Here is a 72,089-nt window from a genome sequence, read left to right as displayed (position 1 = left end):
CCACTTGTGTTTGATTGCTTCCTTAACACAACACCCTATATTATAAACTTTACTTCGACCTTACCCCCCAAGTATTCCCCCAATCTCCTTTTCTTCTCTCCGGCGAACAGACCACCGGCGACCACAACAAATTTCTTCAATTTCACATAAATTTACAGAGAATGCAGAGCTTTACAAGAACACGGTGTTGTGTTCGTCATCGTTATCGATTTGTTATCGACGAAGAACACGAAGTTTTAGCAGTTGCAGTAGCAGCGCTGTTTCTGACGAATTACACGTCAATGATACTGATTCCTTTGTGAGTTTAGCTTCAACTGAGAACTGACCATATACTTGCACTTGATTATGAATTTGATGACATTCTGATCAAATTTGATGTAATTTACGTGAAATATGTAACACCCCGAAAACGGGTTTGGTAATCAAACCACGTTAACACTACACGACGGGTAAAATACAGTAAGTGATAAAACTTACCCGGTAAATTGTAGTATTTAAATAAATAAATCTAATATATATATATATATATATATATTAAAAGGATAAGAAATACTTTGAGAAAGCAAAGTATATAAAAAGGCCCGAGATTTAACGGGACTTAAAATAAAACGGGTTGTGAACAAGATAAAGTAACTAGGAAATAAATAACTTAGTACAAGTCTTGTAATTAAATGAAAGAAGTTAGTTTGATGTGAAAATAGTCTAAAAATATAAACTAAAGGGGCTGATTATGTATAAGTGGCCAAACTAGACTTTTATAAAAAAAAAAAAAGAAATCAAACACACACACATCAGTGTGTGCGTGGGGAACGACCAGAGCAGGAAGAAAAAGGGTAAAACCCTAAACTCCACAAAATCTTCTAATTGAAGGTGCAATTGAAGACCAAACTCGGATTTGAATACATATAAACGATCACCGAGCTAAGGGGATCGTAAGGTATGTCGAAATTTATAGTTTGGTGATATTTTGAGTTTGTGATAATCATGCATGAATGAAATTTTAGTGTGAATGATTGAATGTTATAGTGAAATTGACACTAGTATAAGTCTAGGAACGAACCCTAGATGTGAAATTGGTAATTAAATGTCATAAACAAGTGATTGAAGGATTAACCTTGTAAGTGGTAAATGGGTTTTATGAAAATATGATGAACACTTGAAAAGTGATGGTAAATCTGAGAAAAATTGATGTTACGATGCAAGATTTGATATTGTTCATGAGTGCTAGACATAAGGGTTTGATTTAATGATTGAAACTTGGTTAAAAATATTAGCCATGAACTAAATAGAAGAGGTATAAAAATCATGCCCATAAGGTGCTCGTTAGAATGCCCAAGTGAATCGTGTTGTCTACTAGTTTGTATGTAGAGCTTGATTTGATGATTTCATGAGTAGTGAGTTTATGACAAATCTTGATTTATATGAAATTAAACATGATGGTGTATGAGAATCACCAAAATATGTTAATTTTAGTTCTAGTTCTTAAATTGACAAAGATAAATTTGAGAAGATGATAAAATTAGGATTCATATGATGACTTCTTGAAATGGATGAGGTTTTTGACATCTCTTAGCCTACAATCACTATGTTATAGGTTTCTAACCATTACCAAGAGTTTAATAAGGGTTTTAGCTATGGAAATGGGTTGCATTTGATGGTTTGGGTCGAATTTAAAAGGACCCTAAACATGATTTCCGCAGCTTTTTATATGGATTTTTACTAATCTTAAAAAAATCATATAAAATCAACCGTTTATCCGTTTCGGGTGTTCCATACCTTTTCGGAAAGCTTATGAAGTAAATTTTTACTGTTTTCAATCATAAGAAACAAATGTGGTTGTTAAATAGGTCAAAAAGGCGAATTAAAACTGCTGTTGAGAACTTGAAAGCTGTTAAAAAAATGAAAAATATAGTTGCTGAGCTGATTTTATAAAAATCATATAAAATCATAGAAAATTCGTCAGAAGGTGTACCTTATATGTTTGCGAAGGTATTGGAGTGTTCTACGATCCATCTTTGAACATGTTGATCTAATTCAGACTTTAAACGGGTCAAAATGGTCAATCACAGCAGCTAAATAGAAAATCGCTGCACATAAATAATGTTTTTATTAACCAAGAAAAAGACATAGGATTGTATATACTTGCTTTAGGCATGAAGTATTGATTGTTGGGAACAAATGGCACTTTATGTGACATGCTTAAAGTGTTTAAAATCACTTACTAACTAGTTGTATAAGTAACTTCACTAACGGGTTAAACGGTTAGTGAATGAAAAGAATTATGGTATGAAACTAATTGTTGAATATATGGCATGTTTTGATTGATAAGTGTGTAAAAAAAGGGGTCCATAGGGTGTTGGCCATTATATAGGATGACCAATCTAACCATCTTATGGATGTTATGATATAGTTGACTCTAAACAAGCTAGGTGGGAGCTTGGAAAGGAACGGGTCAAACGGATCATGGATGCGAAGAATGTTTGCGCGAACGCGAGGTAAGTAAAGCTTACACCCATTTGTAGTAAACGTATGTATTTTATAGATGATAAATGTGACAACCGATTACATTCGAAATTGAAGTTCCGACACTAAGCAATATGAGTCGGAACGAATAAAAATGATCAAAACCATGGTTAACGGTAAAATGGACAAAAGGGTAATTTAGTCGTGAATCGACTAAGAATTTATAAGATTTCTTTAAGGTTACCTTAAAGCGAAACTAGTAATGGGAAAAAGGGTAAATTAGTCACATGTTGACTATATGTAAGTTGGGATTAAAAAGGATACCCATGGTGTAAGCCATAACGAGTTAGATACGTAAGAAGAATGATCTTGTAGTTAAAACTTGAAATGGGTCGGATGTGTGAATGGGATATTAAAAGCCATGATTTGACATAAGTATAAATGTTTGGTCATAAATACCAAATGGGTCAAATGGTGATGATGACACTATTTGACAATATCGACTAATGTTTGGTTGTTAAGTTAAATGTTCGCAGGAGTGAACGGGAAGTGGATTATTGCGTTGCTATAAAGTAGCGGCTAATAAAAGAAAGGTACAAAACGGGTCTATATGTTGACTCGAGCCAGGTACGCATTAATTAGATCATGGCGATATGCGTAGTTGAATTTTAGAATATAAGTTACTATGAAATATAGCGATGATATCGCTACATTGAATATTTGGTCAAAAGATGGTTAGAACTCGTTGGTAGTCGTCAAAAAGGAAGGAATTCCGTAGACGAGCCAAACGGGTCGAATAATCAAGTAAGGCATGGTTATTGTTTCGGATTATGATGGTTTGATGGTTGATTTTGAATATTTTATAACATATTAGAAATATGAGGTTTTAACGAATTAGTATCATAGAAAACTGAAAACCGAGAGTTGGGTCTTGGAGTAATGATCAAACAAAACAAAACCTGACATTCCAGGTACTACCGTAAATTACGGTAGAACCGTAAATTACGGTGGTTGTGATATGGTTTACGGAGCAGATCTCCTGGTTTACGGTGACCAGACACTTTCAGGTCTCACCGTAAATTACGGTATCACCGTAATTTACGGTGGATTCAGAATCACTTTTTATATTTTTGTTATTTCTAATGTGGCATTAAGCCTTGGGATTATATTATTATATAACAACGTCAAAACTAATGATTTTAACGGTTTTGATCATAGGTGAATGCCAAGAGTGCCCGGATGAAGATCAAGCTCGATGAGGAACCGAACACAATAAAATCTAACACTCGGGATTAAAGCTTCCGCACGGCGTTACGCCATATCTTTTAAACAACGAACTTATCTATATTATGTTGAAAACTTTTAAGTTGTAAAAGTTTTAGATTACTTGTATTTTCTAAGAATACTTAGTCGAAATTTCATGTTTATTTTCGTTATTTATACGAAAACTTTAAAAATTATAACATGGGTGTTACAAAATATTGGTGAAATTTGATGAAATGTGTTTAATATTGCCTGCACATTTTGATCCATTACATTGCAGACGACAACTCACGAGTCTCTATTACACTTACAAACTAACAAACACACACGCACCCCCTTTCTTCACCTCTCGCATTCTTCCCAGTTCCATCCACTTTATGTAGATACATACATACATACATACACATCCTGAATCTTTTTTGTGCAGAAGGTTTTTTCAAGAACAATGGTGGAAAAAAGAAACCTTGTTCTAATTTGTGAACTTTTAGGCTTTGACCATGCATTTCTTACAACTCCGAATCTCATGCCTTGATCAGCAGGTGGGGACCATGAATCAGACTTCTTCATGCTTTTGAAAGTGTTGCCATGCACTTACACATCCTTGGATTTATTAATGAATGCTTTTGAAGGAAATGTCGTAAAGTACATATAACTTCCCTTCCTTGCGATTTGTATTATGTATTATTAGGATTTAACCGAATCAAAATATATACATCAAATGTTTACAATATAGATTAAGGTCTTGGGATTTATAATTTGGTCGCTCAGATGTATTTATTAACATGTCGACGTTTTTAAATCCTACCATACATCTTTTAACTTGATCCGGGTTTATGACACGTTTATCTTACATGACATGTGTCTTTATTTTATTGGGTATGATTTTACGAGGTGTTACAGTTAGTTTTCACAAAATATGTTCCTAAAATTGCATATGCTACAATAGGATGCGTAACAGTGGGTAACATGGGTTTACCTTTAAAAAATGCCGGTCAAGTTTAACAGTGTTAATAAGACAACAGATTGCTTATGCCGTGGTTTCACTCGTGTAGGCTACCTACGTAGCCACATCTTTTATGTTTATCGTTTACACCATGTTGATGCAAACCCACCCCAATACATCGTCGACAGGTGGCGGCGTGATATTTTTCGAAAGAGAGTGTTTTCAATTGAAAGTCGTTATGGTGTAGACACGTACCCGTAGTCCGTTATGCGAAATGAGATTATCGAGGTGGTCTCCGACTGTGTGGATGTTATTATAAACGATACTGATTCACTTTCAACCTTGTTTGAATAGCTAAAAGTCATCAAAATGAAATTGTTAACAAAGGGATCTATTCTTATGCCAGACCAAGTGCCAACTGAGGATGTATTTGAAGAACTGATCGGCCAACCAATAGAGAGCGGGGTGGTGGTGAATAACCGTGCTGTGGCGCACAACAAAGGATGCGGTAAACACCGTCGCATTACTAGTAGCATCCACCAGCCAGCACCAAAACCCCAAAAGGCCCCTCGACTGTGCCGAACCTGCATGAAGTACGTCACCAACCATGATTCCCGTAATTGCAAAAAAATTACCGATCAAGATAGCGGGTCAACTAGCCTCCCAACCCCAACGACATGGGGTCTTCATCTGCCCTTTAGTCGTATTTGCTAGCTGAGGACGATCGCTGAGCAGGTTACAAATTTTTGCCACGTGTTATGTACGTGTAACAGTCTTTGCATTTTGCACCTGCATGCAACAACAAAACTGTTACGTGTGTAACACGCATTATCCAATAGTTGTTTTTGTTGACCTATTCTATTTTCTACAAGTTGATTAGTGATCCTCAGTGTGTTGTTCGTTACTTAGTTTAAAGTATGTACTACTTCATGTGAAACATAAACAATGTCCCCATCGTGTTTTAGCATGTGTTTTGGTTGTAATTTGACAATGGCATGTTTGCCCTTAACTTATGTTACTAGATGTTACCGGAGACCTAATCATGTGTTTTAATGTGTTTGCCTTATGTTACTAACGTACACTGACTAATCCATCATGTAATCATTGCCATTAATGTATGTTCCCACACTAGACATACGTATGCGTTGGGCACTCACCCTCTATTTTTTTACAAATGTGTTTGTTGGGCTATGTAATTTTTGTGATTAACCTATGATACATGTTACCTGGAAACAAATGTTGACCACCCAGTGCTCATCTACTACTTGGTTACAATGGGGACCCATCACTAGTGCACTTTTACATAGTACTCTTACCAGCCCCAAACAAGTTGTTAATGAGTAACACATGTTACATGAAAACAATTTGTTGACCACCCAATGCTCATCTACTACTTGGTTAAATATGGGACTCATCACTAAACCACTTTTAAAGTTTCCTGATCTGAAACTCTTCTTTTACATTGTACCCTTACCTAGCCTAAAACAAATTGTTAATGAGTAACACATGTTACAAACTATGTTACATAATTATACACGTTTTTATACCCGCAATGTTCATATATAGTATGTTTTCAGTGACCACATTGTCCATCGTCAAGTTATCTGAATTTAGTTACCTATTTCCTTTCAATAGATTTCCAGAACATTGGTCTACTTTAACAATTACCATAAAATTACCTTTTTTTTAAAACACACACACGTGTACCAAAATTACATAGTTCCATTTTATCCACCAAACCATAAATCAAACGGTTACATATCAACATACGTTTTTAACCATTACTGTCTAAAAAACAGATACCAACATATTACAGATAAGAGTAGAATGGTCATATTGTATTTTTTGTTATGACCATAAAGTTACCAGCCACATAACTTCAAATAAACAAAATACGTGGTGCCCAAGATAACTATAAAAACCACCAACCATATATCACCAGCCAATTGACTTCTTATAAACAAAAGATGTTCATGGGTGTACTCGAGACAACTGCGAAAACCACCACAGATGTTCACAACAAAAACCGTAGAAAAGACCACCACAGATGTTCACATCAAAAGCCGTAGAAAAGAGCACACTACCCGCTCAACGCGCCCCTTAAATGATGCGGCTTCTATCTTACCTTTCAAAGTGTTTGACGACGATAACATAATATGAGTAGCATACTTCACCCGTACTTTCTCACCTCTTTCATTTTCCTGCTCCCATTTGAACTAAACCCAGCTTCAAATGGTTCGTGCACACCCATGAACTTTTCCATGTGACTCATTAAGAAGATACCGTAGTCTGTATTGTTCCCATTTATGGCCCAATCAAGCTTCTTCCACTTGATTTCTAGACCCTTGATCATCGAAGCCCTTGGATGGTTTACCTCTTCCAAGTAACGTACAAACATCTCCTTCTAGTAACATATAACAGAGATCACAGTCAGATGGTATACCACTTTATGCACAATCTGAATATAAACAATTGATAGTTTACTTACATATTTATATGGTACTAACTTGTTGATGTAAGCATCGCTATCCAACACCCGACGTGTGAAGTTTTCTACGCCATTGTCAATCAATGTAATTGCAGGGTTTTTCATCTCAAACACTAGGAGATAGAAGTGTCCTCCCTCCAGTATCAGAAACATCACCATGTCGAAACTTCTCAGGTCAAACAACTTTTCATTGCCATACATTCCTGTTCGCATATTCTTCCTAAACCTGTCCATACGTTTCTCATCTTGCATTTCCTGACCAAGCCGCATCCACTCAAACTGAAACATAAATCAAGTAGCATTAATTACACTACGTTCATCACACACAAACAATTCATGGCTATTAGAAAAGTACTTACAACTACTCTTGTCCTCATAAACAAACGGCTGTGCGACCCCGGTGCTTTGGGTTTGAATTGTTCTTCATGGTTCAGCACCTCAGCCTAGCAGTTAATTATTCGATCAATCACGAGAGCCCCTACGCTCAATGTTTTAAACATTCTTCGTGTTGCCTCAACATTGGCACTGCTCCGGTATAGTAGCTCCCTACCACCCAATTCATAATGAAAACAACTAGTTTGTTACTAATGTTACTAGTACTGACAGTTGGTACAAGGACTAAATGGTATGTATTCATCCAAACGCAAATTTTCCTTACTCTGCTCTAGGGTTTGCAATATACTCGTCGTTAGTAAAGCCCTCCATCCATGCTTGTCCCCTCTCTCTCTCTCTCTCTCCTATCAAATGGAGGTTATTGCATGTTACTCAACATAGAAAACAACAAAAAAAGCAAAAAAATCTTGATTGGTTACAATTGCATAGAGCACTTACATATTTTTTTTCATCACTTTCTTTCTACTTGAATCCCCATGTAGGCTATATAATACTCTGTCACACCCCAAACGATGGTGGAATCATCGAGGCGCGGCACTTGGCGAACCAGATTGCTCAAGAGAATCCATAACGACTATTTATTACCAATATTTAACATGTTTAATATCCCATACTATTAAACAAACATTCCAACAAAAGTCATAACAGATATCATGTCTTTCAAACAAAACAAGTCCGACAACCTAGATTTTATTTGGTGAGTTTCCAGACTTCCTATCCATTTGCAGCAATCATTCATCAACCTGTCACATACGTTAAAATAAAGTCAATACAATAATGTAAAAGTGAGAACACAAGTTTAGCATAGATATAGTATAAAAAGCGTTTACGCATAACCAACATGTAACACGTAACGGACGAATCAAGTAACTATCACAGTGATACTAGCTATCCACATGACTGCGAGTAGAGTATGCGCGACACATGTTCACCGAAGCGAACAAGTGAAGTAAAGTGTGTGATCCTTAGCAACCCCTGACTAAACAGGTGCTGAGTCCAAACTATAGTACTATCGTTGCTAAAGGCGGAAGGCAAGTCATCACTGTATAGCATAGCAACAAGTATTCAACTAATCACGTATAACATGCGAGTGTGGCTAGCGTTTGTAAAGTGTTTAAGTGTTGTGTTTTTATAGAGAATGTATGTAACACCCAAAAGTGCGTTAAACGAAAATGGGTTCGAGTATACTCACAGTGCGTGTCTAACAAGTAAAGACGGTCTGAATATGGATTGAAGGGAGCAACGGATCAACCTGCGTATGGAAACAGAAGCGTAAGTCCTCCAAAGTGCTGAAACGATCGAAAATCAAAGTGTCGGTGGGAAACAGAGGCTTCGTACGAAGGGAGTCTTCGTACAAGTGATGCTTCCATTGTCCAAAATCGAGTGTTCTTCGCGTCTGTCTTCGGAAAATCGAGTGTTCATCCCTCCAACCTTAAGCTACTGATTAAACTTAGAGTCGGGGAGGTCTTTATCTGAGTCACAGATGAGAATCGAGCTGTGATGCGCGAAGTCAGTGCCTTCGTACGAAGCCGGGCTACGCACAGAACAGTCCAGCTCGCATTCGTGGTTGTTCTTGGCATTCGGAGCTGTGTTTTCGCCTGAATCGGATGTATTTTCGAGTCCCATTCAAGGCGGTTTCGACTCTACTTCGTTCCACTATCCAGTGAACGAAATACATGTCGTTTTAGGTCCGTTTTTGTAACACCTCGTAAAATCGTGTCTAATGATGTGTTGACACGTGTAATGAACCCTAATAAAGTTAAACGTTGACTATGAGGGACTAATTTTGCCAAAAAATGAAAACTATGATTATAGAAGGACTGAAAGTGTCAACATGCCTAAACTAGGCCTCTGAGTGACATTATACGAAGTTCGTATTCTCAAATGAGTCACTTGTTGGACAAGAGGAGCCGTTTTCGTAATTATTTGAAAGTTTGGCGACGAAGGGTTAAAAGTGTCAACATGTTAATTCTTACCTATGAGTGACCTTTTAACAAACCGAGAGCTTCATTATATTTCATCATATTCTCGGGAATACCAAATATTGGCTATGCACGGTTTTTGTGCCAATAAGTGAAGCTACGCGCAAGTTTGTAAATTAGAGGGGTTAAAAGCGTCAACAAGTTTAATTATACCTCTGAATGACCTTTTAACGAACCCGAAGCATTTTGATGTACTACCATACTCTCAAGAATGCTTAACATGAGCTACATAGGGCTTTGATGCTATTAAATGATGATACGCGCAAGTTTTCGCCTTATAGGGACAATAAGCGTCAACAATTAAAACTACACTGTAAAGTGACCTTTTGACGAACCCGGGGCTTCGTAATGATCGATTATACTCTCAAGGATAAGTGATATAAATTTCACGAGGTTTCGATATCATTATGCGTTGTTTACGCAAATTTCCAAGAATAAGGGTTAAAAGAGTTAATAAGACGAAATTAGTATTTTCGGGGATCATTTAACGAAAGCGGACCTAACGGTGATTGGCTATACTCTCAAGATCATCTACATATTGATAAGAGGGGTTAAAAGTGCTTATATTAAAGGATAAAATGCATTTAAGAGTGCAGGGACTGAACTTGCCATGTTTAAAAATGTGTTTGCTGACTTTTTGATCTTAGGCGGGCCGCGTAAGATCCCTTTTAATCTTACGCGGGGCGCGTAAAAGTCCCCAAATGCGAAAACAACCTTTATTTCCTGTTTTGTTACTTACAGCCCAAGCATAACACGTAAGATCAATACTATGGACCCTTTAATGGTATTGTAACATGGTTTTACACATGTAAACATCTGATTAACCCTCCCAAACACATGGCATAATCCAAGAACTTTCCAAAACCTATAAATAGGATGAAGTTCATCCATTTTTATTGCCATTTTCATTCTATCTTTTCCTCTATCAAACCTGGAGCTTTCTAATCTGGTTGGAACTTATTTTCTTGTAGAAAAGATAGCTAGGACCCTTTGTAAGTGTCTTAGCCCTCTCATTAGTTCATTTTTATGATTTAAAAACCGAAAAGTCAAGTTATCGTAAATTAACTTTGACTTTCGGTTTAAACTCAAATGGTCCAGCCACTGATCGAAATGAATATGGGTATGTGACCATAGTTAGGTAGGTGATTAACCCTTAAAAGGGCACCTCCTAATTCGTTCGTTTGCCTAGTTAATTGTCGGATCAAACCATTTAAGTAAAAAAAGTCAAACTTGGTAGATTTATAAATAATAATTAAAACTAATGATACAGAGGTTATAAATTATATTTTTACACTCTAAAAACTTGGTAATTATTATTAGAACATGTCTAAGCATGTTCAACCCGACAATTATGAGTTTAGGGTCGGTTCGCAACCGAAAGTCGCAAAAGCTTGACTTTTGCTTTGACTTTCAGTTCTGACCCAATCTAGCTTAAATCCTTTATGTTTTAAGCTTCCATTAGGACCATGTTATATTGTAGTATAACCCCCTAAGGTTATATTACATGGTCCTTAGTAGTTTGAATTATATGCTAGTTTCCGTTATTATGCTTATAAATGCCCATTTTGCCCTTTTGACATATGAGTGAGATTTTTAGAAATGTGAGAGTACAAAAACCTTTGTTACTGATATATAAGTATGTCCTGAAAATTTCACATCAGTTCTTGGTCTCAAACAGGAGTTATGCTCGATATCGTAAATAGAAGCTTTTTATTAATTAAATTGCGATATCTTGCATAAGGCATGTTTAAACTTGGATTTTGACCGAAAACTCATTACCTATGGTTAAGATATTATTTTTAGGGATTTTTGGAATTTTTTGATCAGATTATAAACTGATCGTATCATAGAGTTCTTGTGTAATTCGGTAAATGACGATAATACCATTTTCATGCATAAATTGAGAATTTCAAATGATTTGAATGTCAAACATTTTCCTACTGACTTTATACATTAAATAAATTATTTTGAGCATTCAAAACTAATAAAAATCTCATATTTCCATAAAACCCCTTAATTATCATCAATTAGCGATTTTTACGCTATTTAGGTGCATAGTATGGTTTTAAACCATAATTAACACCTAAGACTTGTTACCTACTGAATTTTTTAAACAAATTTTAATATTATTACAGTAGGTATAAGTCGTAAACTCAGACTTCCAAAAATGTCCATAAAAGCATATGTGAAATGACCAAAATACCCTTTCGGGGCATAGTTTGTCCATAAATGGTAAACCTCACATATGTATGATATCTTACTGATGTAATGTGATAAAATAAATATTTTTACTGATTACCAAAGACCAGAACCTCAGATTGTTTTAAAACCTCTTTTATAAAGGGTAAAATGACCAAAATGCTCCTACGGGACTTAATTTGGTTTTAAATGCTTTCTGGGCATATATGTTAACATCCTACTGATGTATTAACATATTCTAAGCATAATAACATATGGGACTTGTATATGGTTCATTTGGTTGCCCGTTACGCATTTACGCGTTCGGATCGGTTTATGTAACTAGTTTACGTAAGTTTACCGAAACGGGTTTAACCTTATCGTTTTTGCTTCAAAATCCAGAATGTACTTAGTTTACCCATATTATATAAGTCTTCGTACTTGTTGGGTCTAAATTACATTCTATTCTGGTCATCATTTAATCTAGCGTATCGTACCGCTTTAGATACTTTATGATAGTCGGTCTAAGTCTATGACTTAAATAAGACCGTTAGCATTCTGAATTTGGTTATATATTACCATCACTCCAGACTAGAGCCACCCGGTAAAGCTACCTGCATTTTAGTTAAGATTGGATACGACTGAGTTATTTTGCTGTGAATCAAGTATTAGCTCAGGTAAATACTTTTAACTTATTTTCCCTTATACGGGCTTGGGATACGGTATTATAATACCGCTTGGTCGGGTATGAAATCATTTAATCGGATTGTGGTTAATAAATTGCATAACCCGTTTTAATCTGTTTTATTTGATAACATAAACATTGGGGGTTAATACGACCGTGTCCTGGATATCCTCGGCTCATTTCATTTGAAAATGACCACGACCTATGCACGGGATTGTCACACCCCTATTTTCCACGTGTCACCGGTGGGCCCGGTGGGGGATTAGTGACGTAGTTGATATCGTCATAGTCAAACAATACAAAATATAAATGCACAGCGGAAGCAAAAAATAGATTTATTTCAACCAAATAAAATTGTAATATCAAGTATCACAAACAGTTGAAATAGATCCACAGGCGGATCAAAAACAAAGAGGAAACTTTTATTCAACAGACTTCATGCATCCTAAGCTTGCGAGACTTTTATTGATGCTAAGGAGTGGCCAGCCTATTACGCGTAGTACCTGCACTTAGCCTTTTTGGAAAATACGTCAGTTTACACTGGTAAATACAATTTAACTGACTCATTTTGAAAAGGTTTAAAATTGATTTGAATGCCCGCGGCACAAAACTTTTTATAACTTGGGATAATTATTTGCTTATAATCTTGTAAAAGAATTACATGTTTGTTATGCGTTCAGTTGTCCAGGTCGTGCCGGGTTAAAGATTAATAGACACACCACTTAGTATAATTCTGCCGCGAGACTTCTCTCGTACCGACGATTATACTTTATTGATTTGAATGCTCTACGGGTGTACGCCTACACCCGTGTGCTAAGGTCGTGGCCATTCTTTGAATGATGCCAAGGATATCCAGGACATGGTCATTAAACCCCCAAAGGCGTTAAAAAAACAAAACAACGTTTTCAAACGGGTCATTTCGACCACACTTAACCACCGACCAGTTAAGGTCAATTACCCGACCAAGCGGTATTTTATATACCGTACCCCAAGCCCGTATAGGGAAAATAAGTTAAAAGTATTTACCTGAGCTAAATATAAATTTAATCCCAGCCGTATCAAATCAGCAAGTACAGATAGCTTTTACTGGGCTCCTATATCTGGAATGAAGGTTTTTAATAACCTATTAGAATCCTAACGGGTCTTTAAATTCAGCCTAATTAGTTTTAAATGAAGATTACGGTTTAAACGCACGATAAGGCGAAGACCATTTTATAATGTGGTTTTGACCTGACAAGCTTTCATACTTGTTTAATATGGGTAACTTAATCACATTCTGGATTTTGAGACAGAATTGATATGGTTTGACCCGTTTCGGGTAGAATGGGTAAACTAGTTACATAAGCCGATCCGAACGCGTAAAGTGCGTAACGAGTAACCATAAGAGTCATATACAAGTTTCCTAAGTTAATATGCCTTAAACATGTTGTGATATCAGTAAGATACCTTCCATTATGCCCCAAATGGTTTTAAACCCAAACTATGCCTCATAAGGGCATTTTGGTCATTTTAAAGGGTGTAAAAGAGTTTAAATAAAAACATGGGTTACAGGTCTGATTAAATCAGTAAATAAACTTAATTTAATAAGTTATAACAGTAGGGTATCATATATATGTGAAATTTATTACTTATAACCATACTATGCTTCGTAGGGGCATTTTGGTAATTTCACATAGGCCAAAAAGGTCAAAACTGGAATTCTAAGTTTAATATATTCACCTACTGTTAAAATATAAAATTTTACTGAATACATCAATAGGTATCATCCCCATATGTTTAAAAAGGTTTTATTACATACTATGCGTTAAAAACGCTTAAAAAGGCGATTTGGAGCCATTTCCGGGGTTGGTATAGAAAGCTGATATTTTTAAAATTCCAGAAGGCTCAAAATACTTTATTTAACATATTAGGTCAGTAGAAAAAGGTTTGGGGCCAATAGAATTTATAAAACTCATTTTATAGCCCAAAAGGGCAAAACTGGCATTAGCCGAATAAAGCTTAGAACACTAAGTTATGCTCAGGCTAAAATTAAATAAAAATTTCTAAAAATCCCAAAATATTATTTTATAACAGTAGGTACAAAGTTTTGTATAAAAATTTGGGTTTAGATAGGCTATATGCAATTTACGCCATTTAATTACTAAAGAAGCTTCTAATTACGCTAATGAGCATAACTCTTAGTCTATACCTCAAGCTGACGTAAAATTTTAGGTGCAAGTTTATAAATCAGTAGCTAAGGTGTCTACCCTTTTACATTTCCAAAAATCATATTTTAAGGTCATTTGGGCATAATGGTCAACATATAAGCATTTAACGGAAACATGCATGTGAATAGGATGTCTAATGAACCAAGTTGTATAATCACAGAGGGTTATACTAACATGAAAATAGGTCCAAAAGAAGCTCTAAGGCAATCCTAAACTTGGCTTAAACGGATCAGAACTGAAAGTCAAAGCAGAAGTCAAACTATGCGACTTTCGACTCCAAACCGAGCCTAAACTGAAAATTGTCGAGTTGAACATGTTGGGACATGTTCTTACATTAATTACCTAGTTATATTAATGATCAAACAGGTTACATGTATCCTACATTGCTAATTATGCATTAATTTGAAAATAAACATTCTGTTGACTTTTTAAAGTAAGCTTTGACTCGACAATTAACATAGTTAGAGTGGGAATCTGAGAATACCCTTTTTAAGGGTTTATTACCCACATAATTACCTACTTATAGGTATTTTTAATTCATGATTTGACTGGACAAATTTTAATTAATCACGAAGTCAAACCTTAATTATGACGGTTTGATTTTTAGCTAATTAACTAAGCTAAAACGAATTTCGAAAGGTTAAGAGCACTTACAAGAGTCCTAACTATGATTAGGGATCACTAAGAAGTTGGCTTGATGTCCATAGAGCTCCAGAGATGAAGTTGTGAACTTTTGCAAATGAATGCACAAGATGGTTACAACTGGAGCTCCTTATATAATGATTTTAATCTCACAAGATGATTCCACAATAGTCTACAATTGTTACCAGATGTTTACAGGTGCCCCCTATGCATGAAAAACCATTGGGGCAGTCCCTGGTATGCAAAACAACCCATTTAAGTCGGTTAACAGACCTGACTGGCAGCTGTGCACGTTTTTCTGTTACTGTCCGCGTAACCCTTAAGGGTTTCTTACGCGGGCCGCCTGGCCTGTCAGAACCAGCCAAACAAGTTTTGAAAATTGCATTTCAGCCCCTGGTCCTTTGTAACGTGGTTTTAAGTCCTATTTTTGCTATTTCAGCCCTCTAACCTTATTTTTAAGGGCTTTAGGACCTTTACTAACTTTGTTAAGTCCCTTGATAACTTTGTGAACACTCGAGAGGCCTAGAATTTCATCGTTGACGCTTTTAACCCCTCGAACACGAATTTGATCATAACTTTCTCACACGATAACGAAACTTTATGAAATTTTTACCACATATTCTAGTGAGTATAATTTACCGTTACAAAGCTTCGGGTCTGCTAAAAGGTCACTCAGAAGTATACTTTACACATGTTGACACATTTAGCCCCTGTGGTTTGTAATTTCTCACTTTCTTTCATATTTAGCTTCGTATGATCCATGATTTATTCGTTTGAGGGTATCAACATCTTGTAGGGCTATTTTTAAATATAATTATCCATTGTTGACACTTTGGACCCTTATATTCACATAGTTTCCTTGTTTGTCAACTTTAGTCCATCTAAAGTATTCTTTCACACGTTCAGAGCTTCTGACACGTGTTCATACATTATTGGACATGAATTTTCAAGGTGTTACATCCTCACCCCCTTAAAAGAAATCTCGTCCTCGAGATTTATGGGAACAATTGAGGGTATTTCTCTTTCATTGTGGACTCTAATTCCCACGTATACTCGGGACCTCTAGGGGCATCCCATTTCACCTTGACAATAGGCACAAGCTTCCTTTGAAGATTCTTTACCTGTCGATCCTCAATCGACACAGGTTTTTCCGCAAATTTCAAGCTCTCGTCTATGTGCACATCTGTGTGTGGCATGACTAGTGATTCATCAGCTAGACATTTCTTCAGATTGCAGACGTGGAATACATTATAAATACCAATGAGCTCTTCTGGTAAGTTTAATTTGTAAGCCAATGACCCTACACATTCGATGATCTCGAATGGCCCTATATACCTCGGGCTTAACTTACCTTTCTTGCCAAATCGCATCACCCCTTTCCAAGGTGATACTTTGAGCAAAACTTTGTCACCAACCTCGAACTTGAGGGGTTTTCGCCTTTTATCAGCATAGCTCTTTTGCCTATCTCGGGCAGCTCTTAGGCGGTCGCGAATCTGGACAATCTTGTCCGTTGTCTCAAAGACTATATCAGGACCTGATAATTGAGTGTCTCCTACTTCTGCCCAACAGATGGGCGTTCTGCACTTCCTACCGTATAGTGCCTCAAAAGGTGCAGCCTGAATGCTGGTATGGTAGCTATTGTTGTAGGAGAACTCGACCAAAGATAGGTGCTTATCCCAACTGCCACCTAAATCAATTACGCATGCACGAAGCATGTCTTCCAAAGTTTGAATGGTGCGCTCACTCTGCCCATCTGTCTGATGATGGTAAGCCATACTGAAGTTTAAGCGCGTGCCCAAAGACTGTTGGAAACTTTTCCAATAGTGTGACGTGTATCTGGTATCTCTGTCAGAGATAATAGCCACTGGTACTCCATGTAGAGACACAATCTTATCAACGTACAGTTGGGCTAACATGTCGGAGCTATATGTCTCCTTAATGGGTAGGAAATGTGCTGACTTAGTCAGTCTATCAACTATGACCCATATAGTATCATTCCCCTTCTTTGTCTTTGGAAATTTGGTGATGAAATCCATCGTCACCATTTCCCATTTCCAAGTGGGAATTTCAGGTTGTTGCAGCAAACCTGACGGCTTTTGATGTTCAGCTTTGACTTGTGCACACGTCAAACATTTAGCCGCATAGGTAGCTATAGACTTCTTCAAGCCTATCCACCAATAGTTTGCCTTCAAATCCTGGTACATCTTATCAGCTCCAGGATGAACGGAATATTTGGAACTGTGGGCTTCCTAAAGGATATCATCCCGAAGTCCTCCATAAACTGGAACCCATATTCGTTCATTTAATCTTAGGATTCCGTCCTTGCCATAGGATAACTGTTCTTCAGTCACTCCTAGCTTTTCATTAGGATAGTTAGCTTCCAACACAGCCTCCTTCTGTGCAGCTAACAATCTTTCATTCAAACTATTCTTGATCTCAATGCTCTTGGCATTGATTCTTATCGGCTTTACTCTTTCTTTTCTACTCAAGGCATCTGCGACTACGTTGGCCTTGCCTGGATGATATCTTATCTCACAATCATAATCATTCAAAAGTTCCATCCAGCGTCACTGCCTCATGTTTAAATCCTTCTGATTGAACAGATGCTGAAGACTTTTGTGATCAGAATAGATCACACACTTAGTTCTATACAGGTTGTGCCTCCAAAGCTTAAGTGCAAATACAACGGCACCCAGTTCCAAATCGTGGGTGGTGTAGTTCTTTTCGTGCACTTTCAACTGTAGCGAAGCATAGGCAATGACCTTGCCTTTTTGCATAAGCACACACCCCATTCCGGTGTGTGATGCATCACAATATACTACAAACTCTTCAAATCCTTCAAGTAACGTCAGCACTGGGGCGTTGCTCAACTTCTGCTTCAAAATATAGAAGGATTCTTGCTGCTTAGGCCCCCAATTGAACTTGCTATTCTTGCGAGTGAGCAGAGTCAGGGGTGCTACAATTCTTGAGAAGTTCTCGATAAAGCGTCTGTAGTATCCTGCCAATCCTAAGAAACTGCGAATCTCCGTAGGCGTCTTCGGCTCTTGCCAGTTCATGATAGCTTCAATCTTAGCGGGATCTACTTGGATACCATGCTCACTAACAACATGTCCAAGAAATTGGACTTCACGAAGCCAAAATTCACACTTTGAATATTTGGCATAGAGCTTTTCTTGATGAAGCAGTTTCAGAATGCAACGGAGATGCTTCTCGTGGTCAGCTTGGTTCTTCGAGTAGATGAGAATGTCATCGATGAAGACGATGACAAATTTGTCTAGATAAGGCTTGCAGACGCGATTCATGAGATACATGAATGCGGCAGGTGCATTAGTGAGCCCAAAAGGCATCACTAGGAACTCGTAATGACCATAACGAGTCCGAAATGCAGTCTTATGCACATCTTCATCTTTAACCTTCAACTAATGGTAGCCTAACCTCATATCAATCTTGGAAAAGTAGCTCGCTCCTTGTAGCTGATCGAACAGATCTTCGATCCTGGGCAAAGGATACCTATTCTTGATAGTAATCTTAGTAAGCTTGCGATAATCAATGCATAAACGCATGGACCCGTCCTTCTTCTTGACAAACAAGATTGGTGCTCCCCACGGAGACGAACTAGGTCTAATAAAACCTTTGGCTAGCAAATCATCTAGTTGCGTCCTCAATTCCTTAATCTCTGTTGGTGCTAATCTATAAGGCGCTCTTGCAACAGGTGCAGCTCCTGGAATGATGTCGATTCTGAACTCTACTTGTCTATCTGGTGGCAAACCAGGTAGTTCTTCCGGGAAAACTTCGGGGTATTCAGAAATGACTGGAATATCTTCAATCTTGGGTTTCTGCTTATCAACAGTCACTTGTGCCATATAAATGACACAACCCTTCTTTAAGCATTTAGATGCTTTGAGCATAGACACCTGCTCAGGTAACCCATACCGGGTGTCTCCTTGAATGGTAAGCGACTCACCAGACGGAGTCTTGATCACCACTTGCTTCTTATTGCAAACTATCTGAGCTTGGTTATGCGATAATCAATCCATGCCTATTACTATATCGAAACCAGCTAACTTAAATGGAAGGAGGGACAAGGGAAAAAAGTGGTTCCTAATGGATATGACACATCCATCTAATACAGTTGATGCGGTTTCTATGGTTCCATCAGCTAATTCCACTTCATACTTCACACTTAAGTCTTAACAGGCATTTTCAACAATTCACAAAACTTATCATCTACAAACGATTTATCTGCTCCTGAATCAAATAATACTCTTGCATAGACATCATTAATAAGAAAAGTACCTGTTATGACATTGTCATCCTGAACTGCTTCCTTCGCATCCATGCGGAAAACCCTTGCATTGGTCTTCTTTCCCTCCTCAGACTTCTTTGCAAGCTTTGGGCAGTTAGTCCTAAGATGCCCCTTTTCATTACAGTTATAGCACGTAGCATCCTTGATTTTCTTACAATCCAATGCCTTGTGGTCTAATGACTTGCAAATCCCACACGCTTTCGGCTGGGACTGGGACTTCGACTCATACCTGCACCTCCCAAAATGGTGCTTCTTGCAAACCTTACATTTGGGTTTATCACCCGTCTGTTGATCACCTTTCTTGGATCCCGACCCTTTCTTGTGGTCGTTATTTCCCTTGTGCTTCTTATCTGAGCATCGTGAACCATCATCTTCGCGTTTCCTTTTCTCGGCATCCATATTTCTCAGCGATCTCTGTCTAACTGCGTCCAGCGTGAGGGATAGAGATATGTCAGCTGCTGATCTGAATGTAGCGGGCCGAGAGGCCTTGACACTTGCTTTTATTTCTGGGGCCAGACCCCCAATAAAACAAGCTATCCTCTTCGGTTCAGGTGTCACAAGGTAAGGAACTAACCTTGACATAGTATTGAAGCTCGTGAGATAAGCTTGGCAATCCAGGTTCTTCATAACCAGAGATAGAAAATCAGACTCTATCTTTTCAACCTCATGCTGAGGGCAGTAGTTTTCCTTGATGAGGGTAACAAATTGTTCCCAAGACATGCTGTACAAATGTACCTTTTCGGTGGCTTGAATCAACGATCTCCACCGTGCTAGGGCTTCACCTTTGAAAGACTGTGACACAAACTTCACAATATCTCTTTCAGCACAACCACTTATATCTACCAACGTGTCCATCTCATCCAACCAAGTCATGCAATCCACCGCCCCTTTCTTCCCAGTAAAATCTCGGGGTTTACATGAAACAAAGTACTTGTATGTGCAACCTTTGGCACGAGGCTTATCATCCAATACAATCCTTTTGGATGGAATGCTGTTTTCGTTGGAGGAATGTCTGTCATCATCTTTCTTAGACTCATTTTTCTTAGACTTTGGTGGGGTAGGTGGTGGCTTGCTGTGAGCCTCAGAATGGGTCTTAGGCTTGGAATGCGGCATAGATAGGGTCCTACTTCGGGTCTCACTATATTCACTATACTGGCGTTCCATAGCCTTTGCAACAGCATTGTCAACTAATGCTTGCAGTTCCGCGCCAGTAACCTATATTTTAGCATTCTCGTGGTTCTCCACCGGACAACTGTTCACCTCGTCCGACCCAGCCATGTAGCTTCAAATGCTATATATAGAAAATAACGGGCAATGTTTTATTTAGAAGCTTTTACAGTGGTTTATAATTTATTAACCATGGTTTTAATAGCCATTTCTGGTTAATTTGTTATTCATTTATTTATTCAGCTACTTTATTATAATCCTATATCACATTTTAATATTAGCATAAAAGTCTAGCCCCAAGGACGGTTTTAATTTATAACCAGGATTTTCACAGAATCGAGGTATTTGGGTCTGAATCGCAGATCAAAGCCCCTTCTAGACAGTGAGTTGCAGACTTCTACTGTCTCTTAGTCCCAGAGGACGTTAATTATTACCCGTAGGCACTTCATCCTTAAGGGATGGTCATATAATTACAGGGAAAATAAATTAACCCATTTTAAAGATGGCCTGTGTGATTTTTACCGCATCACAATTTGCCCAGCATGTTAACATACTTACAGATGTTAACAAGATTTGGAATCCTTTGGACAGGTTCTACCATCTTGGCCATGTCTATAATGACACGTGGCTAGGTTTTACCCCTAAGATTCTCTTTTAATATTAAACGCAGAATAATCCTAAGTTGAGATGTTAATTATGGATCTGAATCTAATTATGGAGATACCATCTTGGCCTTGTCTTAAAATGACACATGGCTAGGTCTTGTCCTTTTTAGATTTTGCCACTTTAATATAATGGTAGATCTTTTATAGGAATGTTATTTTCATTTTACTTTGTGTTTTAAGTTTATGTATATACTTAATAATAAACAAATATGAAAATTTTAAATTCAACCATACCATTACTAAAATTTAACAAGTACAACATTTGCCCTAAACGGGACTTTCTAAGAAACAACATGCCCACGCAGGGGCGAAATACAAACAAACAAACCCACGCAGGGGTTAACTAAAAGACATGCCCTCGCAGGGGCAGAATACTAAAAGACAAGCCCACGCAGGGGCTGAGTACAGAAACAAAAAGTCCGCGCAGGGACTTGATTACAACTCAATAAAATAAACAACAAAGGTCTTCAATGACCCCTTCTCTTGGACTTCCCTTTGATCAGGTCTGACAACCCCTTGAAGAAGCCTCGAGTGTTATTGCGCTCGGTTTGAATCTCCCGTTCACATCGGTCCAATCTATCGAGGACCTCTTATTGACGTTCCGGCGGGATTAGCTGCGGCTGCGGCGGCTGGTACAGAGGTTGAGGAGGTGGCGGACGCTGGTATCCATAAGTTGGGTAATCAGTGGTCCAAAGACCACCATAGGGTCCCTCTGGGTGACGAGCATTGTAGTCCCATGCCTCCTGGTATGGGTCCACATTGGCATAGTCATACTGGGTATGAGCCGGCTGCTCAAAAGGGTTATACGCCGCTGAACCGGCGTAGGCAGGAATTGGGTTATCAAAACCCAATGGTGGCGCCAGAGGCGCAGAGTTAATCTCTGGGATGGGGTTTGATAGACCCCCCATCTGCGGGTCTTCTTCTTCCTGGAGTGGCAGATAATGACTGCCACTCTAGGGCTGAGGAGTGCTGATGCGGACTCCTCCTCGCACGGACATCCGTGCATTTGACCTTCTCCGCCTCGGTGGCTCCGGAGGCGGTTGCTGTTCCACTGGTGGTGGTGGTGGCGGAGTGACCGCCACAAATCGAGAATCCTCGGAAGGATCCTGCTGCTGTTGCTACTGCTGCTGGTAAGGAGACGAGTGGTGAGAGGGAGTGAAATACTAGTCAATCTACCTGAACCTCGCCTCGTAGCTGTCAGGACCACGGTAAGGTGATCCATGAAAAGATGACCCATCAGAGATTTCGATGGGGTAGTTCGGGGTCCCAGTTGCAGGCTCCATGGGATCCGTATCTTCATCCATGTCATTTTCTCCCGAGAAGTGATCCTCGGGTCCTAGTGGGTTAAAACCCATGGGTTCTTGAATAAAATTAGCCGGGTTGAACCGGCTCTGGAAAGCAGGGGTAGGGTCACCAAAAGAATGGTGCGAGTTTGACCACTGCAACGGTATGAAGGAAGGCGAAGGGTTGTCGGGCTCGTTTTCGGATTGCGGCTCGTTTTCTGATCGCCTCCCAGGTTCAACGTAAACCCTCCACGGCTCCTGGGGCTAGTGCTCATTTTGATAGATGGGGTATGCCGATGCGAAGGCCCGACTTCATGGTCATGGCCTGTAACTAGGCCCTTGCCTCTTCCTCTCAAAAACCTTGGCGGCATTCTTAACCTGTAAACATGATTAAGATAACAACAACAAATATATAATAAGGTAAAGACCAAATAAAACAAAACAAAATAGAGTTTGTCCTATGTTCTTTGTCTAGACTCGGAACTCGAGGAATGTGCATTTATTTAACTGAGATTAAACACAAAAGGCTAGTGTTTAATTCACTCAGCGTTGGCTCTGATACCAACCTGTCACACCCCTATTTTCCACGTGTCACCGGTGGGCCCGATGGGGGATTAGTGACGTAGTTGATATCGTCATAGTCAAACAATACAAAATATAAATGCACAGCGGAAGCAAAAATAGATTTATTTCAACCAAGTAAAATTGTAATATCAAGTATCACAAACAGTTGAAATAGATCCACAGGCGGATCAAAAACAAAGAGGAAACTTTAATTCAACAGACTTCATGCATCCTAAGCTTGCGAGACTTTTATTGATGCTAAGGAGTGGCCAGCCTATTACGCGTAGTACCTGCACTTAGCCTTTTTGGAAAATACGTCAGTTTACACTGGTAAATACAATTTAACTGACTCATTTTGAAAAGGTTTAAAATTGATTTGAATGCCCGGGACACAAAACTTTTTATAACTTGGGATAATTATTTGCTTATAATCTTGTAAAAGAATTACATGTTTTTTATGCGTTCAGTTGTCCGGGTCATGCCGGGTTAAAGATTAATAGACACACCACTTAGTATAATTCTGCCGCGAGACTTCTCTCGTACCGACGATTATACTTTATTGATTTGAATGCACTACGGGTGTACGCCTACACCCGTGTGCTAAGGTCGTGGCCATTCTTTGAATGATGCCAAGGATATCCGGGACATGGTCATTAAACCCCCAAAGACGTTAAACAAAAAAAACAATGTTTTCAAACGGGTCATTTCGACCACACTTAACCACCGACCAGTTAAGGTCAATTACCCGACCAAGCGGTATTTTATATACCGTACCCCAAGCCCGTATAGGGAAAATAAGTTAAAAGTATTTACCTGAGCTAAATATAAATTTAATCCCAACCGTATCAAATCAGCAAGTACAGATAGCTTTTACTGGGCTCCTATATCTGGAATGAAGGTTTTTAATAACCTATTAGAATCCTAACGGGTCTTTTAATTCAGCCTAAGCTTAGACCGGTTAGTTTTAAATGAAGATTACGGTTTAAATGCACGATAAGGCAAGACCGTTTTAGAATGTGGTTTTGACCTGACAAGCTTGCATACTTGTTTAATATGGGTAACTTAATCACATTCTGGATTTTGAGACAGAATTGATATGGTTTGACCCGTTTCGGCTAGAATGGGTAAACTAGTTACAAAAGTCGATCCGAACGCGTAAAGTGCGTAACGAGTAACCATAAGAGTCATATACAAGTTTCCTAAGTTAATATGCCTTAAACATGTTGTGATATCAGTAAGATACCTTCCATTATGCCCCAAATGGTTTTAAACCCAAACTATGCCTCATAAGGGCATTTTGGTCATTTTAAAAGGTGTAAAGAGTTTAAATAATAACATGGGTTACAGGTCTGATTAAATCAGTAAATATACTTAATTTAATAAGTTATAACAGTAGGGTATCATATATATGTGAAATTTATTACTTATAACCATACTATGCTTCGTAGGGGCATTTTGGTAATTTCACATAGGCCTAAAAGGTCAAAACTGGAATTCTGAGTTTAAAATATTCACCTATTGTTAAAATATAAAATTTTACTGAATACATCAGTAGGTATCATCCCCATATGTTTAAAAAGTTTTTATTACATACTATGCGTTAAAAACGCTTAAAAAGGCGATTTGGAGCCATTTCCGGGTTTGGTATAGAAAGCTGATATTTTTAAAATTCCAGAAGGCTCAAAATACTTTATTTAACATATTAGATCAGTAGAAAAAGGTTTGGGGCCAATAGAATTTATAAAACTCATTTTATAGCCCAAAAGGGCAAACCGGCATTAGCCGAATAAAGCTTAGAACACTAAGTTATGCTCAGCCTAAAATTAAATAAAAATTTCTAAAAATCCCAAAATATTATTTTATAACAGTAGGTACAAAGTTTTGTATAAAAATTTGGGTTTAGATAGGCTATATGCAATTTACGCCATTTAATTACTAAAGAAGCTTTTAATTACGCTAATGAGCATAACTCTTAGTCTATACCTCAAACTGACGTAAAATTTTAGGTGGAAGTTTATAAATCAGTAGCTAAGGTTTCTACCCTTTTACATTTTCAAAAATCATATTTTAAGGTCATTTGGGCATAATGGTCAACATATAAGCATTTAACGGAAACATGCATGTGAATAGGATGTCTAATGAACCAAGTTGTATAATCACAGAGGGTTATACTAACATGAAAATAGGTCCAAAAGAAGCTCTAAGGCAATCCTAAACTTGGCTTAAACGGATCAGAACTGAAAGTCAAAGCAGAAGTCAAACTATGCGACTTTCGGCTCCAAACCGAGCCTAAACTGAAAATTGTCGAGTTGAACATGTTGGGACATGTTCTTTCATTAATTACCAAGTTATATTAATGTTCAAACAGGTTGCATGTATCCTACATTTCTAATTATGCATTAATTTGAAAATAAACATTCTGTTGACTTTTTAAAGTAAGCTTTGACTCGACAATTAACATAGTTAGAGTGGGAATCTGAGAATACCCTTTTTAAGGGTTTATTACCCACATAATTACCTACTTATAGATATTTTTAATTCGTGATTTGACTGGACAAATTTTAATTAATCACGAAGTCAAACCTTAATTATGAAGGTTTGACTTTTAGCTAATTAACTAAGCTAAAAAGAATTTCGAAAGGTTAAGAACACTTACAAGAGTCCTAACTATGATTAGGGATCACTAAGAAGTTGGCTTGATGTCCATAGAGCTCCAGAGATGAAGTTGTGAACTTTTGCAAATGAATGCACAAGATGGTTATAACTAGAGCTCCTTATATAATGATTTTAATCTCACAAGATGATGCCACAATAGTCTACAATTGTTACCAGATGTTTACAGGTGCCCCCTATGCATGAAAAACCATTGGGGCAGTCCCTGGTATGCAAAACAACCCATTTAAGTCGGTTAACAGACATGACTGGCAGCTGTGCACGTTTTTCTGTTACTGTCCGCGTAACCCTTAAGGGTTTCTTACGCGGGCCGCCTGGCCTATCAGAACCAGCCAAACAAGTTTTGAAAATTGCATTTCAGCCCCTGGTCCTTTGTAACGTGGTTTTAAGTCCTATTTTTGCTATTTCAGCCCTCTAACCTTATTTTTAAGGGCTTTAGGACCTTTACTAACTTTGTTAAGTCCCTTGATAACTTTGTGAACACCCGAAAGGCCTAGAATTTCATCGTTGACGCTTTTAACCCCTCGAACACGAATTTGATCATAACTTTCTCACACGATAACGAAACTATATGAAATTTTTACCACATATTCTAGTGAGTATAATTTACCGTTACAAAGTTTTGGGTCTGCTAAAAGGTCACTCAGAGGTATACTTTACACATGTTGACACATTTAGCCCCTGTGGTTTGTAATTTCTCACTTTCTTTCATATTTAGCTTCGTATGATCCATGATTTATTCGTTTGAAGGTATCAACATCTTGTAGGGCTATTTTTAAATATAATTATCCATTGTTGACACTTTGGACCCTTATATTCACATAGTTTCCTTGTTTGTCAACTTTAGTCCCTCTAAAGTATTCTTTCACACGTTCAGAGCTTATGACACGTGTTCATACATTATTGGACATGAATTTTCAAGGTGTTACAGGGGTGTAGGCATACACCTGACAGATGCAAATTCTAAATAATATATAAACCCACATGTTGGGGATAACTCCTTTGTGGGTTCTATAAGTAGTGAGTCTGTTAATCACGACCGGCTTCCAAACCGGCCCCAATTGTATGACAAACATGTAAAACAGTATACAAGATTTTATTAAAGATTGTCCCAAGTTATAAATGGTTTGTGAAAACTGACAAAGATTGTCCCAAGTTATACAAATATTTTCAAAAGAGTCAGTTAATTGTATTTACCAGGGAAAACTGACGTATTTTCAAAAGACTAAGTGGCAGGTACTACTCGTAATAGGCTGGGAGTTGCTCGGTGTCGAAAAAGAGGACCTTGCAAATCCTTAAAGATGCCATAAAGTCTGCTAAGCTTTATTTTATACATTCTGTACTGATCCTCCTGTGGATTTGATATTACAGGCTCGTCTATAATAAATACTTTGATATTTTCAGACATTTGAGTTTGTAATAATATTTTATATTCCAAGACTTCCGCTGTGTTATTCTGTGTATGTTTGACCATAATGATATCAACTACGTCACGATACTCCCCACGGGGCCCACTGGTGATATGTGGAAATATCGGGGTGTGATAGTTTTAGTGTGAAAATCAAGTTTAAGAGGGTTTTAAAAGTGTTTTTACCTAGATCTAACACTTGGTGAGTGTGAAATCTGTAGATTTCTAACTTGGGAAGCCGAAGCTAGGCCCAATACACTCGGTTAAGTGTAGATCCGTGATAAAATAAGAAGATTTGATGAAAAAGATGAAGTTGTTCATGAAAATAGAGAAGTTTAGAGGAAAAAGGATGAAGTTTAAGTGAAAAAGTTGAAGTTTAGTTGAAAACAAGAGAGTTTGGATGAAATCGAAGTGAATCTTATGGAAAATCGTAGTGGAAAACGTTGTGTAATCATGTAAAAATGATAAATCTTACTTGAGAACAATCGGACAACAATTCGGCAGCGTTTCGGTGCAAAAGGTAGCAAGTGAATGAAATGGAGAAGGGCTTGGGTATTTATAGAAGTGGTGGGTTCGCACAGAAACTTTAGTTCGAAGCTAGCTGCCTTCGTACGAGGCTGGCTGGCTTCGTTCGAACGGTGCTGTTTTGTACATTTGGCTTCTCGTTTTGCGTGTAGGATGCTCGTTTAATGCGTTTTGTTGCGTTAGTTAGTATTAGTACTTTAAGTATTTTAGCGAGTCACTAAGTATCGGGTCGCGTTGCGTTGCGTTTTAGAGTGATAAATCGAGTTGTTCGAGTGAGTGTTTGAGCGTTTTAAGCGGATAATAACACATAAATTAATTAAACACACAAATATCACAAATAATATAAATAAATCTGCGTTTCTATTTTGCGTTGCGTTTCGGTGTGATAATCGGGTTGCGAGTATAATCCATAAACATATAAGGCTCACACACAAGTAAGGCATATAAGAACACACAGCATAAATTACTACTATTAACAGCGTTTGCGATTTAGCGATTTAGCGCGATAAGCGAGTGCGAAGGTGAGAGTGGTTACCGAACAAACAAACACACTCGGCAAGTAAAGTAGCATAATTCTCTGTGATTCCTGTTGCGTTTGCGTTGAGCGTTTGCAAATTATAAAGTATTTAAGTGCGCAGTGGTACGGTGTGATGAAAATGTATTTAGTATAACATAAACCTTTATTTATATCGAATCTCAGAGTACAAAACGGTTACAAATCGAAATAAGTAGCAAACGGGTAACAATCCGAAAAGTCGGGTTGTTACATACTCCCTCATCGTTGCGGATGTAATCACAGATACGCTTATCATCCTTACTTGTATCTTCATTAATTTCCACCCCTTTCTGAAGTAAGGAGATTTGTTAACATATGCTATCTCTTTCTCTCTAACCGGGAGTTTTCTTCTTCCCGCCTCCATCTCCGCTAACATCCTTTCCTTATTCGCTCTCGCTATCTTTTCTGCAGAAAACTCCATATTATCTATGTAGCTCGCCCCGTCAAAGACGCTGACGGGCTTTATCATCAATGGCTGAACCAACATTTTAATGCCCCCTTAATCATGTATAATTCCTGTCAAGATGAATAATTCCTGTCAAGATGAAGTAACACATATGCCATTATTAGTTTACACGTGTTACGAGTGTTAGCTAATAGGCAACTCACGTTACTCACATGTAGCGACCATGCAAATCAACAAGGATAAATAAGACGTACTAGACGTGTTTTCACTCCTCGAGCGGACATCCTGTGTTCAAGCTTCCTCATCAATAACTATCAATGACAACATGTGTTACATTCGTGTTGTTAAAACCCAAACACACTGCCAACTATAGGAACACGTACGTACCTGTCATGTTTTCAATCTCTAAAAACGCTTTTAAGTTTAAATAAAAATTTAAAGCTTAAATAATAATTAATATAGATATTTTAAGTTTAAGTAGTAGTTAACATGGAATTTTTAATTTTAAATAAAAACTAACATGGTAAAATTCGAGTATTTCTTATTATTTATAGTTTAGTAGTGTATTTAAGTTAAATTTATTTTTAAGGTATATTACTTTGGGTATTTAATTAGGGATTATTATTAGTTACTTAATTAATTATGTTTTATTGAAAATGTAATCGGGTGTTATGGACCTTATTTTGATGTTTTATTTTAATATTCTCTGGATTTTAATCTAAAACAGAGTGACAAAATCATCTCATGGGGATTATATGAGTCTAACGCATCGCTAGGATGAATTAATATTTTTATTACTTAATTAGTTTTAAGACGATACATATAATCCGCTGGTGCTCTTGATAAATTGAAATTTCCACAAGTGATGATTGCTTTTTTTTTGCTTTTATGTTTGTTCCGGCCCTATTAGAAAAATAATTGACGTTTGGATTTTCATAAATGCATAACTATATACCCTTCTATTTGTTTTTTATGGTAATTTGATTTCTCATTTGAAAATTGTTGTTCCAGCTTCAACGTGTCGGGAAAAAATACTAGTTAAATACATTTAGAAGATAGATTACTAAAAGTTTAAAATTATATATTTTTTGTATTGTTTAATTAAAAGTGAGTTGCACATAAACTCATCGAATTGCACATAACCAAGTTTTGTTTGTTTAATTAAAATACTAAAAAATATATAAAATATCTCTCTCATCGAGTTGCATAGTAATCAAACATTCAAACCCTTCATCTTTAACCATTTGTGAAGGTGGAGATCACCGCTGGCAATTCCGTTGCCAAACTTGCCGATGATCCTGATGTTTTCGGCGATTGAATACAACAAAACAATGAATGAAAACAAGAGATTTACCGTCAAAAACCAGGGCCGTACAAGAAAAAAAAAATCAAACAAGATCGAACCGGATCTTCACGAGTACCACAAACTAGGATAATAAACTATTTATTTTTTCTAACAGCAATGAATATATTATTAATTAAACAATTAATTGAACTCTATAATAATAACCATGTACTTCTAGGAAAACAAATGCATGTGCCCAATTATTGTTTTTTTTAATTAGAATTAGAAAAATAGATTCACACAGCAATGACTATATTATTAATTAAACAATTAATTGAACTCTATAATAATAACCATGTACTCCTAGGAAAACAAATGCATGTGCCCAATTATTGTTTTTTTAATTAGAATTAGAAAAATAGATTAATTGTGAACCCCAAATATACCTACCTTTTCATGATTCACGTGCAATTTTTTTTTTTTCCAGTTTTAACGCATCCATACTTTGTGGTCTTTCAAGAAAAATAAAAGCATGTACCAAGTTATTATTTTTTAATTAAAAAATAATTATTTATTAATGAAAAGATTTCAGGATTTTAACTTATGTATTGTTTATTACGTATCTAACTACTACGAGTATATTTACCCATTATAAATTATCAACGTGTTGATGCATAGAGTAGTTGTATTCTATGTTTAGGGAGATTTTCAAAAAAATTTGATATAATTACACTTTTAACCTAAACGTATTTTGTTTTTTACTTTTAACTCCAAAGCTTTTTATCTTTGTCAAATTAACCTAAGAACTTTTTTACTGTCAACTTTGGTACCCTATACGTTTTATATTTCGCAAAAATTCGTTTTACGTTTTGTTCAAAATTTGCGAGTTAACACGACGCAACGTTCATGTGTGGTTAAACGTTTTTACGTTTTGTTTTACGCTTCGTTCTAAATTTTGCGAGTTAACATTACGCAACGTGCGTGTGTGGTTCAACGTTTTTATGGTCGTCTATTTTTTCGCGTTTGATAGGTTCATCGTGACGCACGGGTCCTAAATCGACTTAGTTATTATTTTCTATGTTTTATGTTTCGGTCTAATTTCTCCGCATTAACACGTCGCAACTTCAATGTTGGTGACCGCTAGCGGTGATGTGGCCTTGATGCTATTTGTCACGGTTTTACGCCTCCACCACAACACGGGGGCTTAATACTAGTTGAAATCAAACTAAAATATTCAACCTAAAATTCTAATAGAGAAAAGGTGCAGAATGAAAAAGTTATACCAACTTTTCGCACCTCGTAACATTTTTGTCTATTAAATTCTTTTGGGCCTCTACAGATCGGAAAGTAGATGAACAAAATCAATTATTAAGAATTTCTAGATTTTATTATGCATTTGATTTTTTTTAATACGATACTTATACAGGATAATTTGTAACTTATGTGTCATAATGAAATAAAAAGAGTATATTATTAAGGGTTGAAATGAGTATTTCGGCGAAATGCTTTTTTTTTTTTTTTTTTTTTTTTTTTGAACGGCCAACAGAATCAATCCCGAGCACTCTCGGGACGCCCACTGGACCAAACAGAGTACTCCGAGAGTAACCCAAGTCCACCACCAATTCCGGGGAAAACCCGGTAACCCACCCGCCCGGACTATTAGACCTAAACGGATTTAAGATTATTTAATCTTTTATTCAGTGTTCTTTGAGATATTGTAATACAAATTTCGACTTTAATGACAAGAAATATAAATTAATAATACACAAAAATGATGAATTGTAAACGATAATTGGTAGACTTGAACAAATCCTCAATCTAGAATTACCACATCTATATATATATATATATATAAACATGATAAATAAGGGCTGATGTGTCATGATATAAGGGCTTGGAAAATGATGTGGCATCACCATAGCACTCTAGAATTTGGTTTTGGCTCCAAAATTTCGGGTCTTTTTTTCTTTATATGGGAAGATAAGGGATCCGGATTTTGACCCGGGTATATATTGTTTCTAAACTCACGGCTTCTTCCCCACCACACAAACCCTAATTTCATTTTCAATTAGATTCCTCTCTGCCGTTTCTTCTCTACCTCTCTATTACGCTTCTGCATCTCTATCTCAAATCAATGACAAGATTTCATCTTCTTCCCTAAGATTCATCGGTTTTCATCTCTCAATTTAGGGTTTCGACTATATATTTCTTATAATCCGAAGAACACACAACCTTCATTCGCATCTTGGGTTTCTGTTTTTTCCATCATACATCTCCTTCTCATCATCCCTAAATCTCATTCCTGAAAGATCATCAATACCAAGGTATGATTCAGTTTTTTATCTATTGATCATCTTTATTCTTGATTAGATCTCTTTTTTTTTGCATTCCTTTGATCTTATCAGATCATAGGGACGAATCGCTCCTCACCTCTAAAGTCGGCATCCGCTTGGTTTTGCGATAAAGGTGAAACCGTCTTGAATAGCTCAGTTAATCGGCATTAACTAATAGCCCTGTGCCCCATAATTGAACAAGCCTCCAAGCATTGGCTAATGGAGAAGGGTGTCGGGTATCAATTTTGTAAAAATACGAAGACATTAATAATCAAAACATTGATAAATATTGTTTACGATACTAAAGCACCAATATTTTCCTTAACTGAATTAGGTTTATGGAGTGTTGGATGTTCAAAGAGGTGCTGGAAACTTCCCTGTTAAAATTAGTATCTTGCAATATCTTCGATTCTCCTATCAATTTCAAATCCAGAACGGTAAAAGCTCAATAACAAACATGAGTGACATCCACTTGTACAAAATCGTATTATCTATCTGCAGCCATGGACATAACGACAAATCATGAATCACATGGCTGACATTAACATGTGTAGCTCCTTCAAAAATCTGCAGAAAAGCATACGGTAAGTAACTATATGATGATTTATAAACCAGACCAAATGTCATGTTTTACTTACCATCTGTGCAACATTCCATATTTCAGTTCATGGTTTGAACATATATGTTGCACAGATGGTAAGTAAAACACGACATTTGGTCTGGTTTATAAATCATCATATAGTTACTTACCGTATGCTTTTCTGCAGATTTTTGAAGGAGCTACACATGTTAATGTCAGCCATGTGATTCATGATTTGTCGTTATGTCCATGGCTGCAGATAGATAATACGATTTTGTACAAGTGGATGTCACTCATGTTTGTTATTGAGCTTTTACCGTTCTGGATTTGAAATTGATAGGAGAATCGAAGATATTACAAGATACTAATTTTAACAGGTCAATAATTTCTATTTTGTAGATTAAGAATAGGTGAATTCATTTGATTATATTTAAATATTGAAACACAATTTTTACAATTTTAACAGGTTCATCGTCTTTTATTTTTTTCGGCTAGCAAAGGTGAGTTTGCATGTCCTAGTCTTGCCTTTCTTTTGTGTTTTTTTGGTTTCGGTATTTCATATTAACCATTTATGTGTTGCTTGCTTGAGGTTTTTGGTTTCTTATTCTCAGTGGTGATGATGTCGAGAAGTAGGAGAGAATTTGTGATGGATTGATTCGTATATTTGATCTATGGTTTTTGCGAAAGGTACCCTATAGATGATCAATTTGATCTATGGTTTTTGCTTTCTTGGTGGTTTTCTTATGTTTTGCGTTGTTTGAGATCATAAGTGATCTTTTTTTTTTTAATTTGTAGGGTAACAAGAACCAAGACAAAAATTAGTCCTTTTGATCGAACATGAACAAATTTCAGTCCTATGAATTTTTATTTGGCTAAATTGACTTATTTCTTTCTTTCTTATTACTTCATCCTATTGAGGCTGATACATCAGTTAGTTGCTATAACTAGAAATTGAGGCATATTGTTATTTAAAATATTAAAAACCCCTACTTAATAATTGGGCGAAGTGAGTGAGTGAGTGGGTTGGGTAATGGGTCAAAATGGATTTCGGTCATATGGGTGATATTTTAGTTTAGGTTGGCTTGTGTTCGGTCATATGGGTGTATGGATTGTCAGCAATGATCGGGGTTTTAATAGAGTTAAGTTCCATTTTTACTAAAATTGAGTCACATTACCGAACTAACATCCTTTTCAATTGTCACTGAATACTTAACATACTTTTTAACATGTAGATATGGTGAGATTGTTGATGTGAACCTGGTTAGAGATAAAGGCACAGGAAAATCGAAAGTGGTTTGATTTCATTTCTCTAGGGTTCTTAATTAATATTATTCATGGTTTAACTTTTTTTTTTATTTAAATTGTGCTGAACGGGCTCGAATTGCTCTTAACAAGATTCCAGGTATATATATTCGTCATTGCTATTTGCCTGATGGTTCCATTCAGGCAGGACATCTTACATTTCTAGGTGATTGGTAATGTATCGTTCAGAGGGGATGGGTAATGGGTCAAATGGATAGAGTTTTGAAAGATGCACATCTTTGGTAATGGGTCAAAGTATATTTGGGTTAAAATAATTTTTCATTGTGGGTTGAATTATGTATAATGAAAAAATGATGTTGAAAAATGAGATTTCATTGCTGTAAAATGGTAGTTAAAGTGCTGAAAAGCATGCTACAAATTGATGATGATATTGTTGGTTGATCAAAGCAACGTTATGTGTTTACAAACGAGTGTGTTTGATTAAAGCTTCTAAGTAATCCTATTACGTTTATTTAATATAACTCCGGTATTTTTGTTCATTTGCAGGCTAACAAGAGATCTGGGCACTCCAAATAAGTGAGACAGGCAAGAGTATGTAAGACATCCGCAAACATCTTTTTCCGTACCTTATTTATGTATTATTTTTAATTCCCACTCACCGGATAATATTGCATTTAATTGAAGGGTGAAAGGCTCTTCTATGCACGAGTGCATACCAGTAAATGCTTTATTCTCAAAATCAAGTTTTTTACTTTTGACATTTTACATGATCCATCATGATTTGACCTTCGCTTTAGCAAATTTAACCGGTTTACTTGTACATGATTGGTCTAGGTTATATTTTATATCTAATAGGTCAAATGGGTATATTAATAAACATGTTAATGTGCAGAGTATGTGAATGGGTCAAAAATTGCCAAAAGTGTTCAACATTAGAAATAACAGATGAGTAATGGAAAAATGTAAATAGAGTATTCATATTTCACACTTGGTATTTTAAAAGTTACCTTTTGAACAAATGTGATTAGGTCAATGCAACCTGTTTTGACATATTACAAAATTTTGACCCCTTTATATATCTATTCAGTCTTAACTACCATACTAACTACCATACTGTTATAAAAGTATAGTCTTTATATTTTTTATAACTATAACCATTGGTGTTCTTGGTCCGGCTTCATTAGTTTTTTGAAATTTGGGGCAAGCCACTAACTACGGTTTCGGGGTATGACAAGCCAAATTGTATGGGTTCGGTGGCTCGACCAGTTATGTATAAATTTATCAATTTTTCATTTACGCTTACTCTTCGAATTTGGAAGTTATGTAGATATTAGAAGTTAAAAAGACAAAAGTTCTGGTACACGTCTATATGAAATAACACTGAATCTAATGGAGAATGAATGAGTTTTGTATGTACTTTAAGACGTTTGTTATATTATGAGGAACTTCCACTACATTTTCAAGAAAATATCAGGGGAAGGTGGTCTTATTGCATCACCATTGGTTGTTTATATATACAGTTTAGAATAAACATTTTAATTTCAGTGTTCAATTGTTTATAATTTTCTCTTTTTAGTTGAAAATGTAGTGGTGAGTTTTTAAATTCTATTATTTGCGCTTTCTTATTGATGTCACAAGGCGTTCAAGGACGCAAAAGTGCTACGCTTATCGCTGATGTAATTTTATAGTTTGGGTATCATGATTGACATAAGTTTTTCTTTTATTATTTATAGTTTCTCGAGCATTATCGTGAAATCAGTATTCTGGACATAAAAGGAGCAGATGCGAATAAGGTTATTCTTGTAATTGGAATCATGACGCTTCATTCTTTTGGGGAAGAATCTGGAGTCGGGGTGTCTTTTGCTGGCTCAAAAGGTCTTTCTCAGGGTCTTTTGGTAACTTTAGTTCATGGTTTTTTTTTTTTTTTTTTTTTTTTTTTTTTTTTTTTTTTTTTTTTTTTTTTGCAGCCCATTGTAGCAGTACCTTCTTTTATATGTGCTGATGCCTTTAACAAACTGCTGCCTTTCTGTACGGGTTTTGCAGCAGGGTGTATGATCTGGATAGTTGTTGCTGAGGTTCTCCGAATCCTTTGAAGATCGCTGATGTAATTTTCGCACTTGGATCTTTTGTGATGGCAGCTGCACCCGATCCATACATGTCTATATTCGGTCGTTTATTAGTCGGGCTGGGTGTCGGTATAGCTTCATGACCCTTAACACTTATATCTCATGAATCGTTATTTATTCAGAATGTTAGAGATGCCCTTTTTCAAAATATCTTTTTTTAGTTTTTCATTAAATCCTACATTAATATTATTACCTCTTTATATTTGCAGGGAATTTAAAATTGAAATGCTCTTGCTGGGCTCATTCACAACTGGTGCCATTTTGTTGGTAGTTATTTTTTGCCTTCATGTTCGTTGTGAAGAATTTTAAAACTAGCATGAAACATGATCAATATCTACAGGATGGACTCTCAGAGATTATATATTCAGGGCTATGTTTGATCCGTAACCATGTCACTAATAAACGGGCTATGTTTAATATGTAATATGACGCTTTATTTGTATTTTGTTATATTTTATTTATACACAAATTATTTATCTAAATTACTTTCTCGAGCCCGGGAAACAATCCCGGGTATCGACACTAAAGTTTATATTATATACATAAACACTTATAATTTGGTTGTTTTTTTTTTGTAGAGGGAACTCAATTTACTACGGGAAAGGTTTTGGTAACTCGAAGGATACGCATCTTCAAAGGGACTCGACTATCTTTAAATTGTGTATCCACTGTATCACTAATTTATGTAACATGAGACTTTGTATTTTATTTTATTTGTACACTTAATATTTATCTTAATAGTTTTCTCCAACCCGGGTAGCACCCGGGTGATAACCTAGTTTTTATTATATTTAAGTTAAATGCAAATCAAAGGCCATGGATTATTAATTTAGTTTCAGATACCAAGAAACCCAAAAGCCTTTTTTAAATCCTAGTTAATATTAATATCAGATCTTGGTTCATAATTCTAGTTTATTTAAAACATATATTACAGATTAAAAAACGTGATTATAAATTTATAATACTATATTAAAATTGATTTTTGAAATGGATCATAGGGTGGCTTTTGTTGCCCATATATACTATACTCTCAATTTATCAAGTCCTCACAAGAAGCAATACATATATTTAATCATGGCTACTGCTTCTCATATGTCTCTCATCCTCCTCCTTGCCCTTGTCGCACTCACACCTTCCACCACCTCAGCTGCATCCCCAAACCCAAACTTATTAAACTTACACCAACTTCTCCAACTACTTGGATTTCCGCCCGGCCTTATACCTGATCCCGTCGACTCTTTCACTATAACCCCTGCAAGCCTTTTGCCACCCACCTTCGACTTCACCGTCCGCTTTAAGGAACCATGTTACGTAAAATACGTATACCTCAATTACTATGCCCCGGTGTTTACCGGAAAGATCACATTCGGCAAAATTTCCGGGATGAAAGGCCATAAGGATCAATTCCCGACGGGCGAATGGGTAGATATGTACGATGTCACAGCGGTTGGCCAAAAACTCTACTTCACATTTGCTACCGCAAATGTAACATATGATAGATCGCTGTTTGAGGAGGTTAAGACTTGCACAAATGGTCCTCTTCTTGCTGATCACTCTAACGAACTCATCTCTCAGGTATTACTATTTATTTATAGGTTAGAATGTTGGTTCAGGACCCTCACAAACACAGACTAACTAACATATAAAAGATAATAGAAGGAAAAGTTTGCTGGTTCTTTTATTCAACACCCAATGAAGCCTTAAATAGGCATACATGCAACAACGTGAACAAGAACCATTCAAAATACGACTGACTCATCTTCCTAAGGAATCGGTTGACTCAACCAACCCATTTGACCACATGCTAAACAGACTTTTAACGTATAGACTGACCCTAACTTATTCAAACATAACTTAATAAATAAATAAACCACAAATAACAGCCGACCCAGTTGATCCGTAACCCGTACCCATCGACCCGTCATGTCAAGATTATCCAACATTGAAACTCGTGTATATAATAAAGATGATATATAATTCATAAATCTCTAAATACTTTGTAGGCATATCAAATATAATAATAATAATAATAATAATAATAATAATAATAATAATAATGAAAAATGTAAAGTTAAAGTTAATTAAAATACAATTATACATGTAAATCCGTTGTTTCAATTATTATTTTGAAATGGTACGTAGTCTAACTGTATCTTCTCTGCAGCTTCCAATCAGTGCAGAATAAGTTGGTGATTATGGATGTTTTGAGACTTTTGAAGTTGGGAAGTCTGGGGATAATATATAGCTTTTTCAAGTGTGTTGTATGAATAAAGTTCAGGTTATATATGAACATGTTTCGTTTTAAGATTTCGGTTGTGTTGTATGTATGAAGTTTAGGTTATGAACGTGTTTCGTTTCGTTTTAAGATTTCGGTTGTGTTGTATGAATGAAGCTTAGGTTATGAACGTGTTTCATTTTAAAAATTGATGAGAAACTAGAATAAACCCCCACCGTATTAGAAACATCTCCTAAAGCACGTCTACTTACCCTTGAAGCTCGGACTGTTTCTTATACTCGACAAATTCACCAAGTATTTTGTTCACACTATTATGGTTGCTAACTTTCGACGGTACGAAGCACCCAGCATGAATCGTATCACACCGGCCCAGATGTAACTGCCACTCTCTACACTACCAAATTCACCAAGTATTTTGTTCACACTATTAAAATATTCTTTTAGGACTCATGAGTTGTACCATCTGCAATAACCAACTGGATACTCATACTCATTTATTATGAGTGTGACTACCCTAAGAGTATGGTTAAAAATGGGAAATAAACAAACTTCAAGAACTCACCCTTGTAATTGGCAGCCTTGTATAAATTACACAAGTCAGGAGAGAAATAATTGATGAAATATAATCAGGTGTTATGGACCTTATTTTGATGTTTTATTTTAATAGTGTCTGGATTTTAATCTAAAAACAGAGCGACATAATCATTTCATGGGGATTATCTGAGTCTAACGCATCGCTTGGATGAATTAATATCCTTATTACTTAATTAGTTTTAAGAAGATACATATGATCCGCTAGTGCTCTTGATAAATTGAAATTTCCACAAGTGATGACTTGCTTTTTTGCTTTTATGTTTGTTCGGGTCATGTTAGAAAAATAATTGACATTTGGATTTTCATAAATGCATTATTATATCATAAATGCATAATTATATACCCTTCTATTTGTGTTTTTATGGTAATTTGATTTCTTATTTGAAAATTGTTGTTCCATCTTCAACGGGACAAAAAGACTAGTTAAATACATTTAGAATATAAATTAATAAAAGTTTAAAATTATATATTCTTTGTATTGTTTAATTAAAAGTGAGTTACACATAAACTCATCGAATTGCGCATAACCAAGTTTTGTTTGTTTAATTAAAATCTTAAAAAATATATAAAATATCTATCTCTCATCGAGTTGCATAGTAATCAAACATTCAAACCCTTCATCTTTAACCATTTATGAAGGTGGAGGTCACCGCTGGCAATTCCGTTGCCAAACCTGCTGGTGATCCTGATAATTTCGGCGATTGAATACAACAAAACAATGGATGAAACAGGAGATTTACCGTCGGAAACCAGAGCCGTGCAAGATAAAAAATCAAACAAGATCGAACCGGATCTGCGCAAGAACCACAAACTAGGATAATAAACTATTTATTTTTTAAGAGCAATGACTATGTTATTAATCAAAAATTAATTGAACTCTAGCATAATAAGTATGTGTTCCTAGAAAAATAAATGCATGTACCAAATTATTGTTTTTTTAACGACCAACAGAATCAATACCGAGCACTTCTGGAGCACCCACTGGACAAACGGAGTACTCCGAGAGTAACCTGAGTCCACCACCAATTTCGGGGAAAACTCGATAACCCACCCGCCAATAGGAACGACGGTGAAATTACCGATAAAACCCGTTTGGCTCAATGATCCAACCCAGATTTTCATGGGTCTCCTATCATTGCCCACCAGTGCCTCACTCTGCATCAAGTAGGAGCTGAATCTGCATCTCTCAAGAAAATGAAAGCATGTACCAAGTTATTATTTTTTAAATAAAAAATAATTTTTTATTTATGAAAAGATTTCAGGATTCGTTTGTAACTACTATGAGTATATTATATAACCCTAAAAAAACATACCTACATTCAAATGAGATACATCTACACATCCCATAACCATACAGTGGCGCCGAATAAAACATCCAAACAAACCTAATATATCATTCAACGAAAATATTATATTATATTAATAAACAAACCATATTATTATGTTAATAAAGAAACCGGCTATCTGAAGAATGTTAACAGGATGAGGATGGTAGAGAAACTGTAATGTTGGTCATCGGAGGAGAGAACAAAGGAGGATCAGATGGTGTATATATTGTACTATGTATATTTGTATAATACATATAGTAGATGCATAAATTCATGATGCAAGTAGATGCATCCAGTGTGTAGAGAAACTTGATAGTAAGTACATCATGACACCTGTAATACTTTTTTTTTTTATAAAAAAAGATGTGATCATGAACAGCAAACGAAAATAATACACCACTACCTACTACTAGTTAGTATTAATATCAGAATATCAGATCTTATAATTGTAGTTTATTTAAAACATATATTAGAGATTAAAAAACGTGATTATTAATTTATAATACTTTATTAAAAATGATTTTTAAAATGGATCATAGGGTGGATTTTGTTGCCTATATATACTACACTCTCATTTTATCAAGTCCTCACAAGAAGCAATACATATATTTAACCATGGCTACTGCTTGTCATATGTCTCTCCTCCTCCTCCTTGCCCTTGTCGCACTCACACCTTCCACCACCTCAGCTGCATCCCCAAACCCAAACTTATTAAACTTACACCAACTTCTCCAACTACTTGGATTTCCGCCCGGCCTTATACCTGATCCCGTCGACTCTTTCACTATAACCCCTGCAGGCCTTTTGCCACCCACCTTCGACTTCACCGTCCGCTTTAAGGAACCATGTTACGTAAAATACGTATACCTCAATTACTATGCCCCGGTGTTTACCGGAAAGATCACATTCGGTAAAATTTCCGGGATGATAGGCCATAAGGATCAATTCCCGACGGGCGAATGGGTAGATATGTACGACGTCACAGCGGTTGGCCAAAAACTCTACTTCACATTTGCTACTGCAAATGTAACGTACGATAGATCGCTGTTTGAGGAGGTTAAGACTTGCACAAATGGTCCTCTTCTTCCTGCTGATTACTCTAACGAACTCATCTCTCAGGTATTACTATTTATTTATAGGTTAGAAACTCGTGTATTATAATAATTGACAATAATGAAAAATATAAAGTTAAAGTTAATTAAAATACAACTGTACATGTAAATCGGTTGTTTCAATTATGTTTTTTTTTGAAATGGTACGTAGTCTAACTGTATCTTCTCTACAGCTTCCAATCAGTGCAGAATAAGTTGGTGATCATGGATGTTTGAGACTTTTGAATTTAGGAAGTCTGGGGACAACAAATACCTTTTTCAAGTGTGTTGTATGAATAAAGTTCAGGTTATATATGAACCTATTTCGTTTTAAGATTTCGGTTGTGTTGTATGAATGAAGTTTAGGTTATGAACGTGTTTCGTTTCGTTTTAAGATTTTGGTTGTGTTGTATGAATGAAGTTTAGGTTATGAACGTGTTTCGTTTTAAAAATTGATGAGAAACTAGAATAAACCCCCACCGCGTTGCAGGCGGGGCTCGTTAGAAACATCTCCTAAATCACACCAAGTATTTTGTTCACACTATTATGGTTGCCTTTCTCAACTAAAATATTCTTTCAGGACTCATGAGTTGTGCCATCTGCAATAACCAACTGCTCTGCAATAACCAACTGGATTCTCATACTCATTCATTATGAGTGTGATTACCCTAAGAGTGTGGTTAAAAATGGGAAAGAAACAAACTTCAAGAACTCACTCTTGTCTTGGCAGCCTTGTATAAATTATACAAGTCAATCAGTAGCATAATTTAAAAGTTAATTCTTGCTGCTATAGCATGCTACATATGGCTGGAGAGAAATATGAGAATTGTTTAAAGTAAAACAAAGATATGCAGTGGAATTAATCTAAAGCTAATTAAGGAAGTGGTGACTTTTAGACTATTTGGATTGAAAATTATAAAACACTGTCAACCCTATGTGAATTTGATTTTGGATCTGTTTTATATAATTAAATTATTTAAATATTATTTGTTCAAGTACTATTTTTTCTAAAATTTAAAAAGTATATTTAAACGTTTCATTTTTTTTGATACGTATATGTGAATTTGATTTTGGATTTGTTTTATATTATTAAATTGTTTAAATATTATTTGTTATTTAATTTAACACATGAATTTGATATTTTATTTCTTTTATATTATTAAATTGTTTAAGTTATTATATATTATTTATCTTAATACTTTAAAATAGTTGTTTGTTTTTTCTATCATTTTTATACCTAAATTTGTTGTTTGTTTCTTCTATCATTTTTTATACCTAGATTTTTTCTTAAAAGACATTTAGTAAATCTAATATTTTGTTAACTTTCAAAATTAGTTACTGTATAACATTTTTTTCTTTTCTAAGCTACCTCCTATTCTTCTATAAGTAGATTACGGTCACAGTCCATTTAAGAAAAAGTTCATTTTTTAAATGTTTTAATTTTATTGCCTGCAAATTTTAGTTTAGATAATGTTATACAAAATCTGATTTTAGTTTTGTTTATATGAGCCTATTTAATTAGGTTATATTATTATTATTATTACTTTATTTGATATAAGATTTATCACATATATAATTATTTTTCATGATTCTTTCATTATTTTCCTTAAACAGGCTCGATGTTGTAGCGTAAAAGCTTATATAAATATATATTTGAGTAAGCTGCAGTTTTATCCCTTGGGGTTAGATGCGATTGGAAACCTTACCCCCTAAAACGAAAATCTTGTTGTCTTACCCCTCAACTATTGAAAAACGCTACAATATTACCCCCGGTGTTAAAATTTGTTTAAAGTCAACGTCACTTATTAACGGTCAAAGGGTGATATAGTCTTTTCCACTTGTGTTTGATTGCTTCCTCAACACAACACCCTATATTATAAACTTTACTTCGACCTTACCCCCAAGTATTCCCCCAATCTCCTTTTCTTCTCTCCGGCGAACAGACCACCAGCGACCACACCAAATTTTTTCAATTTCACATAAATTTACAGAGAATGCAGAGCTTTACAAGAACACAGTGTTGTGTTCGTCATCGTTATAGATTTTTTATCAACGAAGAACACGAAGTTTTAGCAGCTGAAGTAGCAGCGCTGTTTCTGACAAATTTAGGTGAAATATTGGTGAAATTTGATGATCCCGTCGAATCTTTCACTATAAACCCTCGTAGGCATTTTGCCACCCACCTTCAACTTCACCATCCACTTTAAGGAACCATGTTACGTAAAATACATATACCTCAATTACTACGCCCCGTTGTTTACCGGACAGATCACCTTCGACAAAATTTCCGGGATGATAGGCCATAAGGATCAATTCCCGACGGCGATTGGGTTGATATGTACGACGCCACAGTGGTTGGCCAATACCTCGTGTTCAAATTTGCCACTGCAACTGTAACGTACAATAGAGCGCTGTTTGAGGAGATTAAGACTTGCATAGATGGTCCTCTTCAACCAGATTACTCTAACGAACTCATCTCTAACGAACTCATCTCTCAGGTATTACTATTTATTTATATGTTAGAATATTGGTTCAGGCCCCTCACAAACACACACTAACTCATATATAGAAGATAACAAAAGGAAAAGTTTGCTGGTTATTTTATTCAACACCCAATGAAGCCTTAAATAGGCAGACATGCAACAACATGAACAAGAACCATTCAAAATACGGCCGACTCGTCTTCCTCAGGAATCAGTTGACTCAACCAACCCATTTGATCACATGCTAAATAGATTTCTAACGTATAGACTGACCCTAACTTATTCAAACATGTAAATCCGTTGTTTCAATTATTATTTTTTTTTAAATGGTACGCAGTCTAACTGTATCTTCTCTGCAGCTTCCAATCAATGCTGAATAAGTTGGTCATCATGGATGTTTTGAGACTTTTGAAGTTGGGAAGTCTGGGGACAACATACAGCTTTTTCAAGTGTGTTGTATGAATAAAGTTCAGGTTATATATGAACCTGTTTCGTTTTAAGATTTCAGTTGTGTTGTATGAATGAAGTTTATGTATGAACGTGTTTCGTTTCGTATTAAGATTTCAGTTGTGTTGTATGAATGAAGTTTAGGTTATGAACGTGTTTCGTTTTAAAAACTGATGAGAAACTAGAATAAACCCCCGCCGCGTTAGAAACATCTCCTAAAGCACGTCTACTTACCCTTGAAGCTCGGACTGTTTCTTACTAGACAAATTCACCAAGCATTTTGTTCACACTATTATGGTTGCCAACTTTCGACAGTACGAAGCACCCATCATGAATCGTATCACACCGGGCCAGATGTAACTGCCACTCTCTACAATACCAAATTCACCAAGTATTTTGTTCACACTATTATGGTTGCCTTTCTCAACTAAAATATTCTTTCAGGACTCATGAGTTGTGCCTAGGGCTGTGCAACAGTTCAGAACCGGACCAAACCGAACCGGAACCGTTAATTGCTAAATTTAAGAACCGGAACCGAACCGTATTATAACGGTTCCGGTTCGGTTCCGAACCGGTTAAACGGTTCTCGTGTAAACGGTTCTCGCGGGAACCGGTTGACAATTAAATCGTAAAATTAACAATTCAATAAAAACGAATCAAACCATTTAAAACATTAACTAAGAGTTGCAACATTCAAAGTTCAAACCAACCCAAATAAAAGTAGTAAAGCAACAATAAAAAATTTCAAGCCATAAAACAAACTCTAAATAAAACTATTACAACCATCGTGTTAATAATTAAAACAAACATCTTCAAACTTCATTTGATCTTCATCCTCTCAATCTTCTCATAAACATATAAATGAAATCAAGTGTTAGCAATTAAAAAAATAAACGAATAATGCATCTACTGTATTTGGTTCACGTGAATAGATTGATCGGTAATGCATCTACTGTATTTACCAAGCGATACACTATTTATACACACATTTACAATTTGATCAACGTTGATTTGATTATTTTTGTTCAATTTTTATTTTCACATACAGAAAACTATATGTATCAGAAAGCAAACATCTAGAAAGAAAATATATACAATCATAAAAAAAGTCATGTAGAATAGCGTGCCTGTATTTGTAGGGTGTTGATGGAGATGAACTTGTATGATAGCAGTTAGGGTTAGGGTTGAGAGATGGAGAAGAATTAGAAGACGAAAGATGAGATCGTGAAATGAATATAAGAGGAGGGAATAAGAATTAGGATGGTCGTATGACGTTGAAAAGCCTATTAATAAAATAGGGTTTTAAATATATATAATCTCAACTGGTTCTACCGATTCTTTAACCGGAACCGAACTGGGAACCGTTTTTACCCAAATTTAAGAACCGGAACCGAACCCTATATACAAAAATACGGTTTGGATTTAGCGGTTCCGGTTCGGTTCCCCTGTTCTGGAGGTTCTGAACCATATACTGCTCAGCCCTAGTTATGCCATCTGCAATAAGTAATAACTAATTGGATACTCATACTCATTTATTATGAGTGTGACTACCCTAAGAGTGTGGTTAAAAATGGGAAAGAAAGAAACTTCAAGAACTCACCCTTGTCTTGGCAGCCTTGTATAAATTACACAAGTCAATCAGTAGCATAATCTAAAAGTTAATTCTTGCTGCTATAGCATGCTACACATGACAGGAGAGAAATATGAGAATTGTTTAAAGGAAAACAAAGATATGTGGTGGAATTAATCTAAAGCTAATTAAGGAAGTGGTGACGTTGAGACTGTTTGGATTGAAAATTATAAAACACTGTCAACACTATGTGAATTTGATTTTGGATTTGTTTTATATAATTAAATTATTTAAATATTATTTATTAAAGTACTATTTTTCCTAAAATTTAAAAAGTATATTTAAATGTTTCATTTTATTTGATACCTATGGATTTGTTTTATTTTATTAAATTGTTTAAATATTATTTATTATTTAATTTAACGCATATTTAATTTGATATTTAATTTGTTTTATATTATTAAATTGTTTAAGTCATTATATATTATTTATCTTAAAACTTTTAAATAATTGTTTGTTTTTTCTATCATTTTTATAACTAGATTTGTTGTTTGTTTTTTCTATCATTTTTATACCTAGATTTTTTTTAAAAGACATTTAGTAAATCTAATATTTTGTTTACTTTCAAAATTAGTTACTGTATAATATTTTTTTCTTTTCTAAGCTACCTCCTATTCTTCTATTATAGATAGGGCGGTCACAGTCCATTTAAGTAAAAACTTCATTTTTTTAAATGTTTTAATTTTATTGCTTGCAAATTTTAGTTTGAGCTAAATTACATAGTTAGTCCCTGTGGTTTGCAAAAAATAACATACATAGGTATTAATAGTTTAAAATCACCTTTTAGGGTATTAACTTTTCATTTTGTAACGTTTGTAGGTATTAACTTATAGGGTATTAACATAGTTAGTCCCTGTGGTTTGCACAAAATAACATACTTAGGTACTAATAGAATGTGATTTTAAACCTACAAATAACGTTAATACCTCCAAACGTTACAAAATGAAAAGTTAATACCCTAAAAGGTGATTTTAAATTATTAGTATCTAAGTATGTTACTTTGTGCAAACCATGGGAACTAACTATGTAATTAACTCTTTTAGTTTAGATAATGTTATACAAAATCTGGTTTTAGTTTTGTTTATATGAGCCTATTTAATTATGTTATATTATTATCATCATTATTATTATTATTATATTTTACTTTATTTGATATAAGATTTACCACTTATGTGATTATTTTTCATGATTCTTTCATTATTTTCTTGAAACCGTCTCGATGTTGTAGCGTATATGCTTATATAAATATATATTTGAGTAAACTACAGTTTTACCCCCTGGGGTTAGATGCGATTGGAAACCTTACCCCCTAAAACGAAAATCTTGTCGTCTTACCCCTCAACTATTGAAAAATGCTACAATATTACCCCACCCCCCCCCCCCGGGTTTAAAATCTGTTTAAAGTCAACGTCACTTAGTAACGGTCAAAGGGTAATATAGTCTTTTCCACTTGTGTTTGATTGCTTCCTCAACACAACACCCTATATTCTAAACTTTACTTCCACCTTACCCCTCAAGTATTCCCCCGATCTCCTTTCTTTTCTCCGGCGAACACACCACCGGCGACCACACCAAATTTCTTCAATTTTCACATAAATTTACAGAGAATGCAAAGCTTTACAAGAACACAGTGTTGTGTTCATCATCGTTACCGATTTTTTATCAACGAAGAACACGAAGTTTTAGCAACTGCACTAGCAGCGCTGTTTCAGACAAATTACACGTCAATCATTGTCGATTTTTGTCTCTAACCGGGAGTTTTCTTCTTCTCGTCTCTATCTCCACTAACATCCTTTCCTTATTAGCTCTCGCTATCTCTTCTGTATAAAAACCCATATTATCTACGTAGCTTGCACCGTCAAAGACACTGACGCGCTCTACCATCAGTGGCTGAACCGACATTTTAATGCCCCCCTGATCATGTATAATTCCTGTCAAGATTAAGTAACACATATGCCATTATTAGTTTACACGTGTTACGAGTGTTAGCTAACAGGCAACTCACGTTACTCACATGTAGCGACCATGCAAATCAACAAGGGTAAATAAGACGTACCAGGCGTGTTTTCACTCCTCGAGTGGACATCCTATGTTCGAGCTTCCTCATCAATAACAATCAATGACAACAAATGTTACATTCTTGCTGTTAAAACCCAAACACACTGCCAATACGCGTACCTAACATGTTTTCAATCTCTAAAAGCGCTTTTAAGTTTAAATAAAAATCAATACACAATTTAAAGCTTAAATAATAATTAATATAGATATTTTATGATTAAGTAGTAGTTAGCATGTAATTTTAAAATTTAAATGAAAACTAACATGATAAAATTCGAGGATTTCTTATTATTCATAGTTTAGTAGTTTATTTGAGTTAAATTTATTTTTAAGATATGTTACTTTGGGTATTTAACTAGGGATTATTATTAGTTATTTTATTAATTATTTTTAATTAAAAATGTAATCAGGTATTATGGACCTTATTTTGATGTATTATTTTAATATTGTCTGGATTGTAATCTAAAAACAGAGCGACAGAATCATAAATGCATTATACCCTTCTATTTGTTTTTTTATGTTTGTTCCAGCTATATTATTAGAAAAAATTATTGGCGTTTGGATTTTCATAAATGCATTATACCCTTCTTATTGTTTTTTATGGTAACTAGAATTACGACCCGCCGCATTACGACGTGGATTCTTTAGTTATAACTAAGTCGATTTAGGACGCACATGTTATGTTGAACCTGTCAAATAGGGAAAAAAATAGACGATGTAAAAACGTTCACCCACACACGCACGTTGCGTCATATTAACTCGTAAAATTTAATTTAAAACGAAACGTAAAACGTTAAACCAAAGACGCATGTTGCGATGTGTTAAGTTACAAAATTTAGAACGAAGCATAAAGCGAAAAAATTTCGGAAAACGAAAACTATAAAGGACCAAAGTTGAAAGTAAAAAAAGTTGTGAGGACAGATTAAAAAGTTTTGTGTTTAAAGTAAAAAAAACAAATAGTTCTTGGTTAAAACTAATTTATGAAATACTTTTGGGTGAAAAGTAAAAAAATCAATTTTTTTTTGAAAAAACCCCAAAGCCAAGGTTACAACAATCATATGCATAACCATTTTTTTTCTTTGAAAACCCTCCAAAGCCAAGATTACAATACATAAGTAAAAAAATCAAAGTGGTTAAATTGCAAAAAATGGAAACTTTTCAATTAGAAGTGAAAAATCAAATTAATCAAAGGGGTTAAATTGTATAAGATGGAAAATTTTGAATTAGAAGTGAAAAATCAAATTAATCAAAGAGGTTAAATTCCCAAAGATTAAAACTTTAAACTTAAATTATCAAAGATTAAAACTTTAGGGTTAAAAAGGAAATAAAGATTAAAACTTGAAAGTTGAAACTTAAATTGTCAAAAAATAAAACTTTAGGGTTAAAAAAGGAAAATTCATTTTTTTTTTGAAAAACACCCTAAGCCAAAGTTACAACTCATGTATGCATAAAGATGTTGCTTCTTTATAATGTTTAATTTGATTTCTCATTTGAAAATTATTGTTCCAGCTTTAACGGGACAAAAATACTAGTTAAGAGTTAAGTTCTTGTGAAAATAAAATTATCGTACAAAACGTACGAAGTGAAAGAAAGTCAAAAAAGTGGCGGTGGCATTTTGGTAATTATCAGCAACTTCAAAATTACTCTAGTAGAGTAATTTTGAACTTCTGTAGGGTAATTTTGTAAAAGCTCAAGTAGAGTAATTTTGGTCGTGTAGGGTAATTATCAAAATTGTAGGGTAATTATCAAAATTACACTAACCCCCCCCACCCCCCAAAAACCTAAAAAAACCTAAACCCCCCCCCCCACACCCCCCAAAAACCTAAAAAAACCTAAACCCCCCCCCACCCCACCCCCACCCCCAAAAACCTAAAAAAACCTAACCCCCCCCACCCCCAAAAACCTAAACCCCCCCCCCCCCCCCCAAAAAAAACCTAAAAAAACCTAAACCCCCCCCCCCAAAACCTAAAAAAACCTAACCCCCCCCCCAACCCAAACTAAAAGCTAAAAACTAAACCATAAAGCTAAACCCCATAACTAAATGCTAACAAAATTACTCTACAAGACATTTCCCAAAATTACCCTACAGAAGTCAAAATTACTCTACTAGAGTAATTTGATAATTACCCTACATTTCTCAAAATTACTCTACAGATGCTCAAAATTACCCTATTGATGCTCAAAATTACCCTACAGATGCTTTTTGCTTTTCCCCAGTACAGTACTATTGAAATTGCTGATAATTACCATATTGCCACCGCCACTTTTTGACTTTTCTTTCAATTCGTACAGTTCGTACGTTTATTTTATTTTTATTTGATCTTTTACCTACTAGTTAAATACATTTAGAAGATAAATTAATAAAAGTTTAAAATTATATATATTCTTTGTACTGTTTAATTAAATGTGAGTTGCACATAAACTCGTCGAATTGCACAAAATCAAGTTTTGTTTGCTTAATGAAAATACTAAAAAATACATAAAATATCTATCTCTCATCGAGTTGCATAGTAATCAAATATTCAAACCCTTCATCTTTAACCATTTGTGAAGGTGGAGATCACCGCTGCCAATTCCGTTGCCAAACCTGCTGGTGATCCTGATATTTTCAGCGATTGAATACAACAAAACAATGGATGTAAACAGGAGATTTACCGTCGGAAACCAGAGGCGTGCAAGAAAAAAAATCAAACAAGATCGAACCGGATCTGCGCAAAAACAAACTAGGATAATAAACTATTTATTTTTTTATAAGCAATAACTATGTTATTAATCAAACAATTAATTGAACTCTAGCATAATAAGCATGTGTTCTAGAAAAATAAATGCATGTACTAACTATTGTTTTTTAGCCAACAAAATCAATCCTGAGCACTTAAGTTCTAGGACATCCACAGGATAAACAGAGTATTCCGAGAGTAACCCGAGTCCACCAACAATTCCGGGGAAAACTCGATAACCCACCGCCCATAGGCACGCCAGTGTAATTACCGGTAAAATTCGTTTGGTTCAAGGATCCAACCCAGATTTTCATGGGTAGGAGTTGAATCTGCATCTCTAAAGAGAAATGCAAGCCCTCCACCACTTGATCTAGAGATCATTGGCCCAATTATTATTTTTTAATTAGAAAATTAGTTTAATTGAACCTCATATATACCTAACCTTTCATGTTTCACGTGCAATTTTTTTTTTCAGTTTTAACCTATCCATACTTTTGGTCTTTCAAGGAAAATAAAAGCATGTATCAAGTTATTATTTTTTAATTAAAAAAGTAATTATTTATTTATGAAAAGATAATAACTATGTTATTAATCAAACAATTAATTGAACTCTAGCATAATAAGCATGTGTTCTAGAAAAATAAATGCATGTACTAACTATTGTTTTTTAGGCCAACAAAATCAATCCTGTGCACTTCTAGGACATCCACAGGATAAACAGAGTACTCCGAGAGTAACCCGAGTCCATCACCAATTCCGGGGAAAACTCGATAACCCACCGCCGATAGGCACGTCAGTGTAATTACCGGTAAAATTCGTTTGGTTCAAGGATCCAACCCAGATTTTCATGGGTCTTCTATCATTGTCCACCAGTGCCATACTCTGCACTAAGTAGGAGTTGAATCTGCATCTCTCAAAAGAAATGCAACCCCTCCACCACTTGATCTAGAGATCATTGGCCCAATTATTGTTTTTTTAATTAGAAAATTAGTTTAATTGAACCCCATATATACCTAACCTTTCATGTTTCACGTGCAATTTTTTTTTTAGTTTTAACCCATCCATACTTTTGGTCTTTCAAGGAAAATAAAAGCATGTACCAAGTTATTATTTTTTAATTAAAAAAATAATTATTTATTTATGAAAAGATTTCAGGATTCGTATGTAACTACTATGAGTATATTATATAACCCTACAAAAAAAAGCAACTTGAGTTGCATCTCTAAAATAAAAAAGTTGTGATTTTAAAAAAAAACGTACTCTTTTGCTTAATTGTTATATGTACAATACATTAACCAACACACCTTTTGAAAATTATATATACAAACAAAGACTAACTTGAGACATAACCATAAAATTAATAGACGCACCTTTTGAAAATTAACCATAAAATAAAATCAAATTATATTGTATATTAATAGCAACTTGGGTTTCCTTTATACACGATCACATCGTTTCATTTGAAAGGCACCGTTTGATTTTAACAACCGGCAAAACAACGCACGGTTTAAGGCTGGACGGTATGGAGGTTCGTCCTCCACCGTCCTGGCCCGGCGCCGTTCGATCTTCCATCTCGCCCCCCTCCGTCACGTCCTCTCCGTCTTCTTCTTGCCGTTCAGGACGGTCCAAACGAGGACAAATGTTCCTCACAGACATATATATACATACATACAATATATAATATATATTTTAGGATCATCCTCCATTTTCATACCTCCATCCTCTTTGCCCCATCATCATACCCATTCTACGTGGCGCTCACGTGGCGGACCATCCTTCAAGAAAGGACCATCACCATACCTTGTAGCCTAAGAAGGTAACGTTTTCAATTAATAAATTCTATTTATGAATTGGTGCGACTGTTTGATGCATTTCATATTTCCTACAGCCTCAAAATGACACATCCTATAACCAATCAGTCGCACCATGCACTAAAATATTCAAACAAACCAACAAAAACCATTCAACTAAAATATATAAGATCCTCTGTTCAACATACCTACATTCAAATGAAATACATCTACACATCCCATAACCATACAGTGGCGCTGAATAAAACATCCAAACAAACCCAATATATCATTCAATGAAAATATTATATTAATAAACAAACCATAGTATATTATGTTAATAAAGAAACCGGCTATCTGAAGAATGTTAAGAGAATGAGGAAGATAGGGTATATATTGTACTATGTATATTTGTATAATACATATATAGTTATTTTAAAAATCAATAGCCATAAATTCATGATGCAAGTAGATGCATCCAGTGTGCAGAGAAACTTGATAATAGGTACATCATGACACCTGTAATACATTTTTTTATATAAAAAAGATGCGATCATGAACAGCAAACGATAAAAAACATGATTATAAATTGTAGCTTATTTAAAACATATATTAGAGATTAAAAAACATGATTATAAATCTACAATACTTATTAAAAATTGATTTTTGAAATGGATCATAGGGTGGCTTGCTTTTGTTACCTATATATACTACACTCTCATTTTATCAAATCCTTACAACTTAGCTTAAGAAGCAATACATATATTTAACCATGGTCACTGCTAATTCTCACATCCTCCTCCTCCTCCTCCTCGCCCTTGTCGCACTCACACCTAACTTATTAAACTTACACCTACTTCTCCAACTATTTGGATTTCCGCCCGGCCTTATAGCTGATCCAGTCGAATCTTTCACTATAACCCCCGTAGGCATTTTGCCACCCACATTCAACTTCACCATCCACTTTAAGGAACCATGTTACGTAAAATACGTATACCTCAATTACTATGCCCGGTTGTTTACCGGACAGATCACCTTCGGTAAAATTTCCGGGATGATAGGCCATAAGGATCAATTCCCGACCGGCGAATGGGTAGATATGTACGACGTCACAGTGGTTGGCCAAAACCTCGTGTTCAAATTTGCCACTGCAACTGTAACGTACGATAGATCGCTGTTTGAGGAGGTTAAGACTTGCACAAATGGTCCTCTTCTTCCTGATTACTCTAACGAACTCATCTCTCAGGTATTACTATTTATTTATAGGTTAGAAACTCGTGTATTATAATAATTCATAAAGATGATAATAATGAAAAATGTAAAGTTAAAGTTAATTAAAATACAACTGTACATGTAAATCGGTTGTTTCAATTATGTTTTTTTGAAATGGTATGTAGTCTAACTGTATCTTCTCTGCAGCTTCCAATCAGTGCAGAGTAAGTTGGTGATCATGGATGTTTTGAGACTTTTGAAGTTGGGAAGTCTGGGGACAATATATAGCTTTTTCAAGTGCATGTGTTGTATGTATAAAGTTGAGGTTATATATGAATTGAACCTGTTTCGTTTTAAGATTTTGGTTGTGTTGTATGAATGAAGTTTAGGTCATGAACGTGTTTCGTTTGAAAAATTGATAAGAAACTAATAAACCCCGCCAGTTGCGGGCGGGGCTCGTTAGAAACATCTCCTAAAGCACGTCCCCTTACCCTTGAAGCTCGGACTATTTCTTACGTATATGTTGAGGACTACTCGACAAATTCACCAAGTATTTTGTTCACACTATTATGGTTGCTAACTTTCGAAGGTACGAAGCACCCAGCATGAATCGTATCACTGCCACTTTCTACAATACCAACACTAAAGAAAATTGTCAAATAATCTGAATTTGCCAACCTTTAAAAGATGATAATTTGATTCTTAGAAATAAACGAGTTGACGCGAACCCGCGCGTTGCGGTGGGACTGTTAAATCGAATAAAATATAAGCATTAAAACATTGAATCATCAACGCGCGTTATGAACCGTCACATAAAACTATTTATGAAAAGAATGACTAAGTTGAAATGATAACATTGATTCCTTACGCAAAGGGCACTTGCTACAGAGAGAAAATCCAAATGCCCAAAAGGATTTACATCGATCAAGAACTATAAATTTAAATAATTGAAGATTTATTTCTGAACTACAAATTTAAATAATTGAAGATTTGCTTCTTCTATGATCAACACACAAGTTTGCCTACTTGAATTCACTACAAGAAAGGAACACCTTTAGCGGCGACGACAATAGCGGCGACAGGCCAAATGCCGTCGCTATTGGTCGATCTGCGTCCCACCATCTAACATCAATCCCCAGCCGTTGATCCTTACCCTGATCCAACGGTTGGGGACTTAATAACCAATAGCGGCGACATATATTAGGGCATTAGCAGCGACGCCTTGTCTCCGCTAAAGATCTGTGGTCCCTCATCAAACCCCATCCACCGAAATCTTATCACGATCCAACGGCTGGGGGGAGATTAGACCAATAGCGGTGACGATTAGACCAATAGCGGCGACAGGTTGTCGCCGGTAAAGCCCGTATGACATAAACTCTACAAACCGGGCTTTTTTCCCTCTTTCCTCACTTTCCCCCTTTTCTTCTTCTCTCAAGCGACGGAAGTAGGCGATTTAGCCCCAAATCGGTTAGTTTAAGTTTGTGTGTTGTTAAATTTCTTCTCTATTTTGTTATATACATGTTATAGTCTATAATTTTTGTGTGTTTTTGTGTTTATGCTGGAGAAATCGGCTCACCACCATCACCTCTCTAGTCACCACCATCACTTCTCCGGTCAACACCTCGTCTCCGCGGTCTACATCTACTTGAAAACTTGAAATTACGGTTAGTTTTATATGTATTTTTTCAAAGTTTAGAAATTGTATATTTTTTTGTTTAGGTATGTATATGTTTATGTAAGCATGTATGTTTGTATGTAAATGTTTGTGAAAATGTATAATGTAGGTGTATTTGGTGAAAATGAGTATATGGAAATCTATGTATTTGTGTATGTAGGTGTATGTATGTGTATGTGGGTATGTAAGTCTATGAATGAATGCATGTATGTAGGTGTATGTAAATGATGAACAATTGTGCATGTAAATGTTTGCAATTGGTGAAAAATGTGTATGTTAGTATGTATGTTTGTATAAAGTATGCAAATGTGTATGTAAATATATATAAATTTTGTGGTTTTGATCAAAATGTGTGTTTGTAAGTATGTATGTGTATGTGTAAGTATGTACATGTGTTTTATAAGTATGTATGTGTGTTGGTAGTATGTTAATATGTGTGTATAAAGTATGTAACTTTGTGTATGTAAGTATGTATAAAGTATGTGTTAATGTGCATAAATTATGTTTAAGTTTCATGATTTCTATGCTTATGATCATGTTTGAAAAAAAATATGTTTAAGTTGATAATTTCTATGTTTATGCTTAGGTTTGAGAAAAAAATATATTTAAGATGATAATTTGAATGTTGTTTATGTGTAGGTTTGAAAAAAAAAAAGTTTAAGTTTGATAATTAGTATGCTTGGTGTTTAGGTTTGAAAACATTTATATTTAACTTTGACAAATATATATTAGTTAGGAAATACCCTCCTTAAATTAAAATCATCATTTAAAACATAACGAACATAGAAAATACCCGCCGAAATTGAAATCACCATTTAAAACAAAAGGAGCTAAGAAAATACCCGTCCGAAATTTAAACCATCATGAAGAACATTACAAGTTTAAAAAATTGTGCCTGATATTGAATTCATCATTTCAAACATAACGAGCTAAGAAAATACCCAATCGAAATTGAAATCATAATTTAAAACATAACGCACCGCTCAAAATTTAAAACAATCATTAAGAACATAACAAGCTTAAAAAACTGTTCCCGTGTTTGAATTCATCATTTTAAACATAACGAGCTTAGAAATGCTTGCCCGTAATTGATTTAGAAATTAATTTCGGGTTGTCCCCGGTTAACTTGGGACTGCTTTTTGAATACTTTATCTCAGGATGTGAATGTGTATTACATGATTGTTTGTTTAGGAAGGATTCGGTTATCATTTTCTCTTTGCTCCTCGGGTATATATATATATTATTACATATATACTTGGGAGCTAAGAGGAAATGCTGCTGAATTTTTCTTAAACAAACCATCATGTAATACACATTCACATATGAGATAAAGTGTTCAAAAAGTGGGTTTAGCAGCCTACCCTTGTCTTGTTAATCCTAAATTAGATTTTCTTTCGGTTGCATAATGTCTATCGATAAAAGCTGGATTGATTCCCCACGTCATTCACCTCACTACAAGCAAGGACTCAAGTCTTTTATCGAGATGTGTGAAAGAGTGATAAAAAAACCACGATGAAGTTAGATGTCCATTTTGGATTGGACTCATTCGGTGAAAGAGTGATAAAAAAACCATTCGGTTATCATTTTCTCTTTGCTCCTCGAGATGTAGTGGAATTAATCTAAAGCTAATTAAGGAAGTGGTGACTTTGAGACTGTTTTGGATTGAAAATTGTAAAACACTGTCAATACTATGTGAATTTGATTTTGGATTTGTTTAATATTATTTATTCAAGTACTGTTTTTCCTAAAATTTAAAAATTATATTTAAAGGTTTCATTTTATTTGATACGTATATGTGAATTTGATTTTGGATTTGTTTTATATTATTAAATTGTTTAAATATTATTTATTATTTAATTTAACGCATATTGAATTTGATGTTTTATTTGTTTTATATTATTAAATTGTTTAAGTTATTATATATTATTTATCTTAAAACTTTTAAATAGTTGTTTGTTTTTTCTATCATTATTATACCTAGATTTGTCGTTTGTTTTTTCTATCATTTTTATACCTAAATTGTTTTTAAAAAGAAATTAGTAAATCTAATATTTTGTTTGCTTTCAAAATTAGTTACTTGTATAATATTTTTTATTTTTATTTTCTAAGCTACCTCCTATTCTTCTATTATAACTAAGTTACGGTCATGGTCCATTTAAGTAAAAAGTTCACTTTTTTTTTAAATGTTTTAATTTTATTGCTTGCAAATTTTAGTTTAGATAATGTTATACAAAATTTGGTTTTAGTTTTGTTTATATGAGCCTATTTAATTATGTTATATTATTATTATTATTATTATTATTATTATTATATTTTACTTTATTTGATATAAGATTTACCACTTATGTGATTATTTTTCATGATTCTTACATTATTTTCCTTTTCCTAAAACCGGCTCGATGTTGTAGCGTATAAGCTTATATAAATATATATTTGAGTAAACTGTAGTTTTACCCCTGGGGTTAGATGCAATTGGAAACTTACCCCCTAAAACGAAAATCTTATCGTCTTACCCCTCAGCTATTAAAAACGCTATAATATTACCCCTCAGTGTTAAAATCTGTTTAATGTCAACGTCACTTATTAACGGTCAAAGGGTAATATTGTAACATCTGTCAAAATGGATTTCCAAAATCCGACCCGTTTTGAATATTGGATCCTAATCCTTGAAACTCGAAAATTTTTTTCGCGAAACAAATAACCGTTCAAGGGGTTTGTTCTTTAATTTAAATTATTTATGGATTTAGTTATTTGTTTATTAATTAATTGATATTATAGTTAAATATATTAATTACATAATTAACTTAGTTAAGTTAAGATAAATGAACCCTTGTATTAGTGGTTACTACGTTGCTTAAACAAGGAAATGCGGGTTCTAATCCTGGTGTCTACAAATTCTTTATTTTGTTCATGGCTTTATAGCCTAGTGGCATCTTGGGGGTGGGATAAAGCTTTGGGATCAATAGGTCCTGGGTTCGATTCCCACAAGGGGGTTTTCCCATATTTATTGGGTTTCCTCCTGAATTGGTGTATAGGCATCATGCCTAGTGGAGATGGATATGATCGGGTGGTTCTGTTGGTGGCACGATGATACTCCAATGGTCCGTCAGTGATCCAAATTTGCCGTTCAAAAAAAAAAAAAAAAAAAAAAAAACTTAGTTAAGTTAAGGGTAAATGAAATCCAACTTTTTAATCTACAAATTTAATTGTGAAGGGCCTTTGTGACAATTTTTGAAACTAGGAACCCTTGTATGTAATTTATGGAGAAAAATAATGTGAAGCATTACATGTATTACGGGATATGCATGAAATCTTTTTTTAAAACCTTCCTTCTTTCTCTTCTTGATTTTCGGTGATTGAATTGGTGATTACGCGTTTCTATATTTAGAATAAACCTTGAATGTGAGTGTTTATATGAATCATGTTCATCACCCGTATAAACGGCAACTTACGATGATACCAAGCAAACAACAACACTCTCGCGGATTTTCGGTGATTGACAAAGACTTCCGCGTTTCCGTTTTTGAATTCATCAAAGAACCTAGTCTTCTCTTTTTGCAAGCCAAATACGTTGATCCGTTCGAATTCGGAAACTTCGTAACATACGGAAACAAGATTTGAAAGGTGTATATATATAGCATCAGCCATCTCGACACATCCACACCACTCGAAACACCCTCACGACCTCACAACATCTTTCGCACACCTTTACATCCTTGTCGGGAAGATCAGTTGTTGCCAGAGACGACCGGAGTTCGAAGAATCCCATCCCGTGACCTCCTACTCACGTCTGCGGTGCACCCGTACCCGTCGGAGACGTAGAAACATTGCCGGAGAACTCACCGGAGGCACTCGGAAGTCCACAACGGGAAACACCTTCTTCGATTTGGTATACATTTCTTATTTCGTTGTGTTCGTTAATTTTCTGTTGATATACTATAATCTTCGACATAAAATCATTTCAAGTAATCTAATAATATGGTAATGGCGAAACAGTAAGGATTGGTTTTAATTGAAGATGGCCTCTGACAATGTTGTTGCACATGCTTCCTTTTGTACAATGACCTGTATTTTATTTTGAATCAAAACTAATTAGTCTTCTTTTAAAGTGGATGTGTTGGCAGCGGAAGTTTAACTTGATCATGAACATCATTTGTAGAACTTGATTCACCATAAACACTTGATGAATTCATAATGAATCAACGTACAAACAACACACACACTCGAACAGAATAAGATGTTTGTGAGTGAAGGATATTATAACGAAATATCTTGGTGTCGGTTATTGATCCGGCGAATTGTTTATATACATTTTGAGAGGGACAGTTATTTCCGGCGGTTACTTTTGGCGGGATTAACCACCATTTGAACCGGTATGTCTTAGCCGACATGTCCCTTCATATAATCGATACACATACTTAGGGGACTAGGGGTGGTTCACTAGTGATAGAATTTATCACTCACAAGCACCAATCAAGTTTCGCCATGTCATTGACCATTTTTCCATCACTAACAACCATTTTTAGTGGGGGTGGTCATCATTCACCACCACACCCAACAATTTCCTCCCAACCAACAAATACCCTCACAAAAATAAACCATAACGCGTTGAATACATCACGAAAATCGGTTTCCGTGGAAGATTAACGCGTTGATCATTGTACTGGCGGTGGGCTATAACGCGCCAAACTTTGTTCCGTGATACTATCACGGGAGTGCCCCGGGTCGCCTTATACATAAGTATAATACAGCTATGTTTACATAATATATATGAAATATAATCAAGTTTATATATTCTAACAGGATGGGTTTTTCTTTTTGGGTTGTAGTATACTGAAGAAGATGACCACATTTAAAATTTGTTTACCATGTTTGTTTTTAAAAGAGAAAAAAATGTAATTTATAAAAATGTAAAGTTATTTTTATACAAAGCATTTGGATTGGAATACTCTGTAAACTTCATTTTCAGGTTGTATTAGTCTTTTCATTTTACTTCTTCCTTTAACTACGATTTAACGCTAAATTTAATTGTAACTAACAAGTACTTAATGTATTAACGAGATAACATAAAATATTTAATTAATTAACTTATAAACTATATATACTAGTTTTTTACCCGCGCCGCGCGTTGCGGCGGCGACATCAAGTCACACGCGTGACGATGATGACATGTGAATTTACCTTTGAAAGAAATAAACCAAAAAATACCTTGAAGTGACACCTCTCATCCTAGCTTTGCAAGCTGATTCAATACACAATAATACAAACTAAAGTTAATTTGAAAAGCCCAAAAAAATAACAAACAAAGGAATAAAAACAACTAATCGACTACTAATTTCAAATTATGTTGGCATGATTTAGCAACTAATAACCAAGTCAGTAATAGATTGGTATAATCAATTTACATCTATCAATCCTACGAATCTGAAACATAATTAAATAACTTACATTTGGTGGAGTTTTGTGGTTCCTTTAGAGCATTTCACCTAGAGGAAAACAAACCCAAAACAGATTACAAACCTACTGGTTGCCATGTGATATTAGGCGACCATCTCCTAGCATCATAGCATGAGTATATTGCCCAATCACTTTGTCAAAGCAAAGTAAATCACACGAAGAGGCATTCAATGTAATATAAAAAATGTGGATATCATATTTCTCACTAAAATGTAACATAAAAATTTTAATCAAAGTGTCAAAGATCACACAGGGCACAAATATTTCAAGAATCAAATGCATTCGCTAAAGGATCCAGCATTAGAACAAAAAAAATGTCTAAAATTGGGATTACATTTTTATTTATCTTTGAATAGACAACCAAAGCACTTTATTGTAAACCAAAAAGACATACTACCCCTCTATCGGCAAGAAGCTAAAAGGAGGGACACAGTACAACAAAAACTACCAGTGAAACATAATACAAATCAAAAAGGAATACCAGTAAATGAACACCCCTTTTGTAAAGTGATTCTGTTGAAGCCTTGACCACTTCGTCACCCACCAAAACGTTATTTCTTTTATGTCCTCCACTACCTTGAACACCGATGTTTTTGTTGATGAATCCATAACCTTCATACGGATTTTGAGAGTCCGGCCCCCACCGCGTTTTCGTTCATGCTCCGCTACTGATCGTCATCAAGTGTAATTAATACTGTTGTGGTTGCTCGAGAGCCGAGGACAAATCATGAAGCCTACAAAATGCAAGATGATACCTTATAAACTTCCATTATATAAAAACACCAAAGAGATCCAAAAACACCAAGAACAACATAAATATAAACCTCCAGTAGCATGAATATATTGGCTGCAGACTGAGGTCTAGCTGGTCAGTCCTTTTATCACTGGCAACAACAGGAGGAGGAGGTTGGTGGTAATCTCCTCTATACCACATTTTGCAAATTTTTAGAAAGTCCACATTTTGCAAATTTTTGAACTGACGAATTTAAATTAAACAGTTAGCCAAAAGCTAGCACAAAAACACAAAACGTTATCCTGAACCGCGGCTGACCTTGATCCTTAACCTGACCCGAGCTCAAAACAACCACACAAATCAACGCACTGTCAGTCCCTTTCAACCTCTCATCTTCAAAATAATACCACTATCATCATCATCGGACAACAAAACCGACAGGAGGCGAAAAGATATAAAAAAGGAAACGGGGTTTACTGTGAAGCTGTCAGGAGAAACAAAACCGCCGCCACCATCATCTTCTCTGGCGGGTCGCCAGAAAATCATTCCGAACCGCCGCCGGCCACCGACGTGTACGGCGGTGCTGTCCGCCCTTCTTTCTCTCTCGTCCATATGCCTCTCTCTCTTCTCAGCCTTGTCGCCGCTCGAACAACGTCGGCTCTCCTCTCTCTCTGATCTCTCTCACTTCTGGGTCCAAACGTCACTCACCACCACCCGATGGTGGTGGTCAGCTCTGCAACTGACAGGGGGGTGGTGTTCGGCTGGTGGGTGTCATCGGGAATCCAAGCGCCGGAGTTAAGTGGAGCGGCTGTGTTGGCAGGAGATCAGCTAAGGTTTATTTGAGATGTAGTGAAAGGGGTAACATTGTACTTTGTTTGAAAGGGGTAAGATTGTACTTTCACCTATGCACCGACATTGTTCTTTCATATTATATAAATATATATAGTGGAGGGTTCAAATGAGAAGAATTTTTTTTGTAAGAAGAAAAAAGAAGAAGTTTCAACCAATAAGAATGCTTTATTTTAGTTCATTTAATATTTGTAGTTAATTTTAATATAAGGGTATATTGGTAAACTTACATAAATCATTAATTTGTATTTTTCCCCTTTAATAACTAATTAAATTAAATTTGTAACTCCTTTTCAAAATATATACATTTTTTTTCCAAATTAAAAAAAAAGAACTTAATTTAAAGTGTAGAATAAATTACTAGTTTTGTAGGATAAATTACTCGTTGTGTAGGATATATTTCGAGGTGTGTAGGATAAATTTTGACTGTGTAGGATAAAATTTTATAATGTGTAGGGTATACGTAGGAAAATTTTGATATGTGTAGGTTTTGTAGATTATATGTAGGATAATTAATGATTAGTTGACTAATTAATTAAAGAGAGAAAAATTAATGATATGAGTTATAAATGAAATAACATTTACTAATATGCCCTTTCTTCTTTTTCTTCTCACATTAAATTTGTTCTCAAATGAACATTCCCCTATATATATATATATATATATATATATATATATATATATATATATATATATATATGGAATTATATACTTGATCTATAAATATTAACGGATCGTTATGTGACATTTTAATATAGGGTAACCGTTCTCGTTCGTTTGAAAATCCTTATTCGTTTACTCATGCGTTACTTTACAAGAAATCGCAACGCAACCACTGTGAGCATACTCGATCCCATTTTTTAACACTTTTGGGTGCAAAATGTGTTCTATGCAAAAACATGCAACGCTTGAAACTTGTTATATGCACACTATATCCATTTTTTAAACATGACACAATTTGATACCTGTTAATCTCGTATGCTATGTAAACATTTCGTGTCTATATGAATTTGATGACGTTCTATCAAATTTGATGAAATTTAGGTGAAATTTGATGAAATGTCTTTAATATTTGCCTGCACATTCTAATCCATTACATTGCAGACGACAACTCACGAGTCTCTGTTACACTTACAAACTAACAAACACACGCGCACCCCCTTTCTTCACCTTTCGCATTCTTCCCAGTTCCCTCCACTATATGTAGATACATACATACATACATACATACATACATACATACATACATACATACATACATACATACATACATACACAGACTGAATCTTTTTTGTGCAGAGGATTTTTTCAAGAACAATGGTGGAAAAAAGAAACTTTGTTTTGATTTGTGCTCTGTTTTTTGTCATAAGCAGCATCAATGGTGAAGACTCATATAAGTTCTCACTTGGAAAGTCACTTATGGTGACATTTATCCAATGGGTGTCAAGCAACAGGTATACTTAGTTTCTCCCTCTCTAATATCAATGGCAAGTTTCTAGGACCTCAAATCAATTGTGTCACCAATGATAACTTGATCATTAGTGTCTACAATTACTTGAATGAGTCTTTTCTCCTTTCTTGGTAACTTCTTGATTCATTCTTGTATACTTAATGCAGATCTTGATTCAATTGTATTTTTTGCTGCTGGTAGAGTTTTATATATATATTATCCTGGCTATTGAATGTTGGTAGAAAAGAAGATGACCCACAGAATTAATAACATAAGACAAATAATAAAAAAGAAATAATTGATGAAATATAATCAGGTGTTATGGACCTTATTTTGATGTTTTATTTTAATATTGTCTGGATTTTAATCTAAAAACAGAGCGACATAATCATTTCATGGGGATTATCTGAGTCTAACGCATCGCTTGGATGAATTAATATCCTTATTACTTAATTAGTTTTAAGACAATACATATGATCCGCCAGTGCTCTTGATAAATTGAAATTTCCACAAGTGATGACTTGCTTTTTTTGCTTTTATGTTTGTTCCGGTCATTTTAGAAAAATAATTGACGTTTGGATTTTCATAAATGCATAATATATATCATAAATGCATAATTTATACCCTTCTATTTGTTTTTTTTTTTTTTTTGGTAATTTGATTTCTCATTTGAAAATTGTTGTTCCAGCTTCAACGGGACAAAAATACTAGTTAAATACATTTAGAAGATAAATTAATAAAGTTTAAAATTATATGTTTAACCATTTGTTGCACATAAACTCATCGAATTGCGCCATAACCAAGTTTTGTTTGTTTAATTAAAATCTTAAAAAAATATATAAAATATCTATCTCTCATCGAGTTGCATAGTAGTCAAACATTCAAACCCTTTATCTTTAACCATTTGTGAAGGTGGAGATCACCGTTGGCAATTCCGTTGTCAAACCTGCTGGTGATCCTGATAATTTCGGCGATTGAATACAACAAAACAATGGATGAAAACAGTAGATTTACCGTCGGAAACCAGAGCCGTGCAAGAAAAAAATCAAACAAGATCGAACCGGATCTGCGCAAGAACCACAAACTAGGATAATAAACTATTTATTTTTTAACAACAATGACTATGTTATTAATAAAAAATTAATTGAACTCAAGCATAATAAGCATGTGTTCCTAGAAAAATAAATTCATGTACCCAATTATTTTTTTAACGGCCAACAGAATCAATACCGAGCACTCTTGGGGCACCCACTGGACAAATGGAGTACTCCGAGAGTAACCTGAGTCCACCACCAATTCCGGGTAAAACTCAATAGCCCACCCGCTCATAGGCACAACGGTGAAATTACCGATAAAACTCGTTTGGCTCAAGGATCCAACCCAGATTTTCATGGGTCTCCTATCATTGCCCACCAGTGCCTCACTCTGCATCAAGTAGAAGCTGAATCTGCACATTTCAACAGAAATGCAAGATTTGCACCACTTGATCTAGAGATCATTATCTTAATTATTGTTTTTTTAATTAGAAAAATAGATTAATTGTGAACCCCATATATACCTACCCTTTCATGTTTCACGTGCAATTTGTTTTTATATCAGTTTTAACCCATACATACTTGTGGTCTTTCAAGGAAAATAACAACTTGGGTTGCCTCTATAAAATAAAAAGTTGTGATTTTTAAAAAAGCATACCTCTTTGCTTAACTATTATATGTACAATACATTAACCAACACACCTTTTGAAAATTATATGTATGAATTGCTGCGACTGTTTGATGCATTTCATATTTCCCACAGCCTCAAAATGACACATCCTATAACCAATTAGTCGCACCACTAAAATATTCAAACAGACCGACAAAAACCATTCAACTAAAATATATATAGATCCTCTGTTCAACATACCTACATTCAGATGAAATACATCTACAAATCCCATAACCATACAGTGGCGCCGAATAAAACATCCAAACAAACCTAATATATCATTCAACGAAAATATTATATTATATTAATAAACAAACCATATTATATATTATGTTAATAAAGAAACCGGCTATCTGAAGAATGTTAACAGGATGAGGATGGTAGAGAAACTGTAACGTCGGTCATCGGAGGAGAGAACAAAGGAGGATCAGATAGTGTATATATCGTACTATGTATATTTGTATAATACATATAGTTATTTTAAAAACCAATAGCCATAAATTCATGATGCAACTATGCAAGTAGATGCATCCAGTGTGCAGAGAAACTTGATAATAAATACATCATGACACCTGTAACATATATATATATATATATATATATATATATATATATATATATATATATATATATATATATATAGAGTATATATATATAGAGTAAGGTTAACATACAAAAAGCCTTATCATACATCACGTAGGAGACAATGGTAACCGTTGGATCAGGGGTATAATCACGCATGGGACCACATAATCACACATGGGACCACATAATCACGCATGGGACCACATAATCACGCATGGGACTATAATCACGCACGTTCTATGATAATAACTCACGTTATATTTTTTGTCATGTATGTTAATGTAGGTTAAGCCCTGATGTACATTATACTTTATCTATATATATATATATATATATATATATATATATATATATATATATATATATATATATATATATATATATATATATATTATAAAAAAAAGATGCGATCATGAACAGCAAACGACAATAATACACCACTACCTACTACTAGTTAACATTAATATCAGAATATCAGATCTTGGTTCATAATTGTAGTTTATTTAAAAAATAAATTAAAAAACGTGATTATAAATTTATAATACTTATTAAAAAATTGATTTTTGAAATGGATCATAGGGTGGCTTGCTTTTGTTGCCTATATATAGTACACTCCCATTTTATCAAGTCTTCACAAGAAGCAATACATATATTTAACCATGGCTAGTGCTTCTCATATGTCTCTCCTCCTCCTCCTTGCCCTTGTCACACTCACACCTTCCACTACCTTAGCTGCATCCCCAAACCCAAACTTATTAAACTTACACCAACTTCTCCAACTACTTGGATTTTCGCCCGGCCTTATACCTGATCCCGTCGATTCTTTCACTATAACCCCTGCAGGCCTTTTGCCACCCACCTTCGACTTCACTGTTCGCTTTAAGGAAGCATGTTACGTAAAATACGTATACCTCAATTACTATGCCCCGGTGTTTACCGGAAAGATCACCTTCGGTAAAATTTCCGGGATGATAGGCCATAAGGATCAATTCCCGACTGGCGAATGGGTAGATATGTACGACGTCACAGCAAAAGGCCAAAAACTCTACTTCACATTTGCGACTGCAAATGTAACGTACGATAAATCGCTGTTTGAGGAGGTTAAGACTTGCACAGATGGTCCTATTCTTCCTGATCACTCTAACAAATTCATCTCTAACGAACTCATCTCTCAGGTATTACTATTTATTTATAGGTTAGAATGTTGGTTCAGGCCCCTTACAAACACACAGTAACTCACATATAAAAGATAACAAAAGGAAAAGTTTGCTGGTTATTTTATTCAACACCCAATGAAGCCTTAAATAGGCATACATGCAACAACGTGAACAAGAACCATTCAAAATACGACTGACTCATCTTCCTAAGGAATTGGTTGACTCAACCAACCCATTTGACCACATGCTAAATAGACTTCTAACGTATAGACTGGCCCTAACTTATTCAAAGATAACTTAATAAATAAATAAACCACGAATAACCAGCTGACCCAGTTGATCCGTAACCCGTACCCATCGACTCGTCATGTCAAGATTATCCAACATTGAAACTCGTGTATTATAATAAAGATGATACATAATTCATAAATCTCTAAATACTTTGTAGGCGTATCAAATATAATAATAATGAAAAATATAAAGTTAAAGTTAATTAAAATACAACTGTACATGTAAATCCGTTGTTTCAATTATTATTTTGAAATGGTAAGTGGTCTAACTGTATCTTCTCTGCAGCTTCCAATCAGTGCAGAATAAGTTGGTGATTATGGATGTTTTGAGACTTTTGAAGTTGGAAGTCTGGGGATAATATATAGCTTTTTCAAGTGTGTTGTATTCACCAATATAGGTTATATATGAAGCTGTTTCGTTTTAAGATTTCGGTTGAGTTGTATGAATGAAGTTTAGGTTATGAACGTATTTCGTTTCTTTTAAGATTTCGGTTGTGTTGTATGAATGAAGTTTAGGTTATGAACGTGTTTCGTTTTAAAAATTGATGAAAAACTAGAATAAACCCCCGCCGCGTTAGAAACATCTCCTAAAGCACGTCTACTTACCCTTGAAGCTCGGACTGTTTCTTACTCGAAAAATTCACCAAGCATTTTGTTCACACTATTATGGTTGCTAACTTTCGACAGTACGAAGCACCCAGCATGAATCTGTCGCAACCCCCGATCCCTAACCCCCGGGAACGGGCAGCCGCGAGCCAGTTTCGGTGGTATCGCGTTATTGTCTAATTTGGCAGCGGAATTTTACATCAGGACCGTAGTTAGGAAATATTTTATCAGAGTAAAATACCACACTTTTATAATATTTAACACACAGGGACAAACCCCAAGTTTTTATTACAAACTGATTTATAGGGATAAATCCCATTTTATTTAAATAAAACGCCTTCTTTTATTTAGGTAATTTTTATAGCCACTATTCCAAGCCTTCGGTGCTGTCCAGCTGGCTTCTAATTGGCTTTCACATTGTGTAACCTGAAACGCGTTTTAAAAATATTTTGTCAGTGGGAAATACTGATGAGTGAATCCCAGTTTAATCAGGAACATTAATTTATTTTATTTCAAACAGTATTGAGGGCGATTACAATGTTTATATCTACCCAATTACTCATTCAGTACTGTCAATCCTGACTGGTGGGTCATATTACACATTGGCTAACTCTTCGTCCAATGGTAACGTTACTCACATTTTGTATACAAAACCCAACATACCGGCAGTAATCGTAGAATTACAAAGACTCAATCACTATTAAATTGCATTGTAAAATATTTAAGGTTTTGTAAAAATAGTTCACAAAATAGATTTACAAAAAGAGGATAACTCACATTGCTGTCTTAGGGTTTCTAGTAAGGATTTCCTGGGAATAATCTATAAATTACACAAATGCACGTGTGTTAGTATAATAACCCATTTTAACATTAGTAATACCCTCCCCGAGACGGCATTCCAACGACTACGTCGGGCAGAACCACGACAGCCGTTACGGAACCCTAGATCGATAGGGCAGAGTATCTAATACGTCTCCAGGGGTTATAATACTTACATCGTAGCAGAACCTCCCTATTTAGGGGGATATTAGACTCGGGTATAATGCCCACTATTTAGATTTTGAGATTGAGAAAAGAAATTTGAATGAAACAGACTGAAGGCTCGATGCCTCCTTATATAGGGCTGAAATCTGGTCCTTATGCGGCCCGCGTAACACAAGCACAGGGCCTTCGCGGCCCGCGTTGACTCCGGTCAACTGCGTAGCTTAGCTGGGTCATCAACTAGCTTGTCCGGGTGTTGGGCCACATGGCCGCACCGGACTGCTCCACATTTTGAAACTCTCGCGGCCCGTGTAGACTAATGGTGGGTCTTACGCGGCCTGCCTGAACTAAAGAAATCAGCGAAATCAAGTTCTAACCTTCATACTGCCCGCGTGAGTGTTGAGGTGGATTCTACGCGGCCCACCTCAGCTTAAATAAACTTGTTTTTAATTTATTTTTAATGTTACATTGTATTTCGGGCTCGGTTTTCACATACGGGGTATATTTAAAGACATATATGAATATTTTAAAATATATTGGGGTGTCGGAAAAATTACGGGGCGTCGGTTTTCTTGAGGATTGTTATATCCTCCCCACCTTGTTTTAGAGCTCGTCCTCAAGATCTACTGGAACAAGTGCGGATATTTCTTTTGCATTTCTGATTCAAGCTCCCATGTATATTCAGGTCCTCTTTTGGACTCCCATTTTACTTTGACCAGAACTAATCTCTTATGCTTGAGATTCTTAACTTTCCTGTCTTTAATCTGTAGAGGCCTTTCTACAAATTTAAGTTATTCATTTACCTCTATGTCCTTAAGAGGTACGACAAGTGATTCATCAGCTAAGCACTTCTTGAGATTTGATACATGAAATACATCATGTATTCCTGCCATTTCCTCTGGCAATTGTAGCTGATAAGCTATAGGTCCTTTTCTTTTAATAATCTTAAAAGGTCCAACGTACCTGGGACTTAGCTTTCCTCGTTTGATGATCTTACCACTCCTTTCCAAGGAGAGACTTTTAACAATACTTTTATCTGAAATTCTAATGGCTTACATCGGTTATCAGCATAGCTCTTTTGTCGATCGCGTGCTGCTTTGAGTCGTTCTTTGACTTGAATGATCTTATCGGTTGTCTCCTGCACTATCTCAGGTCCAGATAGTTGCTTTTCCCCAATTTCTGCCCAACAGACTGGGGTTCTGCACTTTCATCCATAAAGTGCTTCGAATGGTGCAGCATTGATACTTGTGTGATAATTGTTATTATAAGAAAATTCTATTAAAGGTAAGTGATCGTCCCAATTACCTCCGAAATCAATTACACAAGCTCTAAGCATGTCCTCCATTGTCTGAATTGTCCTTTCACTTTGTCCGTCTGTTTGAGGGTGGTAAGTTGTGTTTAGATTCAACTTAGTTCCCACTGCTTTTTGGAAACTTGTCCAAAAATGAGAGGTAAAACGGCTATCTCTATCAGAAACAATTGATTAAGGAATTCCATGCAATGAAACAATTTCATTTACATACAATTTGGCTAACTGTTCCATACTGAAAGTTTCCTTCATTGGTAAGAAATGAGCTGACTTGGTTAGCCTATCTACAATCACCCAGATTGTATCATTACCTTTTCTTGTTTTGGGTAATTTGGTAACAAAATCCATTGTTATCAATTCCCATTTCCAGACTGGCATCTCCAATTGTTGCAGCAATCCTGAGGGTTTCTGATGTTCAGCTTTGACTTGTAAACAAGTTAAACATTTAGAAACATAAGCTGCTATATCCTTTTTCATTCCTATCCACCAGAAATTTTTCCTTAAATCCTGGTACATCTTATCACTTCCTGGGTGCATCGTATATTTAGACTTATGGGCTTCTTCTAATATACGGTGGCGTAAGTTTCCTAATTTAGGTATCCACATTCTCTTTTTATGGAATCTCCAAATTCCATCTGTTCCTTGTTCTAATTCTTTTATCATTCCTTTTAATTTTTCAGTATCATCCTTGATTACTGATTCTTGTGCTTTTCTAATCTGATCGTTTAAATCTACTTGTAGATTTAATTTAAGAGAACGTACCCTTTTTGGCTTTTCATGATATTTTCGTCTTAAGGCATCTGTCACTACATTGGCCTTTCCTTCATGATATTGAATATCACAATCATAATCACTCAGCAATTCCATCCAACGTCTTTGTCTCATATTCAACTCCTTTTGCCCGAAAACATACCTTAAACTTTTATGATCAGTGAATATGGTAAACTTACTACCATAAAGGTAATGTCTCCAAATCTTAAGGGCAAAAATTATGGCTCCTAGTTCTAAATCATGGGTTGAATAATTCTCTTCATGATTCTTAAGTTGTCTAAATGTGTAAGCTATAACCTTTTGACGTTGCATCAACACACATCCATAACCTAACTTAGAAGCGTCACAATAGACTACAAAGTCCTCAGTTCCTTCTGGTAACGCTAATATGGGTGCATGGGTTAATCTTTGCTTAAGGGTTCTAAAGGCTTCTTCTTGTTTTGGTCCCCATTCAAACTTAATGGATTTACAAGTTAACTTAGTTAAGGGAATGGCTATTCTAGAAAAATCTTGAATAAATCGTCTATAATAACAGGCCAATCCTAA

General features: G+C 35.4%; 2 protein-coding genes and 5 long non-coding RNA genes across 11 annotated transcripts; 6 read left to right on the top strand and 1 right to left on the bottom strand.

Moving 5' to 3' along the window:
- The first annotated feature begins 593 nt into the window (after positions 1-593).
- Positions 594-3,915, top strand: LOC110938180. 3 transcript variants are annotated; one of them, XR_002591239.2, is made up of 4 exons: positions 599-937; positions 2,411-2,495; positions 2,986-3,090; positions 3,682-3,914. It is a non-coding gene; the product is annotated as an uncharacterized LOC110938180 (long non-coding RNA). The 3 variants fall into 3 exon arrangements; XR_002591240.2 differs by having other exon boundaries at positions 603-937; positions 3,000-3,090; positions 3,682-3,915; XR_004890931.1 differs by having other exon boundaries at positions 594-937; positions 2,986-3,897.
- Positions 3,916-33,478: 29,563 nt separating this feature from the next.
- On the top strand, positions 33,479-35,009 carry LOC110938181. Its single transcript, XR_004890930.1, has 2 exons — positions 33,479-33,682; positions 34,228-35,009. It is a non-coding gene; the product is annotated as an uncharacterized LOC110938181 (long non-coding RNA).
- A 1,222-nt stretch (positions 35,010-36,231) lies between these two features.
- LOC110938179 lies at positions 36,232-37,162 on the top strand. 2 transcript variants are annotated; one of them, XR_002591238.2, is made up of 3 exons: positions 36,232-36,453; positions 36,594-36,804; positions 36,963-37,162. It is a non-coding gene; the product is annotated as an uncharacterized LOC110938179 (long non-coding RNA). The 2 variants fall into 2 exon arrangements; XR_004890929.1 differs by lacking the exon at positions 36,963-37,162 and having other exon boundaries at positions 36,233-36,453; positions 36,594-36,866.
- Positions 37,163-37,448: 286 nt separating this feature from the next.
- On the top strand, positions 37,449-38,803 carry LOC110938178. Its single transcript, XM_022180647.2, has 2 exons — positions 37,449-37,959; positions 38,549-38,803. The coding sequence occupies exons 1-2, from the start codon at positions 37,459-37,461 to the stop codon at positions 38,567-38,569; spliced, it is 522 nt and encodes a 173-aa protein (XP_022036339.1). The 5' UTR covers positions 37,449-37,458; the 3' UTR covers positions 38,570-38,803.
- Positions 38,804-41,137: 2,334 nt separating this feature from the next.
- LOC110938176 lies at positions 41,138-68,378 on the top strand. Of its 2 annotated transcripts, XM_035988828.1 has the most exons (3): positions 41,138-41,598; positions 67,530-67,604; positions 68,163-68,378. In XM_035988828.1, the coding sequence occupies exons 1-3, from the start codon at positions 41,158-41,160 to the stop codon at positions 68,181-68,183; spliced, it is 537 nt and encodes a 178-aa protein (XP_035844721.1). In that variant the 5' UTR covers positions 41,138-41,157; the 3' UTR covers positions 68,184-68,378. The 2 variants fall into 2 exon arrangements, with proteins under 2 accessions (XP_035844721.1, XP_022036334.1); XM_022180642.2 differs by lacking the exons at positions 67,530-67,604; positions 68,163-68,378 and adding an exon at positions 41,828-42,063 and having other exon boundaries at positions 41,138-41,661.
- Positions 53,564-54,388, top strand: LOC118479301. Its single transcript, XR_004890928.1, has 2 exons — positions 53,564-54,007; positions 54,181-54,388. It is a non-coding gene; the product is annotated as an uncharacterized LOC118479301 (long non-coding RNA).
- LOC110938174 lies at positions 60,870-62,713 on the bottom strand. The gene is made up of 3 exons (XR_002591236.2): positions 61,930-62,713; positions 61,097-61,839; positions 60,870-60,890 (listed from the first exon to the last, which is right to left on the bottom strand). It is a non-coding gene; the product is annotated as an uncharacterized LOC110938174 (long non-coding RNA).
- Positions 68,379-72,089: the final 3,711 nt, after the last annotated feature.

This window comes from Helianthus annuus, chromosome 4 (assembly GCF_002127325.2).
Source record: "Helianthus annuus cultivar XRQ/B chromosome 4, HanXRQr2.0-SUNRISE, whole genome shotgun sequence".
Classification (NCBI taxonomy): domain Eukaryota; kingdom Viridiplantae; phylum Streptophyta; class Magnoliopsida; order Asterales; family Asteraceae; genus Helianthus; species Helianthus annuus.
This window is presented reverse-complemented; position numbering and strand designations above follow the sequence as displayed.

What these genes read in the sequence shown, in the direction of transcription:
- LOC110938178 (XM_022180647.2), top strand. Translation starts at nt 37,459, where the DNA reads ATGGCTACTGCTTCTCATATGTCTCTCATCCTCCTCCTTGCCCTTGTC. An exon ending in CTAACGAACTCATCTCTCAG is followed by an intron (nt 37,960 to 38,548) that starts GTATTACTATTT and finishes TCTTCTCTGCAG; the next exon opens with CTTCCAATCAGTGCAGAATA.
- LOC110938176 (XM_035988828.1), top strand. Translation starts at nt 41,158, where the DNA reads ATGGCTACTGCTTGTCATATGTCTCTCCTCCTCCTCCTTGCCCTTGTC. An exon ending in ATAGATCGCTGTTTGAGGAG is followed by an intron (nt 41,599 to 67,529) that starts GTTAAGACTTGC and finishes CTGTTTGAGGAG; the next exon opens with GTTAAGACTTGCACAGATGG. An exon ending in CTAACGAACTCATCTCTCAG is followed by an intron (nt 67,605 to 68,162) that starts GTATTACTATTT and finishes TCTTCTCTGCAG; the next exon opens with CTTCCAATCAGTGCAGAATA.